Source organism: Silene latifolia, chromosome 1, assembly GCF_048544455.1.
Source record: "Silene latifolia isolate original U9 population chromosome 1, ASM4854445v1, whole genome shotgun sequence".
In the NCBI taxonomy this organism is placed as follows: Eukaryota; Viridiplantae; Streptophyta; class Magnoliopsida; order Caryophyllales; family Caryophyllaceae; genus Silene; species Silene latifolia.
In genome coordinates, this window is record NC_133526.1 from 15,469,605 (window position 1) to 15,540,805 (window position 71,201).

The following is a 71,201-nucleotide window of genomic DNA, read 5'->3' on the forward strand; positions in this document are numbered from 1 at the left end:
CGATGAATGTTGATATGGACGCTTTGTCTGGGTTTTTTCTAGATCAACCGTCGCCAGCTGTTGTTCTCACCGAACGACAATTGGAGAAGCAGCCTGTGCAGATGGGCGACAAAAATGTCGCCGCCGACACCTCGTCCAATAAGGCTTCCTTCGTTCAGCTCAGGGCGGACGGCATAAGGTTGGCCAAGAGGCTGGTGAAGTGGGCTGAAGTTGCCGGCACTCATCTTATCGAGCAAGAAAAGCTCGTGGCTCAAACTGCCCCTACGCTCCAACGGCTTAGGCTTGACCTTGCCGCTTCTAGAGAGAAGGCCGAGAAGGCGAAGCAGGACTTCCTCGTTGAGCGAAAGCTTAAGGAGGATGCTGAGAAGGTGGTCCTTGACGAGAGAGCTAAGGTTGAGTCTGCGTTGGCTGATGCCGCTAACTTGCGGGAGGAGAGAAACAAACTTGAGGGCGGTTATAAGGCCATGGTTGAGCAGAGGGAAAGATGGAAGACCCTGCATTTGGCCGAGGCGAAGGAACACAAGGGCACAAAGGCTATTCTTGCTCAGAGGGAGAAGGATATTGAGCTGCTGAAAACCATCATCATCCCTGAAATGTGTGCCCGGTACCGGGACCAAGCTGAAGATGCTACAAGGGATGCGATTAAGGAGCTCCTTCCTGAAGGCACTTTTCCGTGGAAAGATTTTGACAAACTTCTGGATGAGAAGGCGGCTGCTGAGGAGGCCAAGGCCGCGGCCGAGGCGAAGGCTGCTCAGGAAGCTGCGGCCAAGGCGGCCCATGATGCTAAGGTGAAGGAGGCTAGAGAGGAGGCTGAGAGGGCAAAGGCACGTGAAGCTGCCAAGTCGTCCTTTGGGCCGTCCACCGACGGTGATGCAGCTGCTGCTGCCGGTGGCGAGCGGCAACAAGCATAGGGAGACGGGCGGTCGTCACCAGACTCACCTGGCCTTTCGGACAGCTTCAGCTGTTCGGGGGCCAACTTTTGAGCCTTTCCTCCCTGCCATCCTTTTGGCGCTTCATGTCTGAATATTGTAATTTTTGTTGTTCCTTCTTTTTTGTTAAACTTTGGTAGGTTGAGCTTAGGCTATCCCTATGGGGACGGCCGTCGACTTTATTTTGTCTCACTTGTAAACATTTTTAATGAAGTTTGTTTATTTGCCTTCGGGTTGACCGAGGCTTTGATCTCATCCTCCATTCAGTTGTCTTCTTACGTTTTTAAACATATTGAGCGCTTTTTCGTTTTACCTTCGGCTTGGCCGAGGCAATTAGATTGCGTATCTCAACTGTACTTAAACATTTTTAGCATATTGGTCGTGCCCTCAGCTGTACCTGAACAGGCCGAGGTAGCAAGATTCACGTTTCCTAATTTGCTCAGCTACATGTTGGCATGTCGGTCGCTTCCTCCTCCGCTCTCGGTCTGGCAGAGGCGGTCAGATTTGCGCTTCCCAACTGCTGTTGTAAACATGTTAGCATATCGGTCGTTTCCCCGTCACTCCCGGCTTTGGCCGAGGCAATCGAGGTTACGGCTCGACTGCATTCGTATCTATAGACATATTGATCGCTTCCTCTGCCACTCCCGGATTGGCCGAGGCGATCGATTGCGTTTCTCAACTGTACTTATACGTTCTTAAGCATGTTGGTCGCTTTCGCGAGTATCAAATGCATTTGTAGTGACTGCCCGGCTTTGGCCCTGGCGTCTACTTTGGTACGACTACGGAGGGGACAAGCATTTCGATGGAAAACTTGGATCACTCTTCATAAGATATAATCACGCGTTGGGGTGCCCACAACGGTCTCGGACACCTCCGCCGCTATACGAAATATTTCCTAAGGTTGTCTGTGTTCCAATGGCTCATTAGAGGCACACCCTCCATGTCTGTCAGCCGGTATGTCCCCGGCCTCATTTCTTCAACCACCTTGTAGGGTCCCTCCCAGTTGGCCGTCATCTTACCATGGATGTTTCCTTTGTTGGTTGCGGCCGACTTTCTCAGGACTAGATCTCCTACTCTCAAGTCCCTTTTGTGGACCCTACGGTTGTAGGCTCTTCTCATTCGGTTTTGATATACCGCCAAGTTGAGTCGTGCCGTATCTCGACTTTCTTCGACCAGGTCTAGGGAGGCCTTCAGGCCTTCTTCATTTTCGATCAAGGTTAAAGGTTTGCGTTACGAATGTCGCACCGCCGCTTCAATTGCGGGATGGCCTCAGACCCATAGACTAGGTGGAATGGACTGTACCCCGTTGCTTCTTTCTCCGTGGTTCGAAGGGACCACAGGACGCCGGGTAGTTCATCAGCCCATCTTCCCTTTATATCTTCAACCTTCTTCTTCAACCCGTTCAGTATTGTTTTATTATCCGCCTCCGCCGCCCCCGTTGCTCGAGGGTGGCGGACGGAGGAGTATGCAAATTTGATACCGAGCTCTTCCAACCAATTCATCACCATGTCGCTCCAAAACTCTCGGCCGTGGTCAAATACAATGACTTGGGGTAACCCAAAACGAGTTATGATGTTCTCCCAAATCACCTTTCTAACGGCCGCCGTGGTCTTGGCAGGTACCGCGACAGCCTCGACCCATTTGGTGAAGTAGTCAACGGCGACAATCAGGTACTTTCTTCCTCCGGAGGCCGTCTGAAATGGTCCTAATAAATCCATCCCCCACTGTGCAAATGGTAGGGGATTAAGTACTGGTTGCAGGTCTCGGGAAGGTGCATGTATTACCGGAGCATGCATCTGACAATTCTTGCACTTCTTGGTTTTTGCCCTGGAATCTTTCAGCATGGTAGGCCAGAAGTAGCCGGCTCGGAGAGCTTTGTGGGCTAGCGTTCTCGCCCCTATGTGATGTCCGCAGATGCCTTCGTGAATCTCTGTCAGTATAAACTCCGCGTCGGCTGGGCCGACACATTTCAAGAGTGGTCTTATTACGGACCTTCTGTACAATTCTCCTTCGAACACTAAGTACCTTGCAGCGATCCTTCTTATCTTCTGAGACAGACTGCGGTCCTCCGGCAACTCTTTTGTCAGCTTGTATTTCATTATCGGAGTCATCCACGTCGTCTCGGCTTCGATGTCGCCCACCATGTCAACGGTCTCAGTGATGCTTTTAGCATTTCTGATATCCACCAAAGACGGTTCGACCGACATTTTTATGCTTGAACTGGCAAGTTTTGAGAGAGCGTCGGCTCGGTTGTTCTCGCACTGGGATGCACTGTATTTGGAAAGATTTCAATTTTGAGGTGTCAGCTTTTACCCTCTCCAGGTACCTTACCATCCCATCGTCTCGAGTCTCATACTCTCCTCGGATTTGATTAGTCACTAAGAGCGAGTCTGTTTTCAACACAATATGCTCCGCCCCGGCAGCTCTAGCTAACTCGACTCCAGTTATCACCGCCTCATATTCGGATTCGTTATTTGAGGCCGAGAAGGTAAACTTCAAGGCGTACTCAAACTCGTTTCCGTCAGGGCTGATGATAAGGATGCCGGCTCCTGAGCTTTTCGCCGTGGAGGACCCGTCGGTATACACTTCCCACACACCGGGATGTGATTCTTCTTGATATGTGCACTCGGCCAGGAAGTCTGCAAGCGCTTGCCCCTTTATCGAAGGCCTCGGCTTGTACTGAATGCCAAAGCCGGAGAGCTCCACTGCCCATTTGATAAGTCTGCCGGATTTTTCAAATTTTTCTAATGCTTTCTCCAATGGCTGGTCGGTTAAGACCGTCACGGGATGTGCGTCTAAGTAGGGTTTCAGCTTCCTTGCAGCAACGACGACGGCGAGGGCTGCCTTTTCGATTAGTGGGTAATTTCTTTCGGCGGCCAGCAGTGTATGGCTGATAAAGTAAATTGGGTATTGCTGCTTATTTTCTTCCCTGACGATTACGGCACTGACCGTGGCCGAGGTAACTGCTAAGTATAGATATAGCGTCTCCCCCAGCGTCGGCCTGGACATGGTCGGCAGTGTTAGAAGGTGGGCTTTCAGTTGCCTGAAAGCCGTGCTCTGTTCCTCCTCCCAGCTAAAGTTTTTATTCCCCTTCAGCACTTTAAAGAACGGAGTGCTCTTGTCGGCCGACCGAGAGATGAAGCGGGCGAGAGCCGCCATCCTTCCGGTCAGCGTCATAACCTCTTTTCGATTTCTCGGCTCCGGTAGGTCTAGTATTGCTTTGACTTTCTCCGGATTGGCATCAATTCCCCTGGCGCTGACAAGCACGCCGAGGAACTTGCCGGCCCGGACACCGAAGTTACATTTCTTTGGGTTAAGCTTCATTTCATATTTCCTTAGTGAACAAAATGTCTCGCCTAAATCGGCTAAGTGCTCGATGTCAGACTTGCTTTTTACAATAGCATCGTCGACGTAAGCCTCGATGTTTCGCCCTTTTTTATTTTGGAACACTTTGTCCACCAGCCTAGTGTAAGTTGCGCCAGCGTTCTTCAAAACGAACGGCATCATTTTATACATGAATGTGTCGTGACTGGTGATGAATGCGCATTTAGGCATATCTTCCTCGGCCATAAATACCTGATGATACCCTGAGAAGGCGTCTAGCAGGCTTAGCATAGTGTAGCCTGTCGTGGCGTCAATTAAACCATCTATTCGAGGCAAGGGATAGCAATCTTTAGGGCATGCTTTATTAAGATTGGTAAAATCAACACACATCCTCCACTCCCCTGACGATTTCCTCACCATTACAACATTTGCTAGCCACTCAGGGTAAGTACAAGGCATGATAAAGCCCGCCGCTAATAATTTGTCTATTTCAGCTTTGATGGCCTCATCCTTTCGGCCGAGGAGTTCCTCATCTTCTGCTTGACCGGCCGAGCGGTGGAGAGTACGTTCAGCTTGTGAACGATCACCTCCCGGCTCACGCCTGGCATCTCGGCAGCAGAGTATGCGAAGACATCTTTGTTCTTCCTCAGTAGGTCTAGGAGATCAGCTCTGAATTTTGGCTCCAGGTCGACACCGACAGTTACGGTGCGCCCTGGGTCAATTTCCACTTCCTCGGTCTCGGCTCCTTTGACCATGCCGACATTAGTATTCATCGGTTCGCCCTCCTGCTGCAAGGATGGGCTCTTCCCTTTCTCCGATTTCTTCGCCACTTTGAGGGATTGCATGTTGCACCCCCTGGCAGACACTTGGATATTGACTATTTCATCTCTCTCGTCCTTTGAGACGAGCTTTTGTGCTTCCCTCCGGTCCAAGACGTACATCAATGTCAGGGCCCGGATGGACATCACTGCATCGGCCTCGCTCAAAGTGACCCGGCCTATGAGAACATTGTAGGCAGACGAACCATCGATAACCACGAACTCAGATAAAACATTTTTAGCCGCATCCGCTTGGCCGAACATCACCGGCATCCCGATTGACCCCGTGGGTACCAGTGCCGGCCCCGAGAAGAAGTCAGTATAGCGGGTTAATGCAGGGGCTCAGGTCTCCAATCTTCAGACCGAGATTAAGAAAGCACTCCCTGAACATGATGTTCGTGTAGGCGCCTGTGTCAATCAGGCACCTTTTGACCAAGTGGTTGGCTATATCCAGGTGGACTACAAGCGGGTCGCTGTGCGGGGCGACGACTCCTTCGTAGTCCTTCTTTCCAATGGTTATATCGGGGATGGTGGAAACGGGGATCGCTGTTTTAGGCACAAAGTTGATGGCTTGGTATAACTCATTTAGGTGCCGTTTGTGCCCATTAGCTGACCCACCGTTCTCGTTTCCCTCCGATGACAACCTGGATTACTCCCATCCGTTGGAAAACTGATTTTCTATTCGCCCCGTCGGCGCTTGTTCCTGGGCCTCCAGCTACATACTTGCTGAGGCCCCCCTTTCGGATTAGCTCTTCGATGGCGTTCCTTAGATGTCGACAGTTGTCAGTTTTATGGCCGGTGTGGCCGTGGTACTCGCAAAACTGGCTTGTGTCACCGTCCCCCCTCGCCTTGGGGGGCCTTGCCCACTTCTGTCCATCATTCTTGCTTAGGGTAAAGACCTCGGCTGGAGAGGCGACCAGGGGGGTGAGACTACTGTACCGCTTCTGGTAGTATGGTCCCGAACTCCCCCCGGCGCTCTCCGAGTGTTGTTTCCTATTAGATCTCTCAGGCCGTGACCTATTCCCGTCACGGCGACCTTCATCTATGTTATCCCGGCGGCTCTTCCTCTCTGGGTGCCCAGCTTCACTGTGGCCTACCCAGGTTTTGTGATAGTCTTCCACCTTTACGGCTCGGTCGGCCATCTTTCTGGCGGAGTCTAAGTTGAGGTCTTCGCACTTGATCAGCTCGTTTTTGAACTCGCCTTTCGGGAGGCCTTTCATCAGCGCGAAGGCCGCCAGTTCGGTGTTCAGCTCGCGGATCTGCTGAACCTTAGCGTCGAATCTTTTCACGTAGCTTCGGAGGGACTCGTCCTCCCCCTTGTCGGATAGTTAGGAGATCTGATGTTTCCACGACCCTTCTCTTGTTGCAAGCATACTGGGCTATGAAATTGTCTCTCAGGTCGGCGTAACAGTATACCGAGCCATTAGGTAGCCCCTTGTACCAACTCTGAGCCATCCCATGCAGGGTCGTTGGGAAGACTCGGCACCACACCTCATCAGGCTGCTCCCATACCGACATGTACGACTCGAAAGCCTCGGCATGGTCGGTCGGGTCGCTATCCCCTTTGTATGATATGGGCGGCAACTTCAGCTTAGTCGGCACAAGGATCTCGAGGACATAGGTACTGAGGGGCTGTCTGACCACGTGTCGAATGACACGTGGCGATCGGCTCCTCGCAACCTTAGTCCGGCTTATCTCCCTCTGGCGGGAAGGGCTTCTGTCCGACTTTGGTGAGTCGAACTTCTTTCATTCCTTCGGGGCTGGCCTCGTTGTTGCCGCGGCGACGCTGGCCTCCCGCGAGTGGGGGAAGGACTCAGGTCTGCCACTGGCACCACAGGCTCTGCTGGCATTCTATCACGCCCAGCTCCTTGTATCGCTCCGGACAAGTTGTTCGGAGCCACTCTATGGGCCCTGGTCACCTGTGGATGCGCTGCCGTCCCCGTCGTCGTGACAGGGGTAATCGGCGTGCTACCCATCAGGTCCAGGAATAGCTTTAATTTGGCCGCAACGACCACATGTCCCATGACAGTTACTTGGTCGGTAGGCGCGGTGTTCGCTCTTTCGGCATCCCGAACGCCGTGTCGCTGACTCGGCCGTGGAGGATCGCCCGATCTCGGGTACGGAACGTGTCATCCTGGAAGAATGCAATTCCTTCACTCACAGTTTCTTGTTGCTTTGACATCTTCTTAGCTCGCTGAATGGTTTTTTTTTTTTTTTTTGTAATGTAGGTGACTAGCTTTTAGTATCTATCCCCACAGACGGCGCCAATTGTTCCGGGTGTAATTCCGGAGCAGGATTGTGACCACTTGAGCTTGTAGAATGATGTCGTTGCTCGTCCCTTCCTTTCACTCTTTCCTGTAAAGATGAACAAACTGAGGGCTCGGCTTGGGGCCGAGCGTACTCACTCCGACGCTCAAGTCAGTAAACTTAGAGAGGTAAGTTGTATGTTTAACTTGGCAAAGTATATTGTAGAGAGATAACGGAGTTTTATACTAGATTTTCCAGTTGGTTTCTCAATGAGAGATGTGGAGTATTTATAGACTTTCACCTTTTGTCACGTAGTGGCCAAGTGGCGTAGCAGGTGGAAAGACTGTCTTACCCTCGGCCGAGGGACCCATGACAGGCCGGCAGGCCTGGTTGACTTCATGCCGAGGGGACTGGATGCGAGTACACGGATATGCCTCTCGGCCGGCTAGTTGCCGAGCCGAAACCCAAGTGACAGGCCGACAGGCTTTGTCGGTTAGGCTATTTTTCTTTTGACTTGTTGTCTTTTAGCTTTGACCTTGGTCAATATGTTGACTCGGTCAGCGGGTGCAGAATATGCCCCATCATTTACTAATACCATATTTTTTAGCCGCAACTTCTTATCATAAAAAGTCAATAAATTTTTATCAATAAATTCTTTAAAAAAAGAATTTCCTTATCCTAAAAAAATCGGAGATAAATTTGTGCAGAATGTCAGATATTAAATATTATAAATATTTAAATATAAAAGATTATATTCATTTATAACTTATCATGTCCACACATAGTATATGCTAAAAATATCAAACACTATTCTAGGAAATAATTTTAGGCGGGAAAAGTTAGAGTTTCGCCTATTCTTTTAGTAAATAGGGGATAAGGGATGTTAAGAGCTTAACTAAACCTATTCTAATAGAGCCTTCAGATGGCAATATTAAAACTGTTAGTATAATAGAAGATGTGTATTTGACTGATGTTAAACTTCTTAATGTTTTTCCGATTTCTGATTTAAGCATAATTTGCTTTCTTTAAGTAAATTAATTAATCATAATTCAGTCTTTGTTATGTGTTGTTCCAAAAAAATGTCTATAAGCAAATCAATTGATCAAATTGAGATCTTTCAAAGTTTATTTTTGGTTGAATTGATGAAGGTTTTCATAAATGATAAGGAGTAAAAAAGTATACTCGTAATATATGTTGACATTTGTAACTAAACACAAAAAATATGAATGATAACTTTAACATCATCATCATATATAAATGTAGTAATTGCGATTAAGTGCGCGCTTTGTTGGACCAAAAAAAAAAAAAAAATTATATATACATGTCGTGATCAGATCCATCTATAAATTGACTTGATTTTCTCAAACAATCGATTTTACTTCTCACCTGAGCGGTGTTCAAAATTCAAAAGTAAATATATATGGTATACCTCAATCAACGAACCGGTTAACTAATTGCAAATAATTAAGATGATATAAAAACCTCGTAAACTTTATAGTTTGTTAAAACACATATTTCTACATAGATCATATAAAGTTATGATACAGATGGAATAATTGGCAGAATACAAATTTTGTATTTTACCCACGTAATCACGCAAGTATGAAAATATTATGAAAAATAATTTATAATTTAGTGAAATGTGCATAAAAAAGAATTTGTATATGCAATTCCCGCCTCAACGACATCCCGACTAAATCTGAGTGTCTGACTAGTAACTTACGAACACTTTCTTTCAGTTCCGTCATAAGCAAGACATACGGTTTTATCTAATCCGAACCATTACCACCGTATCAAATAACTAATCCCATAAAACCCAAATTCAGAGCTTACATTTTTTCCCGCCAAAGCAATATCCCCCAAAGCTTGAAGCTCATTTCGAACCTCAACAATGGCGGTAAACTCCCATACCTCGAACTGCTACTCACTCTCCATTCCACTCGTACTCTTCCTAATCACCTCCTTCTCCTCTCTTTCCAACGCCGAATCTTTCGTCGATCAATTTTCTCACTCTTCTCTTCCTCGATTGCTCACTGCAAATTTCTCGAATCATCGTATTTTACAAGTTTACAATGATCAACAGCAAATTCAACTTGAATATGATTTCTATCGTAATTCTTGTCCTAATGCCGAGACGATTGTCTACAAAGTCATGCACGATGTTCTCGATGACGATAAGAAGATCACCGCTCGTCTTCTTCGTCTCATGTTCCATGATTGCTTCATTCAGGTCGATTTCAATCCTTTCTTTTTTGAATTTTTAGTATGATTTCCATTTTTCAGGTTTATTTTACGGTTTTCTTGATTTTCCTCTGTTCTTTGTATGCTTCTGTTGTTAATCTAGGGTTTCTTGATGATCGGGTTGTAATTGAACTTATGTTCGCGATTCTTGTTAATTTAGATTGTAATTTAGTCGTACAACCCGTTAATTAGTTTAGGTTTCACTCGAATCAATCTATTAATGTTAGAACGAAATCAATTTTTCTTTGAATTTATATTCTGGATTAACGATTTTCTTGATATTGAGCTTAACATAAATTGCGGCATTAATCGTGTCGATATGTTAATTGAATTCTGCTTAGAACAACATTTTTCTTTGTATCAAGTATTCGTAAGTTGATAATTTAGGATGAGAAATAGCGGTAATGGTTCCTAACTATTATTGGCTTCATTTTGAGTATGATTTGATTGAGTAACATAAACCGATGTTTTAGCAATCGAGTTTGTATGGCTTTATTGCAGGGCTGTGATGCATCTGTGCTGCTGGATGACAGTAACGGGAATCCAAGTCACTTAAATGAGCGAGACGCCGTCCCAAATCAAACACTAAAGGGGCTTGAGGTCATAGATATAATTAAAGAAGAGTTGGAAATCGAGTGCCCTAACATTGTATCCTGCTCAGACATCATTGCTCTGGCTACGAGGAATGCCATCATCTTGGTATGTTGGTGAATACAACATCGTTTGTGCTTGTCAGTGTCATTATCATTGCTGTCATCTCATAGATAAGCAAAAAATGCGTAAACCTGATGACTGTAGTCTGCTTCTGCAATGCATTGTGCTTATTTTACAGTCTATTTTTGTCAGTGATGCTGCGGGTGCTTATTTCTCACTGCAGTCACTGCAGAACAGTCGTAAATAAAAGAAGCCGAGTAGTATATATATCTGTTAACACTATTTATCCGTAATCCTGGACACTGATACTTGTAGTTGACATAATAGTATATTGTTAGTTTCTGATCATTTATGGTGATGAAATTGAAAAGATAGAACATGGCACATGGTTATTTGGACTCTGAGATCATGAAAAGCATTTCATCGAGTTTGTGATGTCAATTTGTTAACATTCAGCAGCAGTTTTCTCCGATTGTGTCAAGTATGATGGTTCTCTCGGTTTTCCTATCATAGTTGCCAAACTTGTTCAGGTGAAAACAGCTCTCGATTTTGAGCACGGAAACACTTTCATATTTTGAGCATCAAGACGTTCACGCTTGGTATTGTAGTTTGAGACTCCCAAATGTAAATGGAGCTGGGGCCTGATTGTCGTCATGTTATTACCTTACTGCATTACTGTCAATCATTTGTCGCCTTGTATGAAGGTTCATACTTATTTTGAGCAACACCATTACTTGAAATCTTCATGTTTACACCTTGCTTCCAACAGCTATCTAATTCTAGCTCTCTTTCTAAGTCATTGGGTATTTACTGCTGTCAGTTTCAGTATTGGCCTAGCCTCTGTTTGTGAAGATAATGGCAGATGCAGAACCTCTCGGCTTTATGGGTGACCTTTAACATCATTGATTTCTTGTTTGGTATCTTAAATTACAGTCTGGTGGGCCCTTTTTCCCCGTCCTCACTGGTAGACGAGATAGCCGAGTTTCATACCATGATGAAGCAAACAGCCAGATACCAAGACCCCACAGTAACATACATGAGACACTGTTCTTGTTTTCACAGAGAGGTTTCAACGAGAAAGAAGTCGTCAGCCTCTTGGGTACTTCACCTCTATCACCTCGATTGTACAGTGACGTAACATTTATTATCTTTCTCATCTTCTATTTATTTATTTATTTTTCTTGCAGGAGCACATAACATTGGAAAAATAGGATGTGAATTCATTCTAGACAGAATCTCCAACTTCCACGACACTGGAAGGCCCGACCCCACAATTCCTAGAGATTTCATGCTTGAAATAAACAAAATTTGCAATGCAGATGTATCTCCAAGTCCTTCACAATCCAGGCTTCGGAATCTGATAGAGTCAACAACAGGCTTGTCTTATTTTCAGTCTTTGGCCCCATTCATTTTCTCAGGTTCAGGCTTCGATACACACTATTACAAGAGCTTGCTCTTGGGACGGGGTTTGCTTTTTGCAGACCAACAGCTAATGTCAGATCCCAGGACTGCCAGACTGGTAGAAGTGTTTGCATCAGATGATGGCTCAATCTTTCGTCGAGAATTTTCAAAGGCAATGCTGAAAATGTCTACACTCCAATCCCCTGCTGCGTCCCAAGGTGTGGTCCGAACTAGATGCTCCCTTCCAAACAGCAGCTGATCATGTTTTTACTCAGATAACATTTCTCGACTCCACTATTTTCTGTTTGTCATGCTTTGTCTACATGTTTTTCTGCCCTTGAGGTGATAAGCTGTAGACGATTCCTCATTGTCTCGCTGGCTATAATTTGACTTGACCAAGTATGAAGCAGTCAATCAAGTCGACCTCCTCACTTCCTGGTTTTCTGTATAAATAACTAGTGTTGTACAGGAATCCTTGATTCGTTTTCTGTCAAACTCTTATGTAATGTGCGAACTTACCTGTAAAATGGAAGCAGTCTTCTTGTTACGATGAAATCTCTGAAGGCTTATGTGTCTATTTGTTTCATTTACATCGATTTCTGGTTTAGACTACAGCAAACTACGCAGCACATTTGCATTGCCCCTTTGCTTAAAATCAGCACAATAGTTTTATTCATATATCCATTTCACACTCTTTTTTGTTTTTCTTTTTCACAGAATTAAAGTCGTGTACTTCCGACCCCTACCCTGAGATGGGAGTTTTCGAGTCATTGAGGCAACTGTATTTTTGTGCCAGTTGCAGTATACTACTAGTGCTCCATAGATCACGTGACTGTGAGGTGTCGAAAATAACAACCACATCCAACCATCCAAGTCTTACACCATCAATTCCGATTGTCTTTCTGAGTTCAAATCTAGATTTTGGTTTGATTTGAGCAAAATCGGGGCATCTAGTTAAAGTAATATGAGACTGTCTCGTATGAGAATTTATGAACAACATAACTTTTCCGTCGGTAGAACTCATTTTTAATGTAAAAGTAGGGACTTTTATTCATCAAGGAAAAAAGCATAGTACAGCAACAGAGAAAAAGGGGAAAAATGGACAACGGCCCAGTTAAGGCAAACAATGAACAAGCGCCACGACACACACCAATCATAATGACATTGATTGACAAACCCTTCCCACCAGATTACACAACTTATGTACATCTTTTGAAAAGCCTCGTCGCCTGTTCTTAGCCAAACTAGAAATACTTAAAATCCCATTTAGCCGCGACTTTAAAGATCATCACACATTAGAGGAGCTTCTAAAGGACCCTAGCGCCTTCACAAAACCGGCTCTCAAGATGTATTGATGGTAGATAGCGGCTATTGCAGCTCCAATGAATGGTCCGACCCAAAACATCCACTACATTGTTGAAAAAATGACAGAATGTTAAATCGGTTCTCCAAATATTTAACCTGATGAATGTTGCAGAATGTTATAAATGTTGCGTTTTTTACTTACGTGGTCGTCCCATGCCTTTTTGTTGTTGTAGATGACCGCTGCTCCGAAACTTCTAGCAGGGTTGATACCTGTGCCTGTGACTGGGATTGTTGCTAGGTGAACCATGAACACCGCGAATCCAATTGGAAGTGGTGCCAGTACCTTTATAATTAATTGTTCAACAATCAGCGAAGTTAACAGACATCTGTACAAAATCAAATACGAGTAATAAATACTCCCAACGGAAGAGAAAAGAGTACATACAGGAACATGAGAGTCTCTAGCGCTGCGTTTGGGATCAGTAGCGGAAAAAACAGTGTAAACCAAAACAAAAGTGCCAATAATCTCAGCACCCAACCCAGTGCCCTTGCTGTAGCCGACAGCTAACTCGTTAGCCCCGCCACCAAACCTGTCGTAATATGCACTTTGGAAGGCCTTGACCAGCCCAACACCACAGATGGCTCCTAAACATTGAGCCACCATATATAAAACAGCCCTAACCAAAGATAGTTTTCTTGCCAACAACAGCCCGAATGTCACTGCCGGGTTTATGTGTCCACCTGCCCATTGTAATGTTATTATCTGAAACCGTCTCATATGAAAATTAGCGTAATAAAACAAGTGAAAATTAGAAGGCGAGGAAGCGTACCAGAAATACCAGCAGTGCAGTAAACAAGAATAAAGATCATGCCACCAAAAGCCCAAGCAATACCAAGAATACCAACACCACCGCAGTCGTCTGTAGCGCTTTGACTCTTGTATCCTATTACAGTTAACACTGTTATATACAAGAACAGTAGTGTTGCTACAAACTCTGCTATTAATGCCCTGTAAAATGACCATTTTCCCATCTCTGCCATGTCAAACAATGGAGATGGTGGAGGGTCATGGTAGTCTTTTCCTACTTCTCCTTCTAATTCTTTACCCATTTCTGTTATATTTGCTTTGAAATGTTTAGTGCAAATTGAGTGCGAGAGGTTGTGAGTTTGATGGATTTAGTTTGAGTGAGTTGTAGGAGGAATATGGGAGGGTATTTATTGGGTTGATCTTGGGTGGAAAGTTAGTGGTTTTAAAACGATTATTAAATAAGACCGTTGTATAGCATACCGATTTTATAATAATTCTATGTCCCTTCGAGGTATATAAATTATGTAACCATGGTATCTCTTAAAAGTAGACATGACAGACGAGTCAAATAGGTCGAGCCACGGTGGGCTATTTCAGTTTTTTCTTTGATGTACTGTTAATGGGTCATTTTAATTTTCGAGTACATGTCATTTGGATCAAGTCATTTTGAGGGTTGGGTCGGGTGGAGCCGATATAGGTCACTTAAGGTCAAGTTATTTTCCGTCAATGATTAACAATGATTTTATTAATAAATCTCTTAAAAGAAGGCTTTGCGGAATTACATTTTTATAAAAGCGTGTTTTACTATTGATTGTAAATTTATTTTACTACTGATTGTAAATTTAGTTTAATGTTGTTCAAGTAACTTTGGACTTACGGTTGAAACGTTTCCGACCGGGTCAATTACAAATCAAATAAATCCAAGGTCAAATTTGAATTGGTTCCGGTCGGATTCTACTATAATTCAAATCAATTTCAAATAGTGGAAGTGTTTCATTAAATGAAATCATCTTTGGATTGATTTTTGTTTATTTTGGGTAAAGAAAGTCATAATTCATTAGGATGCTTGAAATTTTTGAGAGGATTCGAACCCAAATTATAAGTAATACGTTTTATAACTTTACCAACTAAATTAGTTAACACGTGCATCAGATTGGGTTTTGTAAGGCTACTCACGCTCATCAAACCGTCCAAGCTCTAAAAAAACCAAGAAAGAAATGCTTACGAGTTACGAGCATTTGCCGCCCCATTTTGTTTCTGTGTATACTTTAAGTTATCCTTTCATTTTCAAGTTGATGTGGGCCACCATTTTATACCTCCATTTCATCATCAACCACATAAGTTTAGAAAATAATCGTCTCATGTTATCTTTTGCTAAACAATGTTGTTGTACATGTATTGTTGTTTTATAAAGTGTAGGATAATGGATTATTTCGTCACTTTTTGTTCTTCTTTCCAAATTTATATGTGGTTCCTATTTTTTCAATTGGTCTATTTTTCAAATGGTGTGTTTTAGAATTATCGTACTCCGTAGTTGTTTCGTATGATTGTGTTGTTTGAAAAGTAAGGGAGAAAAAGGGTGACAAAAATAACCTTAATTGTTAAAAGAATCAATTCAATCAAAAGCGTAAATTAATGGTTAGATTCTCGGAAATAATTTTATCATCTAACAGCCCCCCTCATACGAAAACCTTTTGGATTTAAAGTGTAGGTGCAACTGTGCAATGTAAGACTTTCCATACCTGATGCTAATATTCCGTCAGAAGGAGGATGGTGAGATTTGTACCGTGACCTTTTGGTGACGGCTCAGAGTCAATTCAACCAAAAACTTAAGTTAGTGGTTGAAGGGCCATGAATGACTTTATATTAACATGTGGTGACCTTGAAACGTACATATTGATCTGCTTGTGCAACGGCAGTATAAATTTACAAGGATTAATATAAATAATACGAGTTATTACAATTGTTAAGCTAATTATCGGCGAGTCACGTTGATTCCAAGTTACAGATTAATATTAAGGTATAATCTATAGTGAATGGTTTATATATACTCAACTACTAAGTGGATAGGGTTTTGAATATATAGCTTGGATGGAGTTTCTCTAATCGAACTCAATATGGTTAATTACTTCTTTCGTCTGAGTCAATAGTTTACATTTATTTTATTTTCCACTCATAAAATGAAGCAAATGTAAATTATTAAATGGGACAGAGGGAGTATGTGATTAATAAGTGTCAATCCGTAAAAGAAATTCAGAACAAGGCAATTAGGTAATCGATAACCATTCAATCATTCACCAAAATTTAACAACGAATATATGCACATATTTTAGAAAATGTAATCAGAACTCCAACTCATATCCTCGAACTTTGATCGTTTTAGCCAAAATGATAATTTTAAATATTCATTGATGATAAGGGATTATTAGTTAGTTATCAAGTATTAGAGCTGTATGTAAGATCAATTTTGTTTAAGAGAGGAAATGCTAATTAGGTGCTCCCCGAGTAATCTGCAATATCTGTAACACATAATCATGTATTGTAGTAGTGTTCATTTAGTGGAAGAGGGAATATGTGACAACTCATTCACAAAGGATTACCATACAAGGGTTGACTAACGTTGCAATGCCTTTTTTTTTTTTTTTTTTGGCTATTCTAAATTTCTAACATCGGATAAGTCACAACCATCTTTTCTTTTTATCATTATTTAAAACGGTTGTAAAACGTGAATGTTATGTATCAATATTCCCACCTCTTGAGGAAAAATTAGAACTAGCAAACGAATTAATTGGACCAGGTCAATTTATATTGAGTTAAAATACTTTGGGTTCTGGTCATTTTCAAGTGTATTATCTTGTTATATAGAGATGATATTGGTCTATATGTATGCGGTAATCGACATTCGAGTCAGATTGGATTGGTGGATCAATCCAGGTTACGGGAAAATAATTCAGGTCCTCTATTCCTCTACGAGTTAGGTTAATTTTATCAAATCTAAACAAAACGTATTATTAGTTCACTTTACAATGCACGAGATTGGTACATTTCCAACCTGGTGCGTCTAGTGGTCCTAGTAGAATTCGAACGAAAATATGAGGAGATAAAAAGGAGCTTGATTGTATGTCCTATAGTTGGAACATTTTCACTGGAGATGTGAAAGGAGCATGTGGTGGTCTGTCTAATGTGAGCTATATAATGATCAATGGAACTAAATATAACATAGATTAACGAAATGATAAAAGCACATAAATCAATGTAAAACGATTATGTAATCTCTGCAAGTAGAGGCGACAATCGTTGACACGACCTGAAAACATGATACAAACCCGACACGGAGTTAGCGGGTTAGGGTCAAGACGTTGTGACCCATTTAAGTTACACGACACAGCAGGAAACTTAAATGAGTTGGGTTAGGGTTGATGTCTTTTAACAGGAACCCGACACGAATAACCCATTTATTCAAAATTGTCGTAATATATTTGGCTTGAGTCAATAATTTAACAAAGTAACTTAAAATTAACATTTTCGGGATAATAAGATTATAAAGCGTAGTTTATTACTTTATTGTATAAGTTTATTGGTTAAATGGGTTAAAAATAATCTGCTTAAAGATAAATAGGTTAAACAGGTCGCCTTGGGCTGGGTTATAGAAAAATTAAATGGGTCGGGTTAGGGTTGAGACAAATGACCCGTTTATGTAATTGGATCGGGTTAGGGTTGAGATAGTGGTGACCCGTTTAATATTGACACGAACACGCACGACACGACCTGATCCGTTTTATATTGACACGAACATGCACGACACAACAGTATTTTGGTCCAATGCATGTGATGAGGTCCTTAAAGCTACCCAATAATAATTGAGATCCTTAAAGCTACATTTGATGATAATTTGGGCCTTATTGTGGACTTTACTCCTTTGGAGTTTGGACTAAGTTATTGTTACTTTTGCACACTTTGGTGTGCCATTTATATTACTAACTTTCTCTTTTGAGTGTGTAGACTCTTGCACGAGTCAGCGACTTTGCGGGGGACTTCCGATACATTACTTGGATCTTGAGATCAAAACTACGACAAGAAGACTCAACGCTCAAAGAAAGAGGACGTTAGAATAAGTTAGGGAACAAGAGCAACCGCAAGAGGAAAATCCATTCTGGGGTGATGCTCTTAAAAATCCATTTGAAATATCGAAAATAGTAAACATGGAAGATGATGTTAAACCACTGGTTTCTTTAGGGACCGAATGGCACCAAATATGATTATAAACTCACCTTTTATTTCATTGGGTTAATTGATAAAAGTAATCCAACCTATTACCAACCTGCTCAAAATAACCCACACTAAACATTATCCCATATTAATCTAAGTTATCCCTCCATTTATCTTTTATTGCCTTAAGTGAAGGGCAACCTCTTAAGTCGGTCACCTTTCATCTTTAAGTCATTTTCAACCCTCGGTTTACTTTTGTTACCTTTTTTGTCATTTTTTTTTTGTCGTCATTGTAGTTAATGGATAAGGTAAATTAAATTTTCGGGTTTTTATTTTCAATTGTTATGTACTTGTAGTGTATATTTTCCACTCCAATTACTTAATTTGTTGTTTTCAAGTTTTGATTTGCATAGAATTTATTTGATTAACCAAGGAACCTAAAAGATTAACAAAATAAAACAAAAGCATCTTCATAAACGCCTTCCACTTTTTCATAAGTTCTTGTTAGTTTTTGTTGAGATCTAAACAAAAGTAACAAAGATGAGAGAATGCATTTCGATCCACGTTGTCAAGCAGGTATCCAGGTCGGAAATGCCCCCTTGGGAGCTTTACTGCCTTGAACACAGTATTCAGATGGAGGATGGGATGATTCTTTAAACACCTTACTTTCTGCTCTTAATAGATAGACTCCCTTACTCTAACCTACACTCCCTCGAACTGTATATGTCCCTCATCCCCAGCAAACCCTTTCTTCTTACGTAGGTCGAGAGCAACAGCCTGCAATTACTCAATCATCCTTAATACATCCTCCTCGTGATCCCCGCTCCTTTCGACTTCGAAAACAGAGCTCAATTCACGTCTAGATTTACCCGGACCATCATGAGTAGTTCTTGTAACCTTCCATGGTGACCTCGTAAACAATCGCTAAACATAAGATCTTATTCTTCATACACCGATTTGTAGCAACCTTATCAGCGAAACCCTCCTCCCAAACAAACGCCTCCAACCCCGCACCACCCCCTCATCAACACGCTCTTTCCCACTTCGAGTCGGACCTTGCGTATTGCTCATCTTTTGGAACCTACAAAGGAAAACAAAAGCACAGAGAAAACAAACATAAAAGCCAAACTCACGATCGAAAACTTCAAGAGAGATCCCCAAGTAAGGAGGAGAAACACTAAGAAACTTTAGACGGAAGCCCTAGGAGAGAAACCCTAGACCTTTTTAGGTAATCGGTTCTAATCTCATATTCCAATATTTTTGTGATTAACATATTAATATTAGTTATGATTTACTATTTATTTGATTTAAACACACATATATAGTAGTATAAATAAAGCGTACGAGAATATTTTTTACCCGTATTTCGACCCAAACCTGACGTATGACCCGGCTCATAAAACCCGATGATTTGAAGGTCTAATTATTATCATCAAATGGTAATATTTAAATACGTTTTACCATTAAAACGTATATTATCATTTTAAGCAAAACTTGTTGTATAAATAAATACAAACATAACTAATAAATTACAACATCCATGACTAACAAAACGGGTAGAAATCAAGATTAAACATGATTATATGAATGTGTTGACATAACCAAAGACAATGCATTAGAGCAATGGAGCCTATGGTGCCACTTCTTCCAAGTAATGCTTAAAAACCTCAGCTAATACACAAATTAGCTAATACACAAATATACCTTCATTTACATCACAATATCTCTACTACAAGTTAGAATAAACCTACCAGTTCTACTTAAGCAAAACATGATTAATTTACTAAATTTCTTCATTTTGTTTACTCATTCACTTCGCATGCACTATTGTCTTTTCATTTCATTACGGCACAACTCTATAACTACAACAAAAACTTGCGTGTATATATATAATGTACATTTCACATAATTTTAATTCTTGATAAGCCTAACTAAAAACATCAAAACATACCAAAATGAGCCACACCAATCTCATGCTTATCTTTATTTTGGTAGGAGTCCTACATTGCCAATTTAAGCCTGCAAAGGCACAGTTAATGTTTAAGAAGTATTATGTTATGATTATTAATGAGATTGAAAATACGCATATTACGGTGCGTTGTCAATCTAAAGACGACGATCTTGGTACACATGTATTGAAGTATAGGCATAATATTGAGTGGGCATTTAGACTTAATTTTTCGTTGTCTACGCTCTATTTTTGTCATTTTTATTGGAATGACAGGGAGAAAACTTTTGATGTTTTTAAAGTATCTCTAGGAAATGGGTGTGATAAGAAATACATTTGGGAAGTCAGGAAAGATGGGTTTTATAAAAGTTGTGATTGGAAGAATATTACATTAGTGCATCGATGGACATAGATCCGAGTTTGTCATTTCTTCATCGTTGTAACATGATATTAACATCTTACATTTCGTTATTAGATTTATTATTAATATGTATTAAAAAATTTGAAATATGCATATTTTAAATAGTTGTAAAGGGGAAAACCTTATATTAAGTAAACATTAATTATAATGCTTATTTTTATGGATTTTTAATAAAGAGGTTTACATGGTACTTATTTTAGAAATGATAAATATGAAGTCTGTAGGCTATAACGTACAATAATATCTTAAACTAGAATCTCATTACTAGAACGATTTCATTACTAGAACGTTGAACTTATATAAGATATTTGAGAGTTTGGGAATCAAACAATATAATTATAGCCACATTATTCATCATTCAATACATGATCTACTGGACATAATTATTTTCTAGTTACTCTTGTTTATATGCGTTGCTTGGTTGCTTAGAAGAATAACAAGGCGGAGATAAAACAAGATAAGGTTGGTTTGGATGCCACTTTTACTACTCCCTCCAACTTTGAATGTTCTTATCATCTGTTTTGTTAACGGTCTTTTAAGGCAACACTTTGACCAAAATTTTGATCACGTATACATTATCTTCTTTTGAAGATATTTTTTGAAAATAAAATTAAGAACAAAGGTACTAGGAAGTTACATATTATAAAAACTAATACCCTCATTTTATTGAATTAAACTCGTTTTCTCCTTACAAAAAGCAGGCCTATGAATCTAACTCAATAAATGGGAGACCATATATTATAATTTATTCATGGCAGGGTTGTAACCAGAATTCATAGGTACTTAGAGCAATAAGTTAAAAATACTTGTATAAAAATTGATATTTTACATAAAGGTTTTTAATTCATCTTGTACAATAACATCAAAAAAATAAGAGCGCGACACATACCATAAACCTTATACTATATTGAGTAACTAATATAATTAACTAAACTTTACTCTACGATGAGGTTCCCTAAATTCAAATTAAGCAATTACTTCATACATCTTTATTGTCAATACTATTATACTATTTTTTTTGCTGAGAAAAATACCAATTATACGATCACCAAATGTCTTTTAATATAATTTAAAGTACCGTCAAAACGTCAATAAATTTATCATTCATCTTATTTTGAAGATTTATCTGCCAATATTCATACTTGAAAATGCTATCTCTGTAATTGTTGTTAAAACTGGAAGCTCAAGATAAGACAAATCAATCGATAAATCTTAGGGTAAAAGGATTTCTTGCCGAAATCAACCATCCGTCTACACAAATCGGATATTGATGTATTTTCAAATCTTAAATATTTCCTAACATCTTCATCATAGAATGCGGATCAAATAAAACTGACACATCATATGATGAAAAGTCTAAAGGATAGTATTTTAGAGCAAGTTAATACACATCTTCACTTTCGAATGTTCGAAAACTATAATGTGTATCAAACAAAGCCCTTAGAGTAAGAACCTCCACCTAAATTTTCATAAATCTTTTATCTAATAAGTTCTAGAGTAACTGAAAGTACTCTATTATTTTATAAAATATGTTAACTCGGTAATAATTTTATTTGCGACAATTAGTCGCAATTTCTCAACCTTTTCTTGTGTGGAGTAGATAAATTTGACTTGGAAGTAGTATGCTCTAAACAAAATGCTCTAATTTTATATATCAAATCATCCCAATCTTTTCTCTCATACAAGAACAAATCAAGTAAGCCCATTTTTAACAAATTGAAGCAAATTATCCTTAACCAAAATTGAGAACAAGAAGAAGAAATTACCTCCCTCGACAGCAGGATAACCAAGATAATCCAGATCAGGGGCAATGGAATTGCCCTGATGAACATATAAGTCTGCGCTCATCCTTTATCATCCCCTGAATCAAAATTGGTGATCAGATGAGCCATCTTCGACCTGACTCGAAGATTAAAACGACCAGTAGAGTTGCTCTTCAGGTGATATACATTCTTAAAATCATCAGGAGTGATGACCAATTTACGCTTAGCACACAATTGTTTAACAGAGTAAATGATCTTCCAAACCATTGGCATGAGTTGGAAAGGAGGGACCATGACAGCCCTGAGAACTTCAACCATAAACAGAGAAAGTGGAAGCTGACAACCTCCTTTGAATGCCCATTCAAAAATACAGAACCAGCCAGGACTACACCAATTAGCCCTGACTGGACTACTTTCAGGAGTCTGAACTTCAGCTTCAGCAGGAATAAGACCTCTGCCCTTTAAATAATGCTCAAAGGCAGGCTTCAGCTGATTAGCCTCTGGAAAGGAGTCAGACAAAGCCTTCACAGGGGTATAGGTGACTCCCCTGTGTGTCATGGATAGAATCTCTGGAGGGGCAGAAACTTCCATAACCTCATCTTCTGGGATAATCTCAGGCACGTCAACAACTACAGGAGCTTTCTCAACCTCAGCAGCAGCCTTAGATGCAGTTGTCTTTCTTCTCCCCCCAGCCATTTTTCATATTTAAATTTGAAGATTGATTTTTAGAAGAGACAAAATTACAAAGAGAATTCTAGAGAAAGAGAGAAAAGTTTGAGGGATGGAAATATGAAGGCAAAGATGAATGGGGCAAGATATTTATAGCCGCGAAAATAAACGGGCAATGCAAGTGGACAAACCTAATCATGACTCTTCTAGGGTTTGAGTAACCTACCTCATTTATGGTAAACTAGCTGTTATAGAAATTGAAGCAAACACAAACTCTTTCCGGTAAAAAATCTTATACACCTTTTTGCCTGGCCCGAATTTTTATCTCCTTATTCCTCGCCAGATCCATTGGGAATAAGAAGATAAGGGGCAATTGTTGGGCCCAGAATTACCCTGCCTCATCAGACATAAGTCAAGCAACACTCAAGGCCAAGCCTGGACTAAAATCATCTAAAGCAAGGCAATTGGGACGCCTGGTCAGGCATCAACCAGGAGGGAAACACGGGATAAGCAGCTAATAGGCCTGGCCTGAAAAGACACCACGTCAGGCATAAGGGCAGCATTATCAAAGTAAGTCAGGCGATAAGAAAAGCACGGTCAGGCTGTAAAAAGAGAGTCCCTATAAACAAGGAAGACCCATTCAAACACCGAAAGCAAGAACATAGAAGAATTGACCAAAGGCAACGACTGGAATATGGCAGAAGTCAAAGAACTACCTCCGGGTAAATAGGACACGAGTCCTATTTACCAGGAAACCCTAAAAAAAACCTAGAAGGACCGTTGACAAGCTATTATAAATATAAATGAAGAAGGGAAGAGGAATACACACAATTTAACTCTACTACTCACTTACATTTTCTACTCATCTGTATTCAACTAGATACATTACCATTATTGTTAAGCATCCTTATCCATTATATCGCCTGACATACATATCTCATGTTGGGCTAACTAAAATCCTAGTAATAAACCCTCCTGACTTGGTGCCCGTGGTTTTTTCCCTTATTTCCAGGGTTTTTTCACGTAGAAATCTTTGTGTTATACTTTTTCATTTGTTCTTTTATCTGTTCAATTATACTAGTCAGGCGATTGAGATTGAGTTAGATTACCCTACCAAATTTTCCCTGGCAGGATATTTTCCTTGTGCAAATCCCTGCTAAAACATTAGTCATATAATATTTTTGGGATACCGGGTTGGTTCCTGGCAGGGAATACTGTATTTTGGTAAGTTATTTTATTGGGTGATATATGGTAATAAAGAGAATTCTGATTGAATAAAGGATATGACATAAGGCCGGTGGAGGGAACTGGAGTCATACTCAGCCCGTGGTTGGCTGATTCCGTTACGTTCACTTTTTTTCAGGTACAAGTATCGGGGAAGGTCAAGTGTGAGGAATTTCACCTAGAAGATAAAGCGTATAAGATGTATAGTGATAAAGGTTTTAGTTTTACTTTTACAAGTGTATTTATTTTGATTACATAAGCCTTGTATTCTTTGAAAGGAGAGTACGACGGTGACGTCCTATGTTTCCGCTGATGTCATTTGTTAATAAAAGAGCTATTTTGAGTTGCCTGCTTGTTTTTCGAGGCGTTACATTCCAACTCCCCAACAACATACTGGGTCTAAATTTCGAAACCAACCTCATCCAATAATTTTTCACACTGCCCATTTAATAGAGTCAATTGCATAAATTGTCAAACATATCGGGGCCCAATCTCTCCCTAGTGATAAGTCTACTCACTACGCATGATAATCATGCAAGGAATGTCGATAAATGTGGAGACTTTGTAGTTTAACATGATAAAGGTTGTAAATTTACTTAATAACATGCTATTTTAAGAGTTGTTTGGTTGCATATAGGATTTGTATTGTCTAGAAAGTTATAAAATACATGGATTTAGAATTCATGTGAACTGCAAAATATTGTTTGGTTGTCATGAAAGAAGTGCAATTCATGTAGGCATTCTCGCTTACCACTTACCTGGGGGGGGCTAGGTAACCAACTTCCTCCATTATAGAGGAATTGGAATTCATGGGACAATTCATGTGATGAGTAGGTCTCCTGAGAGACGGTCTCCTAATAAGCAAACAACATGAACAATGAATTTAAGTTCATGTGTTGTTTAGTGGGTAATCAAACGACCCCACATAGATTTTAGTGTGTTGTTCTATGAGCAATAGAACAACAATCTCACAGTACATGGTCCCAATGGAACCGTGTATATAATATCAAGTCTGATAACTTCTGAACAATGCACATCAAACCTCATCATTCTGAGAGCTGGAGTAGCATCCTACATACGAGAAATTAACTGATTAAACAAGCTGGTGGCATTCCTTATGCACAGGCAATCTTGGATTGCCTAGCTGTGTCAAGGCCAGTAAGCTTAAACTTAATCTAATGTATGATCAGTTCAGGGAAAAAGAGGCCAAAGTGGCACGGGCACGGGGAGTTTGGCTCAGAGCAGTACTTCCTAAGCATAGTTTCTTTATGGTGTTGGCTATGCAAATGCGCCTAGCAATAACTGATAATCTCAACCACAGAGGACTTGGTATAGTTAACCGTTGCATCTTATGTAAAGCAGCCTGTGAAACGCACATGCATTTGTTTTTCAAATGTCCATTTACATGGAAGGCTGTACTGGTCTGGTTGCAGTTACCAGACAGATCTACTGATATGCGGGCAGAACTACGTTGGATAGCTGGTAGGAGAGTGCGAAGGCACTGGAAAGCTTCATGGTATGTCGGTTGCCTAAATGCTACAGTCTATAGTATATAGGAGGAACAAAATTCACGCATTTTTCGAGAAACTGAACATACCATTGATTATTTGATCCGAAGAATTCAGTTTCTAGTAAGTGTAAGAATCTTATTTGTAACTCACCCACCATATGAGGATGAGATAGTTGAGAACTTAAATTCTTGAGTCCGTCTAATTATTGGTTATACTTTGTAAGAATTGGCCTCTTATATTTCCAATATGGATGAATAATATGGCTTACTTTTCTTGCAAAAAAAATGTAATGGGCTTTTTTAACGTTTGGGCACATGTTAAGATGCAAATTAGAGAAGATTTTGAAATAATAATTCTCTAAGTATGGTAAGTCAAAGTTTACTAAGACAACTAAACACAAATAACTAAAATAAACAAAAATTAAGAGAGAAATAAGGATACCTGCAAAGAAGGAACGGAAAAACAAAGAAAGCTTGAATCTTCAAAAAATGAAGAAGAAATTACCAATATGGACTAATATGACCAACGGAAAAACAAAGAAAGCTTACGGTAATTCATCAACATTCTTACTTTTATATTTTTACTGTATATAGCAAAAATTTTAAAATGTTCGGAGAAGAATTGTTTTTATAGCTAATATCGACTTGTATTGATAGAAATATTAACTAAATTTAGTTGACATCCACACATTTTTTTTGGCAACAGTTAAACGATGCACTTACATAATGTTAGGGCAATCTAAGCCCTTAATACACTAGTAATTAAACATCACTACGGTACAAATATTTACCACTAGTGAAAGAAAATGTCGGATAGTAAAAGCAAGTTGGTGGAGTACTAAGTAGTGGAAGCGAGCCTCCTTATCCACATCTTGCACACAACTAATATCTCCTGAAAGCCTCTGATGCATGTGAGTTACAGAGTGACGAGGATAATGTTTAAAGTAACTTTTCGCAACTAATTTTATTAACATTTTGAGAAATAGGTCTTTTTAATTGAAAAGAACAAGGCTTGTGCCAAAAAGTAGTGATCTTAAGTTCTTAAGTGATCCACTTTTGAAGTCAATTGGATATAAAATGGCATGACCTAATATGGCCTTTAATAATCTTTTTATTTTTTCGAGAGAGAGGCTTTTAATAATCTTAAATGACCATCTTGGAGCGAAAAACGTTCAAATTATGATGCAACCTTACCCAGAGTAAACCTAACACCCTAGCTTGAATAATAACTCGACTTGAAATGATCGGACCTAAATTGATGTTAAAAACAAGTTCCCTATATTTAAGAATCACAAAAATTATGTAAACAATGTAGATAGGTAAAAATGTACAACAAAATACTCACTTATTAAGCTCAACCTCAAGCTAAATCGATCAATCAATGATTATAATACCTACAGAAGTAGGCAACTAGTCCTAACAATCACAATAGACTAATTGACATAATTTGGCTAACATCTTTAGTACACAAAGGAAAAATATTTATCATACCTATGTATGTACCCAACATAGCACACTGGATGAACCGTTGGCGGAGCCAGCAGGCAGGGGATAACACGGGTGGTCACACTCCATGAATAACGTAAAAAAATTGGAAGTTTTTAGTTGAAAATGCTAGTCTTTTTTTACTACTTCCCTCCCTCAATGTCAAATCCTGGTTCCGCAATTCGTGGACTTAAAGGTTATTCCTAAACACAATAGCCAGAGGTAGAGGAACGCCTTGATGTTGCAGGAGAAACTCTTTTCTTAGACGAACTAACAGATAACCTGTCTGGTGTCGCACTTTCGTCCCTTTTAGCCTCACCTCCCAACCTTGATCTAGCCTTAGCTGATTTCATAGTACCCACATAACTCGGCCCATTTAGAGAACTTGTTACTCTCTCCTTGTCTTTAGTTGGTGACCCTGAGCCTGCAACACCCGGACTTGTAGATTGCCCTGGCTTTAGGACCTGCAAGCCCGCCTTAGGCGATATTGCTGAGTTGGATTTACGGGCAGTACCAGGAGAATTAGGTTTCCTAGGGGAGGATTTTTCGGGATTGTGGCGCTTGGCATATGCGTTAAGGATTTCGTATCCAGAGATGACAGCCTTAATACGAGATGACCTGTCAGTAACGGGTTCCGTAGTTGCATTCCCCCATGATCTTGCAGCTTGGCCTTGTTTGAGCCAGCTCCATCCCGAGTTTGGATTGCTTGGTTCCATTGGCAATGTGGTTGTGGATCTTACAGAAGACTTCCTTGTTTGCTGTCAATTATTACATCAATATGCATATTATTCATACTGCATTCTGAATAATGATTTCAGTTCATTTTCAACAACACTGTCTGGTTTTGTTTAACAACCGTAACATATTATGCTGTATGTTACCTGTCGAGAGGACGCATAGGCCAAGCTTCTTTCCCTTCTAACCGCGGCTTCATGCTTGCTTCGCAATTTTGCTTCTATCTCTTCTTTTGTTTTACCACTGCTATCCCAACCATCTCCACTTTGCTACATCATTTCAACATTTAGTGGCTATTAGCACAAGGTAAAAGGCGGTTGAAAAGGTATTAAAATGATAATTATGTATAAAATGTAATACGTATGTTTGAATTAATCGGAATGATTTACACACTTTTAATTCCTCAGGTTCCTTAGTTTGGTCTTTGCCATTTTTGTGCTGACTTTGATGAACTATATTATCCTCTGCTATCCTCAGTCTTCTCTGCCGGATCTGCGACTGCATTCGTGCCAACGTTTGCATACATTTCAGTGTGTTTGCAGTCTGTCGCTTTACTGATCGTCCTTGCATAACTGAGCTCAACCTCTTTAGGCTTCGTATAGCACACAAAGTTCTCCTTGCCTGCAGATTGTCAGCTTCAGTTTCAATATTGTACAGCAAAAAAAACAAACATTATTACTGTCTCCTGGGGTGGATCTATATGTCAACTGTAAGCAGAACTTACCGAGACTATTTTGATAGTACTCGGTATGAAAACAGTGAATTAAGAAATGTTACCATACAACCCTTATATGCCCTTTGGATCCTAGTGGCGGCCATTTCCTCTTTATATGCACCGATTAAGGGGTCCAGAGTCGTTGGAGCCACAACATTGGCATGTTGTGTGTGTTCCTCGTCCACTTCTTTCTCCGGCTGAGTAGCAAGGTTTGTGTGACTTGGTTTTTCATGTTCCTCGTTTACTCCACTAAGCCTCTCAGGCTGAGTAACAAGAGCCTGGTGACCGAGTCTACCATGTTCCTCGTCCACTATACTTAGCTTGGGCGGTTCAGGATGAAGAACCACTGAAGGCAGTACGGGGTCTTCAGACTGAGTAATAAGAGTCGGGTGACCGAGTCTTCCGTGTTCCTCGTCCACTATACCTGAATTGGGCGGTTCAGGGTGAAGAACCACTGAAGGCAGCACGGGTTCTGCAGGCGTTGTGTTAGCAAGGGTCCGCTTTTTCTTCGTAAACCAGTTCTTTTTCGATTTTGCAGGTTTCTAATCAAGATTATATGCAAAAGTCAGAGATATATACAGCAATGAATGGTAATAAACTAGTAATCTACCATGAAGGAATTTGTTAGCATCTAAACCTGATTGTTATCCTCCTTCGGCTCGGAATTAAGGGCCTTCATCATTGCACAAAACCAATTTCCTTTCCTTCCCATTTTATTTGATGATTTACTGATCTAAGATACTGTCAGTCTGTCACAATAAAATGAAATGTAAACACATCAAATTTCAGAAAGTACTTGTTAGAAAAAAAAAATGGATTTTGAGAGTAAACAACAAAACCAAGATTTTCCCTCAAAAAAAAAAAGAAAAAAAGAAAACCAAGTTGAAACTTACATGGAAACATGTAGGGCAGTAACAAAGAAAGATTATTTGTTACCAAATAGACAAGACAAAAAGGAACGTTGACAAAAAAAAGAGTGGAGTTGTGGAGAGCCTCAAATGTAATTTGACTATATCAAATGCGAGAGAGACCTATGTTACTCGGAAATTTCACTTTGGTCGTGTGTCACGTGTCCAGCATTTAGAGTTTCCGACATGACACGACACGACACGACACTTTGACACTTCATTTAGGACCAAAAACTTGAAATCTTTGCGGAAAATAATCATATCCGACACTCTTGACGTCATGTCATGTCTGAAAGTGTCTGACACTTGCATGCTTGCAGCCAACATAGAGAGACAGTACCACTGTCAGAAAAGTCAACTGTGAGGGGGTATAAATGAGACATGATCATCTTGGGTCATTTTAAGTTTTCAGCTGAAGAGCCATCCCTCCACAATAATTCAATAGAATTCATTTCATTTTGTGTCGAAAATTTGCATGCTAATGTCAAGTAAAATGAGAATTAGGACGATAGAAAAGCGGGCAGGGGACAGGGGAGTAAGCAACTAAGCACCAATGCTACTCCGTACAAAATACCAAGCAAAACTTCGCAATATTTGGTGATAATGACAAACCTTAGCTTTACGAATGACCAATTGTACATTTATCGACTGTATCTGTATACATTCAAGGCAAAACCAATACAAGGTGGGCTATCAGTAATTATAAAAGTCAAAATCTGTGATAGACCATATCAAGCATCTGACCAGGACAATTAAATGCTCGATGACCACGACCACCACACGCACTGCACATGATCATGTACATGCATTGATGAGTACCATGACCTGGGCGACCACAACTTCTGCAGAACATGTCGTGAAATGAGGGGACAACCATATGCGGCAGAAGAGGTGGACCTCCAAACATTGATGGTGGTGGTGGTGGTGGTGGGAATGGTGGAGGGAACTGTGGTGGTGGAGCTGAGTTAGGACATTGTCGCGCTACATGTCCCGTTAAATTGCAGATGTTGCAGATAGGCTGGTCATGACAATCCCTAGCAAGATGGCCAGACTTTCGGCACTTATTGCATGCCTTTTCATTGATGCAGTCTGAAGCCATATGGCCTGGATGGAAACAGTTGCTGCAAATTCTAGGGTCACTTGATTTCGGACATTCACGAGCCAAGTGGCCCATCTTCCCGCATGAATGGCAGATCGGTTGATTGTTGCATTCGGTAGAAAGGTGCCCTGGTTCTTTACAGTTCCAGCACATTGTCTTCGCTTTACAGTCAGCGGCCATGTGCCTAAAAGTGATAGAGACACTTTATCAAGCGAATGAATTTTATTTAATGGAACAAAGCAAAAGCAGGGAGAAGCCTGATGTTAGAGTCAGCACAAGCCTTACAGAAGTAGGACAAACACCAAGCAGGAGCTAGTAACACATACATGATGCACTTTACTGTTATCTAAATCGGATTCAATATTGAAGAGCATCAGCTAAACGCTACAGAAGTACACAGTGGCCTCAAAACAGAATCTATTCAAATAAACTCGGTTTCATAAAGACACCCTTGACACTCCAGAGATAATGTATTTAGTTGACTCACAGGGCAGATTGCATTAAGAACGATAGGTGGCCCCAACATGAAAGGCGTGCATAGTTAATGAGTCATTTTACTCTATTCCATCATAACAGGCTAAAATGGCGAGTCTCTAGCTCTACTGCAAAAGCCAAAGAACAATGCTATTGAGTGGACATCTATGACTCTATGTTAACCAAACTTCGTTAGAAGTATCCGACATGGGTATATATCCAACCACCCAACTATCCAAGTGTCGATTTTATAAAATGAATTCTTATGTTGCTGGGTTAAGAATAAGTGTCCAATTGTCAAAGTCAAACCTACGTCAGAGTGTCGAGTGCTTGAGATACGGATTACGGATTACGGATACACACAGTGAAATGAAAAGTCGGACTGTAAATTACACTAAAGCAGGGCTAGCAGCGCAGCATTCCCTACTTGCACTTGCCAATACCTAAAATCTCATGCCAAGAGAGTCTCTCAGCAACCAAGGACAAAGCAACAAACTTCAGAAACCACGTCCTTCTCCAAGCAAACTGCTGGAGGAAAAGTCTGATTTAAATTGACTAGGGGGAGCTATGGAGGTTGATAATATAGTTAATAAATAAATAAATGGGAATCTGCATAACATTTAAGATAATGGCCCAACTTATCAAACGTTGAACAGGAAGAATAGTCAGGAACATTTTATTTTAAAACAAACAATTGCGAAACTACCTGCTTTGATATGATAAGAAAATTTGCAAAACAGAAGTAAAACCTCCAATGAATTTTTAATTCCCACAAGCCACAGGGAGGTTGCTTCTCTACTCATTACTAGGTTAGTGAAAATTCCCCCAGAAAGTTACTTCTCATTTCTCGTGTAAAATCAAACATTAAGAAATTCAAGCGAATATCTATTAAACATGTGAGAGCCAAACTAACACTATGTATATAATTTCATGGTTTTATAGAATTCAGGGAATCCAGTGTCACAAAGTTTGTTGCTCATCCCCCTTTGCAAATTATAGGTTACTTCCTGCAAACTCACTGGAGTTCATTCACAAACTAAATTACTAAGGTTTCCATTCAATTGATTTTATCCAACCAAAAACATTAGGGCATTATCTATTGCTCTAATTCCAGGAAGAAAAAAACAGTAGTTACTTCTCTATTTATTTCCCCATGTAAGATCATTCTAATATAAATAACTGCCAGCTTTTTCCATTACGACACATTAATCATTTTCTTACTTTCTTCATCTTTGTGTCAATGTCACGATCTTTTCTCACAACCAATGTTGGATATAATGCTGCTCTTACTTTACTAAATGTATCAATCACTTGTAGTAAGTAACAACTCCAAATACTAGAGAAACTGTATTTTCGGTTCAACATTAGTACATATTAGCGAGTGCCCATTCTCTAGTGCAGAAAGCTTCGCCAGAAGCAAGCAAGTCGATGTTTCCATCAAGATACTAAATGCAGGCATGCCATTAATATCTATTGAATATAGGGTATCTTGTTGCATAGGCCGAACATAACAAACAAGCCATCTCCAGTTGACATATTCAACTAGAAACCCACCACATACCCAAAACTCCCCAAGAATTATTTTTAATAAAGCCTCGAGTGCTCGACGCGGAACCGAAGAACAAGTAATCCTAACAGCTCCGGTGTCATATGCAAGAAGTAGCCATTTTAAACCAAAATGACTTATTTAAGCATTCAAGCCTTATAATATAACTTACCCAGCCTGGCCACAATTGTTACACACAGAATCATTTGGACATTCTCTAGCAAAATGCCCGGGTCGCTTGCAATTCTTACACAGATAGTTTTGCCTGAAAATTAATTCACAATCATATAGATAATAAGAGATTGGAAAAAAATAAAACAATAGTCAATACGAAAAATAAACTAATTTTCCTTCTAATGGTTATATAGAAATCGTACTGACATTTTTCTTCTTCAACGAAAGTGTGTTTATTTTACGAGTCAGATATCCATCTAAGTCACTAATTTGTTTAGATAATGGACTAGAACCTAGATATCGCAAGAAGATCCTAATTCCTACTCGTCCATTCAAATGAATTCCATACGTTTGTTTAATATATGTGAGGTATATTTTAATAAAACGTATGGAATTCATTTGAATGGAGGGAGTATCTAAGAATGGTATTAAAATTTGTTATGCGACCATTAAGTGGCATATCAATACGTTATAAATTTCTAGGTTACAGCGCCAATATTTTCTTAATTTTGTCGTAGATACAGGTGATATGTGATACATTGATACCCAATCTAACTAGTCACTATTTCCAACACCGAGAACTTCCACAATACTTTACACGTAACAAACACCATAGTATTTTAGGCGCTTAACTTGCTGACCAAAAATCCCAAATAACAATCATAGTGAGATTTGGCTTGTTGTTTCATTTTCTCTTTTGGAATTACACCCCCCCCCCCCCCCCAGCTACACTTTATAAGTCTTTCCCTTTCTTAAATGTAAGCACTAAAGATGAACTAAATGAAAATCACAGTTAATCCAGCTCCTTCTCAGTTTGTTTCTCCTGTCCTTCTCCAAATTCATTATCATTTCACTATAATCCCAAGTGGTCATTTTCATCCAAACCATCCTATTACATAGCCATCAATCACCTTTCACCACCTGATGCCATCAAAGGTAAACACGGCTATCGATCACTTGATACCTAAAGACATGCATTTAGGTGAAAAATTTGCAGGTGACTTCTTTTAACCTTAAGGTCTATATCTTAGTTTGAAGAGGGGCAGGGAGAAGGGCTTTTGGAGTTTGGACATAAGGAATCTACTTTTGGTAACGAATTTGTATTTTCCAAATAAAGTTGTCAGCAACAATACCCTTTTTAGGAGTTTTCAAGTTGGCTAACATACAAAGGAGGCACACCTAAAATGCCCCACGGTGTTTTGGCTAGTGCCTCATCGAAGGCGCTCCTTAGGCGCGCTATTTTAACTATAGTCTTATGTGTTTCACACTCACATACATAACGCAATAGGGGGGAAAAGCTTAGAACCATTGACGTAGAAAAGAATGTGAAATCATAGTGTGATATCTCCATAGTCAGTGCTATAACCACTCATCAAGTAAATGACTACTTTAGCATTTATCAATCAACTCAATACCACAACACAAGCCAATTACATAATTCTAGGTTTAAAATGAACACATAAAGTAATCAGTGTTTGCGTTAAAAGCGAAACAGACTACCTGAGACCTTTTCTGTCGCGTTGATATGGTGCATATGATGCAGAACGTTCCCTGTTCCGGAAAGCTCTACCTCCTGAATCTCTACCAGAATCCATAATGCCACTACACTACAACTTAACCAAACCACCAACACAGTACTAATTTTCACCACGATACGCCGTACTTATCAATGAAATACGATATTCAAGATCAGCACAACGACTAAAAGCGTACATTTACAACTACGAAAAAAATATCATCAATGCAGTGTTTCGCTATTCAAATGATCGAAAAAAAAGGAAGAGATTATTGAGGCAATTAATCAACAATAATTAGAATGTCAAGTTCATAATCCTTTTTCCATAGGTACAATTTTCACAAACCAAAAATAATAATCACAGATAAATGATAATTGCATACCTAAAATGAATGATCACACAAACGAAGAAATTACAGAAATTAAACGGAGTGATGAATACCTAGGTTGAAGAATCAAAGAGGAAATTGGGGAAATTGAGGGCGAAACGACGTCGTAAAGGAGGGTGCAAAATCAAAACACGGGGGAAATGATCAGCTGTGAAACAGTTTGGTAGTTTCGATGATTTCCGGACGAGGTGGAACAAAGGCGCCGGTCTATTTCGGTACATGTGATGCAATTTTGGTTTAGCTCGGAATGTGAGTCACACCCTTAACAATAGGTCTCACATGTAACGAATATTGACGAATAAGTTTCTAATGGGTCAAGTATTAAATGGTAGATAAGACAAAAAATAAAATGCATAAAAAATTATAAATAATTTGTCTTTATCCTTCCATGTGGGTTTTATTTAATCCTTCTATGAGAATTTGTGCACCCTTAATTATAACTTTGCTGGTTTAAATTATGAGAAGTTGTATTGGTTTTTTTTTTTTTGAGAAAAGATCATTATCATTAATAAAAAGTCATACGACATCTACAACATATGCCAAGCTCAATCGGATACAAATCGATTACAACCATAGAAAATAAATTCTTGTTCAAAGAATGAAACACCGCAATGTAGTCTCTATCATCGATTCGCCGCAAAAGGCTTTCATCTATAAGAGGGTCTCCGAATCTTCCTTGACGAGTATCCATTTCTTCTGACGTGATTGATTGTAGCCATGAATCGGACAAAATATGTAAAACCATATAACGATCTATAACAACGCTCATCTTCTGCTGACTTATTAGAAAACTGCAAACGAACCAGAAAACGAAAGCTCTCAAACTGAGAGAAGGACACCACCGATAGACGGGGACGGAGCCCTCAGAAAGAGAGACGAAACAAAAACGAAAGCGGAAATTAAACAAAAACATAAAGGAAAATAGATTGCAAACTATTGATTGAAAAATAAAGCAATTTTGGGGCTTACCATCGATTGATGATCGATGGGAGCCCCGTATAATTGATGGAGGCTAGGGTTTTTAGAAAGAGTTTTTTTTATTACTTGTTTCAAGAAATTGCTTAATTTTCTCATGCAATGCACGAAGTTGTATTGGTTTTTGGGAGTGTTAATTTTGATTGTTAGTGGTTAATATAAACAATCGGTTAAAAAATTATAAGAATTTTAATATTATTAAGAGTAACACATATCGTATATATTATGTTTTTACAGTTGTCACAAAAAAAATACAAGGTTTGTGACTGATCATGGATGAATTTTTTCTATCATACTTTGTAGTTGGTAAATCACAATTACTCTCAGAAAATATTGAAAATGTAAAATAGCTTGTAAAATTTACAAATAATAGACTATTTAGAGTTCAATCACAATATCATTTCACTTTTTTTAGACAACTCTATCATTTGTACGGATTAGTCATAGTATCATAGATTAAAGAGGTTTTAATCACAAGGCACCAAAATCTAGGTCACAATAATGTCTTTTAACGGATTATTATGCTCTCATCGAGAGGTAGTTCATCATTATGTCAATTATTTAATAAGCCCCGTAGGAAGCCGCCTATTAATCCTCCAATCTGGGTCCCTCTGAAGTCTCGATCTAGTAAGTGGATTTTACATCTGATGTAGTACATCAAGGTATAATTTTTGAGCATTAAGATAAAGTTTTTGAGTTTTATTATAAAAAATTGATTTTTGACATCAAAAAACTAAAATTCTGTTTATAAATTTTGTAGAACTCACAAAAAATACATAAAAACTCAGTCAATAAGTGTGATGTAGTACATCTGATGTACAATCATTTTTCTCGTCTCAGGTATACTCTTCTTCCAGTAATATTCCGTAGTTGCCTTAATACCCCCGGTGAGTGAAATTTATGCAGAAATACCTTAACTACATCCTAAATTCCTAATGATGAAGTTTCACTTAACGTGTCCTGGACGACTTCTGTCACATCTTAGTCTTGTTGATCAATACAAACCCGGTCAAATCTAACGAAGATCAACTTTGCTACAAATTTTCATTTGTAAATTGTAACCATATTATAATAAAATATAATCAGTGTATAATAAAAAAAAAAATTATGAATAACTTTGTATTATAAAATGATCATATTTTATTCGTTAGAATGGCGACTCTAAGACCATCTACAAAAACAAAAACATCTATGTCTATAAATGATATTTTTAGACTCATCATCCCACAACAACAATAACATTTTATCATAAGATGATTTTTTGTCTAACTCAGTTGATGAGTTTGACAATGAGTTTCGCATACAATTTTGGATTTTTTTGGGAGTATTTTATTCTTTTTTGTGGACCCAATTTAATGGTTATTGGGTGAAATTTTTGAGAAAAACTTATGGGTCCAAAACTTATTATTGTTGTATAAAGTTTTGGAAAAAAAATCATTTTAGGATAAAATGTGATGGATGGTTTGGGAACCCACCAAAAATAAGTATTTGTTGTTGCGGATGCTCTAACGCTTGACACTAACTGCGCAACTTAAAAATAGAACTCTGAGCAACTTACTTCCTGCCACTTCCAAATTTCTGTAAACAATTCAAAATGTCGATGCAAAATCTACTCAAGGCATTCAGAAACCAAGCTCCATCATTAACTCTCAATCAAAAGATCGCAAAACAAGTATGCGAATCTCTATCATCTTCTTCATCATCTTCATCATCTTCATCATCTTTTAAGAAATCGTATCCACTCAATCCTGACATAATTCAAACTGTTCTTGCTGACTCAAACGTCCCAATTTGGAATTGCTTGCGTTTCTTCAAAGTATTACAAAACAATCCATCTTTTTCATCCCATAAACCCGATCTTAGAGCCCATCTTACCCTAATTTCTAGATTATTGAAAACCCGAGATTTCGTAGCTGCTCGAAATTTCATACATTCTTTGTCTCTTGATCAAAATCTCAAGTGCCCGGTTTCGGATATGGGGTCTATTTTGGAACAATGTGGTGGTAGTACTGGTGTTGTTGCGAAATATTATGATTTGTTGATGAGGGTATATGCTGATAGTTCGCGGTTTGGTGATGCATTCCAGGTGTTTGATGAAATGTCTGAGAGAGGGATTATGGTGGAGGAGAAGACTTGTATGGTTTGTTTGATGGGACTGAAGAGGTGTGGAAGATTTGATGAGTTGATTGGTTTTTTTGAGAAGATGGTTAGGAATGGTGTTAAAGTCACTGTTTATTCGGTGTCGCTTTTGGTTGATTGTTTGTGTAAGAAAGGAGATGTTAAGAAGGCGATGGATTTGGTACGTGGAGCAGGTGGTTATGGGATTGAAATGAATGCGTATGCGTATAACTCGTTGATAGAGTTTCATATGAAGAAACAGGAGTTTAAGAAAGTTGATGAAGTGTTGAAGTTAATGGAGGAATTGAATATAACACGAAATGCAGCGACCTATACGCTTTTAATTGATGGGTATGAGAAGATGGGGATGATGGAGAAGGTGGAAAAGGTGTATGAGGATTTATGTGAAAGAGGGGTCGAACCTGATCTGTATTTGTACACTGAATTGATCAGTTGGTGTTGCAAGAAAGATGATTTGAAACAGGCGTGCCGGTTATTTGATGAAATGACAGGAAAAAATGTCGCTCCCTCTGCTCACACTTATGGAGCTTTGATAAATGGTTTGTGCAAGAGTGGACGTTTGGACGCTGCAGAGATGCTTTTGAATGAGATGCAAAGCAAAGGGCTTGAACTAAATCATGTGATATTTAACACATTCATAGATGGTTACTGCAAAGGAGGTCAAATCGATGAAGCGATGAGATTGAAGAGTATCATGGAAAAGAAAGGATTTGTGCCTGATGCATATGTATATAATAGTATAGCAAGTGGATTGCATAAGTTGAATCAAGATGAAGATGCAAAGAAGTTTTTGCACACAATGGTCGAGAATGGGTTGAAACTAAATACCGTGAACTACACTACTTTGGTTGACATATATTGCAAGGAAGGAAATTTTGATGAAGCAAAGAGGATTATAAGAGACATGGAGAAAAAGGGAGAGGGTCCTAATGTCGTCACTTACAACTCTTTGATTGACGGGTACTGCAAGAGTGGTAGATTAAAGGAAGCTCGTGCATTGACGATTGAAATGGAGGGAATGGGATTGATACCCGATGTTTACACATATACGTCACTGATACATGGTGAATGTGTACATGGGAAATTAGATTGTGCACTGAAAATGTTCAATGACCTGTCTTCAAGGGGATTGTTTCCAACTGTTGTTACTTATACAGCGATGATTTCAGGGTTATGCAAACAGGGAAGATCCAATGAAGCTTTTAAATTGTATGATCAGATGATAGAGGCAGGCTTTACTCCAGATAGTAAAGTATATGTTTCACTTGTGGGAAGCCTTCATTCAGATGAAACCTAGGTTTTAAAAGTCATTGAGCGATTGTTTTGTGCCCGTATATCTACTTCAGACTAGCTCTGCCAATCTGTCGGGGAAAAATTGGCCACTGGACTTTATGTGCTTCTGCCTTCCTCCCAGCATGATACCAGATAGCTTTCATGAATGTTTGGATGCTATGAAACTATGATATCCTCTAATGAGCCTATTACCACAGATTGTGGCCGTTCTTGTAGCATAGATTACATTTTTGAGGCAAGAAGCATTCTCTACTGATAGCTGGAGCGGGGGTTGTTCGAGTACTAAAGATGCTTTGAAACTATTGGCTTCTGTACCATTCACACTTCCGCTCATTAGGGAACTGGCCTGCAGTAACAAATTATTGGGTGAGAAGTTCTGAATTTCTTTCTCATTTCTGGTTCTTGTTCTTTGGACAAGGGTTGTGTTCTTGATAGTTTCATAGTCAGGTTCTGGTGTCTCTTTACCAGCTGAATCCCATAAGCCGATAGGGGATAACTAACAGCAATTTACGGTGATTCTAAGGGAGCTTAACATTGTATTCTAGGCGATAACTGACAGCAATTTACAAATTGAGTTATTTGCACATGATTATTTGTATTCCCTTGGATTCCCTATCTGAACAGAATGATTTCCTGAATATCATCAGTGTAACAATGAATTTCTGGTGCCGTTTATGAGCTCCGTTCATCATATTGTATGATTTACTGGCAGAGGGGTCATCAGTCTTCACAGGTGCCAAGGTTTATTTTCTCGGCTAGATGCCAAGTTGCCATTATCATAATGTTCATGATGCTGAGAAGGATTACCGTACTGTGCAACTCTGACTGCGTGCGTCACTGGGTCTGCCAAAGAGTCGTTCATCACAAGCAGGAAACCCAATCATTCTTGGTGTTACACTTGAAGCTCTTCTATTCGCCTTTTCTTTTCTTTTTTTAGTAAAACCCTCAATTCGGCTGACTGCCTGACGCCCTAACAATTTTATTGATCATCTCCAAATCTCGAATACATAGCTCATTTTGGAATGTGATTTGAACTGGCAAACTAAGGAAACGCCCATTGTTCTTGCTCGTGACTTCGTGAGGCGTCCAGTACCAATGTTTTCAAGAGCTGCATATCTAGATCTGGCAAAAGCAAACCGACCCGAGACCCGAAAGTGACCTGAACTACATCACCCGAATATGACCCGGAAACCTGAATTGATCCAGCCCGACCTGAACATGGCCCGAGATTTCTTGACCCGTCACTGACCCGCCCCGAAAATGTTCTGATTCGAAACTAACCAACCCGAAAAAGACCCAACAAAACATAATTCTAATTGAACCGAAAAGACTCGAAAATGACCCGACCCGAAATAACTCGATCCGTTTGATCTGAAACAGACTCGAAACCCAAAATGACCCGACCCAACCCGAATTAACCTAAAATCAATGAAAAACCCGAACCGATCCAACCCGATTAACCCGTTTGCCAGGTTTCTGCATATCCATCCCATAGTTCCTATACATAATCAGGAATATGTTATGTCAAAGTACAGGTAGTCTAGCTAAAAGTGTTGTATACAATTTTACTCCACTGAGTGCGACTTGCGAGTATATCCTTCGAGTATCATTTGAGGGGGTGTTTGGTTTAACTCATAAAGGTATGAGGTATGAGTTTGGAATGAACCAAACTCATACCAAGTGTTTGTTTGGCAAAAATAGAGGTTTCATACCCATACCTCAAACCCATGAGGTATGGGTTTCTCATACCCAAAGGGGAGGTGGGTATGAGATTGATACCCATGAGTATCAAGTAAAAAAACCAAAAAAATGAAAAAATCTTAAATGGAACATTTTAAATGATTTTTTTTTTTCATTTATTTGATCAACTCTTCATTTTAATGATTTTTTAGTATCAAAAAAAAATATTTTTAATGTTGTATTTTAGATTTTTTCAACTTTCATGAAGTTCGATCTCATTCCACCTAATATTGAAACAAACACGTGGTATGTGGAATCAAGTTTCAAACCCATACCACTCGGGTATGATTCCTGATTCCAAACCCATACCCACGCGCGAACCAAAACCCCCCTGAATCTTTCACCAGTCCTGTAAATCTGTAACATAGGTTGGGAACTTGGGATTCTTCCGAATCATTGCTTCAACTATGATTTAATTATCTTCTTCAACATATTCTCTTTCACGTGTTTAAAAAAAAAAACATATTCTCTTTCATTATTTTTCACTCCCATCATTCCTCAACTTCTCGTATTGCTGCTTGTACGTTTTTTACCGGGGTTGTGTCGTTGATTCTCGTATCTAGAACTAGAAAATTCTACCGGGGAGATATATATAAGAAGAGGTTTCAAGGTGGTGAAACTGAATTGCTTCGACAAATGACAAGGTATCGAACCAGGATGGTAAAGGTTTGGAATAAGTCGGTTCTTATCGAATATTTGATTGAAGGAGTAACAACTCATGAGAAAATGAATCAGAATGTGTTAGATGGGCTTCATGATTATAAAGAACAAGCAATACCAATTTTTACATGTTCATATCATTTGTACGTTTTTTTCTCCTTTGTTGGGTGGAATTTGAGTTTGTTAGTCTTCCTTTGAATCATATTTTTCTTTGTGAAGTTGTGATTTCATTTTTAGGATTTCGCAATAAGATAGTTTCTTATTTTTGAAATATGTATGTACACAAGTAAGCGACCATATTTTTGCATATCCACTTTATTAACATAAATCGAAAATTCATGAGAATCATTTTAACCAATTATTGCTTTAGAAATACTAATAAATAAGTGATACAATACAATCAAAGATGGTACATTGAGCAAAAAAAATCAAACAAAAGGCGTTCTCTCTCCTCCCCCGAAGAAAATCCCCAAATTAAAACACCCCTTTTTAAAACCTAACCTTATTGTCCGCTCTCGGCTCGCCGGCCGCTACCCCACTCTCTCACCCAGTCCGTCGCCGGCGAGCCGAACCCTCCTTTTTTCGTTCTCTGAGTTTCCTGTTATTGCAATAAGAAGGGATTCCTGGTCATTCGGGCAGTTTTGTTTGCTTTTTCAAGGTTGCTTGGTTCTCAATCGAGTGTCGCGTGGTCCCTTTTCGGGTGCGATTTCCTTGGGCGTCTGTTTCTCCAGTGATCAGCGCTTTGTGCAGCTCTGCCGGTGATTTCATCCTCCCTTCCTTGTGGTTTTTGGTTGTTAATAGTTTTGGTCTTGTTCAATAAATTTAAGCTGCTGCGTTTTTTAATTTTCTTGGCTGGGGTGGTTTATGTTTATGGTGGTTCTTGCTCTGGTTGGGGTTTCTTTTGTCTGGTCTTGCTTCAATGCTTACATCCTGCCGTTAGTTGTTGGTATCTGTTAGTTGTTGGTAAAGTCTGTTGGTCTTTATGGCTTCCATTCGGGTATGTGTAAAGTTTCTCCAATCGTTTGCTTGTTCCCATTTAGACGATGACTTTTTTGAGGATGAGGGATGGGATATGATGAACTGTATTATGCAAACAAAGGGATCTCCTATTCCTAAAATTAAGGATTTGAAGGATAAGGGTAATAATCTTTACAAACAAAATTGTTTCGGAGCTGCTGCGTCTTGCTATGATGATGCTTGCAAGCTCCTAAGTCTTGTTGTTGGCATGGAGGGTAGCTATGACACTAACTCTTTGTCTGACCTTGCGGTCTCTTTAAACTTAAATTTGGCTGCTTGTGCTTTAAAGTTATTTGAATATGAGGCATCAAAGGACCATTGTTCTATAGTCTTGTCTTTTTTCCCCCAAAATGTAAAGGCTCTCTTCCGAAGAGGATTGGCCTTTATGAAGTTGAATAAATTCTTAGAAGCTAAATCAGATTTGGAAGCGGCTTTATTGGTTGAACCTAGTAATAAGGACATTCTTAGGGAGTTATGTGTAGTCAAGAATTGCCTCGCTATTAATTCGAATGGCAAGAGGAGTATTGATGAACATCCTTTGCATGATCCAACTGGAAATGGTAAAGTTAAGGTTCATGATGATGAGCCCCCTTTGAAAACTCCAAGAGACTCCGGTAGTAGTTCTGATAGTGACCATAGATTTAGGCCTGCCAGTTATCAGGATTTTAATACCAGCCTATATGGAGGAAGTCTTTCCCAATCATCTGTGACTGAGAGGTGTGGTATGGAGCTTGATTCCGAGATGCTTGTTTCGGATAAACAGTCTTGTATTACTGTTGTGTCGCCCTCTACAAGTGAGGCCTCCTGTAACTTTGATGGCTGCTCTATGGTTAATTCTCTGGATGAGAATGACCCTAACAAAGATTTGAATGGGGATTCCCATGGTACGGAGAAGAAAATGTTTCAGTTTAGTAAAAGGGGAAGAGGACATTCCGTGCTAAAACTTGATGCGGGTACTTTTAAAAAACTCATTGAGGGTAAGGAGGTCAGCTTTTTCCAGAAATCACAGTTATCAACTTTGAAAATTCGAGTTCTTAAACCGTGCATCAAGGAGCCTGATCGAGGTTCAGTCACTTCTCCTAAGAAGAATAGAAAAGACAAAAAAGGAAAAAAAGTTTGCGGGCTGGTACTCTTATTACTGTGGCAGACACGACCAAAAGTGATGTTTCACATTTACCTCCTATGACCTTTAACAAGCCTATTGATCGTGATCTGCCTGTTGCGGAAGCTACTTCAAGCTTATCTTGGGAGCTCATCAATAATGAGGCTTTATGCGGTCCTTGTAGTTCTAATTCAAATCAACCTCCATGTTTCATCTTCACATCATCGAAGTCGAAGGTTGCTAAAGTGTTTCATGCTAGAAGACAATTAACAAGAATTCAAAGCCGAAGAAAAGAATCTCCAAGACGCAATGTTTATATCTACCCAGGTAAATTTCCACGTTCACGTGACGTGAGTGTGTCTTGTTGCAGGTACTTTCCTAAGGCTCAATTACCGAAGAAAAGGAAAGAGACGACATCCTCAATGTGCTACTCCAACTCTTTGAAGAAACCTCGTGTTTTATTTTTCCCCACCCCTGGTTTAAGTTTAAGTTCTTGTATCAATAATGTAGGATTGGCACCGGACCTATCGAGTCCTAGGTGCTCTATGTAAAACACTTTCTTTACCGCTGTCAAAAAAAAAAAAAAAAAAAAAAAAAAAAAAATACAATCAAAGATGGAGCTAAGAGCATCTCCAATGGTTACCTAAAAGGACTTGCTTGCAAATAAAAAAGATTTCAAGCTACTTGCTTAACTATTGGAGCACTCCACATCAACTAGCTTAAATTGAGCTAGTAGCTCCATGAAGCTAGTAGCTCAAATGGCCCCACATGAAAATATAACCAATAGAAAAATAGTTGTCTCATTTATTTTTTATTTAGTAATTAAGAATTAAATAAATTAATAAAAAAGTGTGTTAGTTAGGTCTCATCAAGCTAATACTAAATATGATTCACCATTGGAGTAACTTGTAGCTTGAAATTGTTGTTGCTCAAAAAAATGATGTGGCAAAGGTAAGCTAGTACCAACTAGCTTACCATTGTGGATGCTCTAAGTACATGCCCACCGGGCCATGATCGGGACAAGTATTTTGGAAATTTTCTGTCTAACATGATAGTGTCTTGTACACTTCGTTACATTTCAAGGAAAATAGAGTTCAAACTCCAAATATACAAATCAATCATCATGTTGTAAATGAAACCTTAGCTTCTCGCACAGGGCCGTCTGAGAAATTATGAGGGCCCTGTACAAGATCTTAAAATTTGGCACCATAAAAGTCCATATAATTTTATTTAATTTTGAAAACCAAATATTATTTTTATAATATGATTGAATATGTCATGAATTTTGAAATATATTCACTCCGATTTTTCAAATTTAGCTCTCATTAACAAATAAGAAACTCATCCATATCATAGAGGTGGAGCCTTCAAAAAAAATTTACCCGCTCGGAGGAGCGAAATGGTCACTCAACTAATAATGATATAAAATGTCATAAAACTATCATCGACTGTACATATTACGCTTCAGAAATGCCTTCCATTTAACAATTGTTATGCCAAGATGACCTACCACGGTGGCCCAAGGTAGACATAGTCTTTGCAGATTTGCGATGCTGCCTCCAAAAAATCATGCTACTTCACGCTTTGGGTGCACATAACCAGGAGCGTATTTAAGTGTTTCATACCTTCCGTAAATCCTCCACAATGTTGGACAAAGATTTCGGCCTGAAAAAAAAATTTGTGGAAGACTAAGCGCCTTTTTTTTGGATTTGAAATTGTCTCAATCAATTGAATCAATCAATTTAATAGAGCCGAATCGAATCAAATTGAATCAATTGATCTGAATTGAAATAAAAATAAAAGATAATAATAATAATAATAATAATAATAATAATAAATGTTATAATAATATTATTCATTATTATTATAAAATAAAATATCAATATAATATAATAATAATCTAATAAGTAATATAAAAAATAAAATAGTAATATAATAATAATAATAATAATAATAATAATATTATAATATATTAAATGATATAATATATTAATAATAATAACTAAAAAATAAATATGATAAGTATAATATAAATATTATTAATAATATTATAATATATTAAATAATATAATATATTAATAATAATAACTAAAAAATAAATATGATAAGTATAATATAAATATTATAAATAATAATAATAATTAATATAAATAATAATAATAATAATAATAGATGTAATATAATAAGTAATTAATATAATAATAATAATAAATATGTTATTAATAATATTCATAAAAAGGAATATATTAATAAAATAATAAATATAATATAACAATATTATAATAATAATAACAATATAATAATAATAATAATAATAATAATAATAATAATACCCTAATATTGCCATTAATCATAATAATATAATAATAAATAAATATAAGAAATAGTAATAGTAATGTAATTGTTCCGGGCGTAATTCCGGAGCAGATATTCGTTACCACCCTTGGCTTGTAGAATAATGTCTTTGGTTTGATTCTTCTTGTCTTTATCGTTCCTCTCGGCCTCTCCTGCAACAATGGACAAACTGAGGGCTTGGCTTTGCGCCAAGCGTACTCACTCCGACGCTCAAGTCAGTAAACTTAAAGGATTAAGTTGTATGTTATTCAGAGCGATATATTGTAGAGAGATGAGGAAGATAATACCAGTTTATGTGTGATACTAGGTCAAGTTGTGGATTAGTTGGATCCTTTCCTCAATGAAGGTTGAGGAGTATTTATAGACTTTCACCTTTTGTCACGTAGTGGCCAAGTGGCCAAGTGGCTAGCAGGTGGAAAGACCGTTCTACCCTCGGCCGATGGACCTATGGCAGGTTGGCCGAGGGTCTTGGATATGAGTACGCGGATATGTGTCCCGGCTGGCTGGTTGCCTTGCCGAGACCCAAGTGACAGGCCGATGAGTTGCATCGGTTAGACTGTCTAAGTCGTTGACTTTGCTGTGGATATCTTTGACCTTGCTCAATGTGTTGACTTGGTCAGCGGTGCAGAATATGCCCCATCAATTTTCCCCCAGCGTAGTCTATGCCGTGGTATGGGCTCCGATGTATGTTGAGCGTATATTCTGCGCAAGCATTTTGCAAAATTTTTCTGTGTCGGCCTCTTCTGATGCATCGACTATTTCTACGTCGGCCTGATCATTCGTAGGCCGTACCATATCCCCCCTCCACATGGATGCGTAAAAGGGCATCCGATGTGGAAAAGAAAGTGACGCTGGCCGAGACCAGGGTTGAGAGTGCTTAGGTTGTTTTTGATTGCCCCAGTGCCGGTGCTTCCTAGCTTGGTTGATCATGTGGCGGCGGAGAGCGGTACCTAGGAATTTGTTGAGGAAGATGAACAGGCGAGGAGATGTGAAAGGGCGTGTTGAAGACGCTTGGTCATCAATTGTTGTATTGATTGACACTCAATCACTGCAACGATTGACATTCCGGTTGCATGTCCGACACGTGTATGCTCGCTGATTGGTTGACGCTTCATGGGCTGTGCCCTGATTGGTCCTTCTTCATGGGCTTTTCTCTATAAATAGGGCAGTTATTCCGTGATTTTGGCCTCCATTTCATTTTCGAAAATTTTCTCCAAAATCTTCATCTCTCCAAACTTTCAAGGGCTGCCTTTGTCTTCTTAATTTTTGGAGGATTTGATCCGGCGAGTGTTTTTTTCTTCAAGGTAAACAAGTAAACTTTTTATTTTTCTTGCTAGTAATTTGTTGTGAATCATGTCTTCTGCTGATGCTGGACCTAGTAAACCTGCGTTGGGGGGCCCTAGGTCTCCTTCTCCTGAAGTTGATCCTCAAGTTTTGGAGGAATGGGAAGATGATGATTCCTTTGGTGATCTTGGTGATGATTTTGGTGATGATGTGGAAAGGCCTTGCCCTAAGGAGGGGAGGCAGTACGTTATGGACCATGGTGATGCTTGTAAGGTCCGTCTTGACCGTACTTGGACTCATAAGCTCGCCAGTTGTTCCGGCGAGACGTTCTTCGAGGGCCATTTTTTCTTTGGTGAGGGATATAAGATTGTTATCCCTGAGGAGAGTCAGGCCGTCTGTTGCCCTCCACCGGGCTACACCGGCGTATATATGCGGCATTTGGAGTACGGGCTCCGATTTCCGCTAAATGGATACGTTGTGGCCATCATTAAAGCCATGAACGTTGCTGTTGCCCAACTGCACCCGTTGGCTATGAGGACCATAATTGGCTTCGTCTGGCTTTGTCTCTTCAAGGGAGAGGCTCCAACGGTGAATTTATTCCGCCGGCTTCACCATCTCAAACCATTCTCTGGTCGCGTCGGATGGTACAGTGTGCAAATGGAGCAGGGTTATGTCTCTGTTGACAAACTTTCTTCTTGCAAGGACTGGCAAGGTCGGTGGGTGTATGTTAAGGTGCCGGGTGACTATCCGCTGCCCTGCTCCTTTCAGCACCAAGTTAATTTGCGGTGCGAGACTAAGGCGGAGCATGACGGATGGGTCGGCCTAAGAAGCTTAAGATGGATGCCGGCAAGGTCCCTCTTACGGAGGATGAGAAGGCGCGATGAGGCTTTTTGAGGTGGACAAGAGTGGGGTGCCGAAAAGATGGATTCCCCCAACGCAGATCATTCTTCAGGATGAGCCGCTCTGCCATGTCGGCCTCATACCGGCCTTAGCACAGGGTGAGTGAGGTCGGTATGAGGCCCATCACCGCTGTCAATGTTCCCGTTCTTCAAGTTCGATTTAACTTCTCTATTTAATTTTTGCTTTGTTTCCTTCGCAGCTACTTTGGGCGGATTTGTCCGAGGATTTCCTCCGGAAAATGGGGCTGCACAAAGACAAAACCGTTGCTAACTTGCATCCCAAGGCTTTGATTCATGACCGCAGGACGTCGCCGAATGATCTCATGGATCAGCAGCTGAAAAGCTTGAATGTGGTGGAGGCCCAGGCGAAGGTTGTTAGTAACATGCCGCGTCATACGCGAAAGACAAAGCCTTCGTTGGTGACGGCGTCGACATCGGCTACGCCTTCCATCCCCACTGTTCAGAGGGAGGCGGTGGAGATCGTCTATGTCTCCAATGGGGATGACTCCGATGAGGGCGAGGGGTCGCCCCTGGTTCGTAAAAGAAAACAGACAGCCTTTGCCGCCGCCGTTGATTCTGCTGCTGACGAGGAAATGCGTCATTCGGCCAAGAAGGCCAAGCATGGTATTGATCCATCCTGTGGCTCAGATTTAGCCGGTTCATTAGGCGTTGCCGGTGATTGGCTCTCCGGCATATTTGTGTATGTTGATACGATGATTACTTTTAATTTTCGATCACTGCGATCGCCGCCGCTCTTGTTGAGCGAAAGTGGAGGAGAACCTGCCGCAGTGGTGATGACATCGTCGCTACTGTTTCTTCATCCCAGAAGGTTTCCCTTTCCCATCCGCAGGCTGGTGATCATAACGTCGCCACTGGCTCTTCATCCCAGAAGGCTTCCCCCTCTCAGCTTTTATCGGAAGGCGCGAAGTTGATCAAGAGACTGGCGAGGTGGAACGAGCTGACCGGTGCTCGTATCACGGAGCAGGAGAAGGTCGCGGCTCAATCTGCTTTTGAGCTTGATGCCATTAAGAAGGTGGCCACGAAGGCGAGACTGGATCTTCTCAATGAGCAGAGGCTCCGGGGGGAGGCCGAGAAGGCGCTCTTGGCTGAGAGGAAACTCAGGGAGGACGCTGAAAAGGAGGTCCTTGCTGAGAGAGCCAAGGCCGAGGCTTCTGCGGCCGAAGTTGAAAAGCTGGTGGCGAAGTGTGACCTCGTTCAGAGGCATGCCGACCTTTATCTCCAGCAGAGGAACGAATTTAGGAGCAAATTTCAGATCCAGGGGAAGGTGATTCGGAGCAAGGAGGCCATCATCAGGCAAAAGGAGGACGACATTGAGATGCTCCAAACCAAAATGCTCCCTGACCTGTGTTCCAAATTCCGGGATCTGGCCGAAGCAGCTGCCAGGGAAGTAATTGAGGAGCTTTTTCCTCTTGAAGGTTCCTTTCCGTGGGGCAGATATGACGAGCTGTTTGACGACAAGCTCGAAGCTAAGGAGAAAGCCGTGGAGGAGAGGGTCAAGGAGGCGGCGAGGGTGAAGATAGAGCAAAAAGCGGCCGAGGAGGCGGCAGCTATCGCTGAGAAGGCTAAAGCGGCCAAGGAGGAAGCCGATTGGGCAAGGGCAGTTGAGGCTGCCGTGGCTAAGGCTGGGGCTGCTGAAGCTGAGGCTGCTAAGGGAGCTGCTGGGTTGCCCCTCGAAGAAGGTCTTCTACCGCTGCTGATGGCGAGCAACAGCAGACATAGGGAGATGATATCTGTAGCCTTGTCTTTTGGTTTGTCCTTGTAATTTCTTGTAATTCGTTGAACATTTTTAATAAGAGCTCGTTTCTTCTGCCTCCGGCCTGGCCGAGGTTTTTACCTTACTTCCTTTTCTTGCGCTAGTTATTCGAGCCTCAACTGTACTTTTAGCGTCTTTGTCTTCGTCTGGGTTGTCTCCTTACGTTATTAATTGAGGGTCTCTTTTGTTTCCGCCTCGGCTTGGCCGAGGCAGTCTAGAGCGCGTATCTCAATTGTGTTAACGCTTCTAAGGCATTTTGATTGCTTTGCGAGTATCAACTGCGCTGGTCGTGATTGCCGCTCTTGTCGGTGTGACAGTGTGAGCCAGCATCTGCTTCTTGTTACTGACTGCCGTGGCGTCTACCACTTGGAGTGACTGCGACGGCGCCTAACCTCTTGGGGTGACTGCCGTGGCGTCTACTACTTGGGGTGACTGCGACGGCGCCTACTTCTTTATGGGACTACCGTGGCGTCTACCACTTGGAGTGACTGCGACGGTGTCTAACCTCTTGGGGTGACTGCCGTGGCGTCTAATACTTGGGGTGACTGCGACGGCGCCTACTTCTTCATGGGACTACCGTGGCGTCTACCACTTGGAGTGACTGCGACGGCGTCTAACCTCTTGGGGTGACTGCCGTGGCGTCTACTACTTGGGGTGACTGCGACGGCGCCTACTTCTTCATGGGACTACCGTGGCGTCTACCACTTGGAGTGACTGCGACGGCGTCTAACCTCTTGGGGTGACTGCCGTGGCGTCTACTACTTGGGGTGACTGCGACGGTGCCTACTTCTTCATGGGACTGCCGCTCTTGTCGGTATGACAGTGTGAGCCGACATCTGCTTGTTGATAAAGACTGCCGCTCGTGTCGGTGTGACAGTGTGAGTCGGCGTCTGCTGCTTCTTAGCGACTATGGGAAGAATGAACACTTTGATGGAAGACTTGACGGTTTTTCATTTAGGTAAAAGGATGCGTCGGGGTGCCCACAGTTGTTTTGGACACCTCCGCCGCTACATAGATTATTCCCGAGATTACCATCGTCCTAATGGCCTATCAAAGGCGCAACGCCCTAGTCAGCCGTTAGTTAAGTCCATGAGGTCGCCCTCCTGTTGTAAGGATAGGCCTTTCCCTTTCTCTGATTTCTTTGCTACTTTGAGGGATTGCATGTTGCATCCTCTGGCGGCTATCTGGACATTGACCACCTCGTCGTTCTCGTCCTTAGAGACGAGCTTATGCGCTTCCCCCCGGTCCGAGACATACATTAGTGTTAGGGCCCGGATGGACATCACTGCGTCGGCCTCGCTCAGGGTGACTCGGCCTATGAGAACGTTGTAGGCGGACGAGCCGTCGATGACCACGAACTCAGCTAGGAAGTTTTTGGCCGCACTCTTTTCGCCGAAGGTCACCGGGAGTCTGATTGATCCCAGTGGTACCAGGCCGGCCCCAGAGAAGCTGTATAGTGGGTTGGTGCAGGGACTCAAGTCCTTGACTTTCAGGCCGAGGCTGAGGAAGCACTCCCTGAACATGATGTTTGTGTACGCGCCCGTGTCAATCAGGCACCTCTTGACCAGGTGGTTGGATATGTCCAAATTGACTACAAGTGGGTCGCTGTGAGGAGCGACGACTCCTTCGTAGTCCTTTCTTCCAATGGTTATGTCGGGGATGTTGGAAACAGGGGTCGCTGTGTTGGGCACAAAGTTGATGGCCTGATATAGTTCGTTCAGGTGCCGTTTATGCCCATGAGCGGACCCTCCGTTCTCGTTGCCCCCGATGACAACATGGATCACTCCTATCCGTTCGAAGACGGACTTCTTACCTGAACTGTTGGCATCAGTCTTTTGGCTTTTGGCAACGTACTTGCCGATGCTCCCCTTCCGGATCAGCTCTTCAATGGCATTCTTCAGATGCCGGCAGTCGTTGGTTAGATGGCCGGTGTGGCCGTGGTACTCACAGTACTGGCTCGTATCACCGTCGCTTTTTGGCTTGGGAGGTCTCTCCCATTTCTGGCCCTCGTCTTTGCTCAGGGCGAAGACCTCGGCGGCTGACACGACGAGAGGGGTTTTTTCACTATACCGCCTCTGGTGGTACGTTCCTGAACTCCACCCGGCGCCCGCCGAGTCCTGTTTCCTGGAAGATTTGTCCGACCGTGACCTATTGTTCTCACGGCGTCTTTCATCGGACCGTGACCCGTTGTTATCACGGCGTCTTTCATCCGGGTTGTCTTCCCGGTGACTCTTCTTTTCTGAGTGCTCGGCCTCGCTGGGGCCTACCCAGGTTTTGTGATAGTCTTCTACCTTGATGGCTTGATCAGCCAACTTTCTGGCGGCATCCAGACCCAGGCCTCCGCACTTGATGAGCTCATTTTTTAATTCTCCCCTTGGGAGGCCTTTCATCAGCGCGAAAGCCGCCAATTCGGGATTAATTTCTCGAATCTGCTGGACCTTTCCGTCGAACCTCTTTACATAGCTTCGTAGGGTCTCTCCCCCCTCCTGTTTGATAGTTAGGAGGTCTGACGTTTCCACGGCCCTCCTCTTATTGCAAGAATACTGGGCTAGGAAGGCGTCCCTTAGGTCGGCGTAATAGTATACCGAGCCGTCGGGGAGCCCCTTGTACCAACTTTGAGCCATCCCATGCAGAGTTGTTGGGAAAACTCGGCACCAGACCTCATCGGGCTGCTCCCATACCGACATGTAAGACTCGAAAGCCTCAGCGTGGTCGGATGGATCACTATCTCCTTTGTATGATAGAGGTGGTAGCTTGAGCTTGGTTGGCACCTGGATCTCTAGGACGTAGGCGCTGAGGGGCTGTCTGACCACGTGTCGGACTATACGCGGCGACCGGCTCCTCGCATTCCTAATCCGGCTCCTCCCCTCGTTGCGGGAAGGACTCCTTCTTCGACTTGGACTTCTCCTCCAACTCTGCTGAGTCGGACTCCTCTGGCTCCTTTGGGGTAAGCCTCGTTCGTGCGGCGGGGACGATGTCCTCCCATGAGTACGGGAAGGACTTAGGTCTACCGCGCCCACTTTGGGCTCCCCCGGCGACTTGGCTGGATCAGCTTCTCCTAGCGCTCCGTTCAAATTTCTCGGAGTCACATTTTGGGCCCTGGTCTCCTGGACAGTTTCCGTCGCTCTTGTCGGCGTGACAGTGTGAGCAGGCGTACTACTAATTAGGTCTAGGAGCATTTTCAGCTTTGCTACGTCAACCACGTGTCCCATGATGGTGACCTGGTTGGGTTTGGGCAACGGCGCGTGTCGGGTATTGATGGCATCCCGAACTCCGGTTGGATTACACCGCCGGTGGAGGGTCGTATGACTCGAGTTGTTGAAAGTATCATCTTGGTAAAACGCGGTTTCGTCGATTCTGATCGCGTCTTGTTGTTTTGACATTTTCTTAGCTTTTTGGGTGGGTTTTTGTTGTTTTTTTTTTGTTTGGGAATGAATGTGACTAGCTTCTAGTGTCTATCCCCACGACGGCGCCAATTGTTCCTGGCGTAATTCGGAGCGGATATTCGTTACCACCCTTGGCTTGTAGAATAATGTCTTTGGTTTGATTCTTCTTGTCTTTATCGTTCCTCTCGGCCTCTCCCGCAACAATGGACAACCGAGGGCTTGGCTTTGCGCCAAGCGTACTCACTCCGACGCTCAAGTCAGTAAACTTAAAGGATTAAGTTGTATGTTATTCAGAGCGATATATTGTAGAGAGATGAGGAAGATAATACCAGTTTATGTGTGATACTAGGTCAAGTTGTGGATTAGTTGGATCCTTTCCTCAATGAAGGTTGAGGAGTATTTATAGACTTTCACCTTTTGTCACGTAGTGGCCAAGTGGCCAAGTGGCTAGCAGGTGGAAAGACCGTTCTACCCTCGGCCGATGGACCTATGGCAGGCTGGCCGAGGGTCTTGGATATGAGTACGCGGATATGTGTCCCGGCTGGCTGGTTGCCTTGCCGAGACCCAAGTGACAGGCCGATGAGTTGCATCGGCTAGACTGTCTAAGTCGTTGACTTTGCTGTGGATATCTTTGACCTTGCTCAATGTGTTGACTTGGTCAGCGGTGCATAATATGCCCCATCAGTAATAAATATTAAAAATAAATTTTAATAAAATAATAACAACACTAAATAAATTAATATAATAAGAATGATAACAATAAGAATATAAAATAAGATCTGAACTGAACTGATCTGAACTGAACTGAACTGAACTGAACTGAACTGAACTGAACTGAATGAAGCTGGACTGAACTTAATAGAGCTAAACTGAACTGAACTGAACTTATTAGAACTGAAATTAAGTCCAAAAGAACAGGGCCTACGTGACATTATCACCCTTGATAAATCATAAACTGCATATTGAATATGGAACTGACATTATGACCCTTGATAAATCATAAACTTCGCGCTTAACAGAGTCGCGGTAACTATTTACGCCCTTATTTGTCATAATCTACTGATCAAACAAAATAGTAAGTTAATGCAATACAATAACAAAGTAGTAACTTAATGCAATACAATAACAATCACAGCATAAGTATACCTTTAATGAAAATAAAATCATGAACTAACATAGAAATTAAATGAATTAATGAAATTCATACTAAAATCATAAATACAAATTGATAATAACAATCACTTACAACTTCATATTGTCCCGTGTTGTATTGCAATTAAACAGCTTCAAATGTTAATTTCTACACACAGAAACCCTAAAAAACACAGATAAACAGACGAATTAGGGTTATCAACAATGCCAAAATAATTAGGGTTATCAGTAATGCAGTCAGAATGCAAGATTAGAGAATCCCCCCTACTACTAAGAGAATAAAAACTCTTAGTAGTTTTCCCGCCTAAGAAAATAACGCTCAAAACTATATATGGTAACAATATTACATTTATATTTACCTCTTTTACAAGAAACAATTATTATCCCTAATTTATTAGTATACAATCATTTCCATAAATGTTATCCTTCATCAGTTACACTCTAAAATTACGCAAATCTTCTTTTTATAGTATTATCCTTCATCAGTTAGACTCTAAATATGGTTTTATAAATGACGTAACAAATTTTTATGTATTTTCTTTATTAAAAATTAAAAAAAATAGTTAATTATTTGTACATTGTCTTTTAAATGCGTAGTATACTGTTTTTACCTGTTTTCGTTATAAGGTAATACGCATTTTAATTAGATCTTACATAACTTAATTTTATTTTATGTCATATCCTATAACGATATAACATTATAGTGTTATTTTTAACAGTAAAGTAAAAACAGTTTCAGACAAAAATAACTTAAAACTTTCGTTTTCTACCCCTTACTAAGATTATATTTAGTACTCCGTACATTATAACATTAAACTCCAAGTATAGTTAATTTATACAATTAATTTAATAAGAAAATTTCTTTATAAAAGAAATCTAAAAAATACCGTGCTGTAGCACGGGAACTATACTAGTTACAATTACAATGATAGCAGAAAGGACGTAAATCGACGGATGCTTTGAGCGCAAAATTGATGTATTCAATTTCGAGCTGAGTGCTGATCAAATGGCCCAGTACAGGCGGCCTAGCCCGGTTCGACACAATTTTTTTTCCCTGGATTTGGGCTAGAGATTAGACCCAAAAAAGCTTGTTATCCGGCCCAATAAAGATCCGATGTAGTTTAGGTCCAAGTATGGGCCGAGTTTTAGGCCATTGTTTTGCCCGACCCGGGCCAAAAATAGTAGGACACAAAGCTTTTTATAACGGTATAGTTTCCATGTTATTTTTGGGGTTTGCAGTTTTTGCTCGAATACCCCTATTTTTGTTTAAAAATGTTTGACTGGTCATATCTCTTAGTTACGAGATTGAAAAGCCGCGTATTTTTTTTCCTAAGTAGTTTGTCTTTACGAGATCTTCAATTTGAAAAAAAAAAATGTGCTTTTATGACATCTTAGAACGGAGTTACGACTTGTCAACGTTTATTCGTTCCAGAAACTCTGACCGGCTTTTATTTTCGATCACATATGCAAAAAATGAAGTTTTTTTTTTCAAAATTATTGTCTTTCCGAGATCTACAATTTTAGAAAAGGAATTGCGAATTTACGAAAATGTGACTAAAATATGAGCTGTTAAAGTAATTTTTCATAAAAACAGGTGTATTTAGGTAAAAAATACAAACTTTAGGGGTATCATGAGAATAATCCCCTTTATAAACCAGTAGCTTTTGACGAAGTCGTTTTTATTTACATAGGAATGAACTTTTGGATTTTAAAAATAATAGTGTATTTATATATATGAAATGAAAATGGTTTAAGATTCGGGTCTTTTTAAAATTTATTATATAAGAAATTAATGACTCTTTAATAAATAAAATATCAATTAACACTAATAAGCTATTAGGAGTATTACAATTGGTAAAATGGAAATTTAAATGAATTGGTTGGCCAAAATCTCATAATTTACATTTTTTTCATGTATTGTGAATTTCCCTATAATGTGATAATTTGATTATCTAATCGCCCTAACTAATTGGGAACTCAGCATGAATTATATTAGGGATAATTCTCATGGTACCGCGAGTTTTGCACCTTTTCCCCAAATACCCCAATTTATGTCCAAAAAAAAAGTTTGACAGGTCATATATCTTAGTTACGAGATCAAAAAGCCGTGAATTTTTTCCCAAGTGGATAATCTTTACAAGATCTTCAATTTGGGAAAAAAAAAATGTGTATTTCTAACATCTTAGAACGGAGTTACGACTTGTCAAAGTTTATTCGTTCAAGAAACTTTGATCGAGTTTTATTTTCAATCACATACACAGAAAATAAAGTTTTTTTTTTCAAAATGATTTGTTTTTCCGAGATCTACAACTTTTGAAAAAGAATCATGGATTTACGAAATTGTGCCTAAGAGATATGAGCAGTTAAAGTAAATTTTCAGAAAAGTAAGGACATTTGGGGGGAAAATGCAAAGTTCAGGGGTACCATGAGAATTATTCATTATATTATCGTATGCCATCCAAATAACTTTTTGAACAATACATATTTATTGTCCAATTCAATTCAAGAGTTTTTCAAATGAGTAATGATAAATACAGCTCTTGCAGTTGTAGAAAAGAACTAAATATGTTTCCTAAACTGAAATTAAATTAGAAATGTATGACAAATTTATATGTATATTGGTATAGCTATTGCTTATTCTAACATTTTAACTCCTCTTTTCATATCTTAAATTAAATACAGCCCTATAAACTGTACGAATATATCATTTTCGCATTGATGGGGCATATTCTGCACCCGCTGACCAGTCAACATATTGAGCAAGGTCAAAGATATCCACAGCAAGTCAACGGCTTAGACAGCCTAACCGACGAGGCTGTCGGCCTGTCAGATGGGTCCCGCCGGGCAACCAGACCAGCCGGGCACACATCCGCGAACTCATATCCAAGACCCCTCGGCGGTGAGTCAACAGGGCCCGCCGGCCTGCCATAGGTCCCTCGGCCGAGGGGTAGATCAGTCTTTCCACCTGCTAGCCACTTGGCCACTTGGCCACTACGTGACAAAAGGTGAAAGTCTATAAATACTTCTCTACTCTCATTGAGTAGAGGATCCACAATTGAACCTAAGAATCACTATTCACCTGGTAATATCTTCCTTATCTCTCTACAATACGTACTTTGCCAAGTAACAACAACTTACCTCTCTAAGTTACTGACTTGAGCGTCGGAGTGAGTTCGCTCGGCCCAAAGCCGAGCCCTCGCTTGTTCATCGTTTCCGGAGACCGCAAGGAGGATTCAACCAAAGACGTCATTCTACGAGCACGGGTGGTAACTTATAATCGCTCCGGAATTACACCGGAACAATTGGCGCCGTCAGGGGATGATACTAGAAGCTAGTCACATTCATTCCCAAAAAAAAAAAAAAAAAAAAAAAAAAAAAAAAAAACCCACCCAAAAAGCTAAGAAGATGTCGAAACAACCAGAGAAGGTGTTGGTGGAAAACAAATTCTACCAAGACGACAGATTCCACAACTCAGAAATCGGGCAGTCCCCCACCGGCCGTATCACTAATACGACGAACGGGACGCCAAGCGAACAAGATATGCCGCTGCCCGCCGACCAGGTCACCATCATGGGACATGTGGTTGATGCAGCAAAGCTGAAGCTACTCCTGGACATAATTGCTAGTACGCCGGCTCACACTGTCACGCCGACAAGAGCGGCGGAACCCGTCCAGGAGACCAGGGCCCAGAATGTGACTCCAAGAGACTTGAATGGAGCACTGGAAGAAGCTGGCCCCGTCAAGACGCCGGAGGAGCCCAGCGTGCCAGTGGTAGACCTTAGTCCTTCCCGCACCCGCGGGAGGACAGCGTCGCCGCGGCACCGACGAGGCCTGCCTCAGAGGAGTGAAAGAAGCCCGACTCATCAGAGTCGGAGAAGAAGCCCCTCCCCCCCCGCCACGGGGAGAGAAGCCGGACTAGGGATGTGAGGAGCCGATCGCCGCGTGTCGTTCGACACGTGGTCAGACAGCCCCTCAGCGCCTACGTCCTAGATACCCCGGTGCCGACTAGGCTGAAGTTGCCACCTATAGCATACAAAGGAGAAGGCGACCCAACCGACCACGTCGAGGCTTACGAGTCTCATATGTCAGTATGGGAGCAACCCGATGAGGTCTGGTGCCGGGTCTTCCCAACGACATTGCATGGGATGGCACAAAGTTGGTACAAGGGGCTACCTGACGGGTCGTTATACTGTTACGCCGACCTAAAAGACACGTTCCTAGCCCAGTATTCCTGCAACAAGAGGAGGGCCGTGGAGACCTCGGACCTCCTGACTATCAGACAGGAAGGAGGTGAGTCTCTCCGAAGTTATGTGAAGAGGTTCGACGCCAAGGTTCAGCAGATCCGTGAGCTGAACAACGAACTGGCAGCCTTCGCGCGGATGAAAGGCCTCCCGAGAGGAGACCTAAAGAATGAGCTCATCAAGTGCGGCGGCCAAAGGTTAGACTCCGCCAGGAAAATGGCCGATCAAGCCATTAAGGTGGAGGACTACCACAAGACCTGGGTAGGCCCCAGCGAGGTCGAATACTTAGAAAGAAAAAGCCGCCGGGAGGACAACCCGGATGAAAGACGCCGTGACGGTAATAGGTCACGGTCTGACAGGTCCACCAGGAAGCAGAACTCGGCGGACGCCGGGGGGAGTTCGGGAACGAACCGCCAGAGGCGGTACAATGATCACACCCCCCTGGCCGTGTCTGCCGCCGAGGTTTTCGCCCGAGCAAGAGCGAGGGTCGAAGTGGGAGAGGCCTCCCGGCCGAGGAGTGACGGTGACACGAGCCAAGATCGTGAGTACCACGGCCACACCGGTCACCTTATCGACAACCGCCGACATCCAAGAATGCCATTGAAGAACCGATCCGGAAGGGAGCCTCGGCAAGTATGTTGCCAAAGACCAAAAGACCGACGGTTCAGATAAGAAATCCGTCTTCGAACGGATAGGAGTAATCCATGTTGTCATCGGGGGCAACGAGAACGGTGGGTCCGCTCATGGGCACAAACGGCACCTGAATGAGCAGATCGTGGCCATCAACTTCGTGCCCAACACAAATACTCCCGCTTCCAACATCCCCGATATAACTATTGGAAAGAAGGATTACGAGGGAGTCATCGCCCCTCACAAATGACCCACTCGTAGTCCACTTGGACATAGCCAACCACCTGGTGAAGAGGTGCCGATTGACACAGCGCCTACACAAACATTATGTACAATGAATGCTTTCTCAACCTCGGTCTCAAGGTTGAAAACTTGAACCCCCGCACCAGCCCGTTGTACGCTTTTTCCGGAGCCGGCCTGGTACCCCTTGGTCAATCAGCCGCCGGTGAGGTTCGGCGAGGGAAGTGCGGCCAAGAACGTTATGTCTGAGTTCGTGGTCATTGACGGCTCGTCCGCATACAACGTTCTCATAGGCCGAGTCACCCTGAGCGAGGCCGATGCAGTAATGTCCATCCGGGCTTTGACATTGATGTATATCTCGGACCGGGGGGAAGCGCATAAGCTCGTTTCAAAGAACGAAAAGGACGAAGTGGTCAATGTCCAAGTGTCCGCCCGAGGGTGCAACATGCAATCCTTCAAAGTGGCGAAGAAGTCGAGAGAGGGGAAGAGCCCATCCTTGCAGCAGGAGGGCGAGCGCATAGGTACCACCGTCGGCATGGTTGAAGGAGCGGAGACCGAGGAGGTAGAGATTGACCCGGCCGCACCGTAACTATCGGTGTTAACCTGAGCCAAAGTTCGAGCCGCACCCCTAGATCTGCTGAGAAAGAACAAAGACGTCTTCGCCTACTCAGCGGCCGAGATGCCAGGCGTGAGCCAGGAAGTAATTGTTCACAAACTAAACGTACTCCCCACCGCTCGCCCTGTCAAGCAAAGGATGAGGAACTCCTCAGCCGAGAAGGATGAGGCCATCAAAGCCGAGGTAGATAAATTATCGGGCGGGCTTCATCATGCCTTGTACCTATCCTGAGTGGTTAGCTAATGTTGTAATGGTGAGGAAATCATCGGGGCATGGAGGATGTGCGTGGATTTTACCAATCTTAATAAAGCATGCCCCAAAGATTGCTATCCCTTGCCTCGAATAGATAGCTTAATCGACGCGACGGCAGCTACACTATCTTGAGCTTCTTGACGCCTTCTCGGGTATCATCAGTGTGTTCATGGCCGAGGAGGACATGCCAAAATGCGCATTCATCACTGCTAACGGCACATACATGTACAAAATGATGCCGTTTGGTTTAAAGAACGCCGGTGCAACTTACACAAGAGTGGTGGACAAAGTGTTCCAAAATCAAAAAGGGCGAAACATTGAGGCTTACGTCGACGATGCTATTGTAAAAAGCAAGTCCGACAGCGAGCACTTAGCCGATTTACGCGAGACATTTTGTTCACTAAGGAAGTACAAGATGAAGCTCAACCCAATGAAATGCAACTTCGGTGTCCGGGCAGGTAAGTTCCTCGGCGTACTTGTCAGTGCCAGGGGAATCGACGCCAATCCGGACAAAGTCCAGGCGATCTTAGACCTGCCGGAGCCGAGGAATCGAAAGGAGGTCATGATGCTGACCGGGAGGATGGCGGCTCTAGCCCGTTTCATCTCTCGGTCAGCCGACAAAAGCACCCCATTCTTCAAGGTGTTGAAGGGGAATAAAGACTTCGGCTGGGGGGAGGAGCAGAGCACAGCCTTCAAACAACTGAAAACTCATCTTCAGACTCTCCCAACCCTGTCCAGGCCGATGTGTGGACAGCGGGCCGCCCACGGGGGCGCTTGGATGAAGGGGCTCGAAAAACAAGCGTTTGCATTTTGTATGGAGTCGCCACCAATTTTTATGGGAAATTGGAACCGTTCGAATACCTCATGTCATGTCAAGACATAAAGTAGTGACATGAACACTAAGCAATCGTTACCCTTAGCATTCTATGTCTAGAATGACTCTCGTGGATGCCAATGAACACGGGTGCTCACGGAGATCTGGAGTAAGGGGTGAGGGTACGTATTAGGAAGCTCTTTTGATCGAACACCTAATCCCGCCCGCCTCGATAGCGGCCTCTACTAATGATTAGGGAAGTTATTCGTACTTGATATATTGTCGGCTATATGCATGCAATGCAACATCCAAGTTTTAATCCTAACATGTGAGAAATAATACTAAGTCGGTGAACAATTAATTTAGCAAACAATTGGGTCGAAGTAGGATTTAATATTGATTTACATGTGAAAACATACAAACAATAAAAGCAATACAATAAATACAAAATTACAATAATGAAAATTACATTAATTACAACGGAATAGGCGATTTATGTCGAAAATACCGCTAAAACGGATGATTTGATAAAAAAGGAATAAAAGAATAAAACACGAACAGATCAGAAGGTGATAATACGAATATTAGTTAGTTAATACGTAATCTAAACAAACTAGGTCGAAGCAGAAAAGGAGTTCAGAGACAGAAATCACCCTGGAACAGGCGCAACAGACACTGCGCCCTTTGGAAGAGGCGCAGCAGTTGCTGCGTCTGTTCCAAGGGTGAGTTCTGGCTGTGAAGCCGGAACTGCAAATCGTTAATATTAATTGGTAAATTAATGGATTGATTATGATTTTTAGACTCGGATAAAAGTGATTAATGGATTATTTTACATATGGATATGTCATAAAACAATAGAACATGGATGAGACGGAATTAAACGGATTAATTATGTGAAGGGTCGATGTTAATGAATGAACAAACTAACAAACAATTAACTGATTAAACTAAACATAATGGATTGATGACGAATTAGTGATGAACAATAAATAAACAGATGCAAATTTATCAACGACGAATTCCAGAAACTCAATATGAACGAATTGAACCTCTAAAACCCGAAACTTGAATTTAATGACGAAAACCCGCAAATATGAATTATAAGGGATTTAAGTCGGACTTGATGACTAATTAAGCGTGAATGACGAATTATATACAACATACATATGATTTATAAATTACCGTGATGAAGAATTAAAGACAAAACAAAAGGAACAATTTTGATACGAATTACAGAGGACGGAGGAAGAAGAAAAGAAGCAGGAACTGCGGCAGCTCCACGAAGAGGCGCAGCAGGTGCTGCGCTCCTTCGAAGAGGCGCAGCAGTTGCTGCGTCTTTTCTCGACGTCTGTCTACTGGAAATCCGCAAAAACAGGTTTTAAAAGACGGTTTTAGAAATCGATTTTAATGGTGTTTCCGACATAAATCTTACAATTGTTATACAATAATTAAAATACAATAAATAAAAGGAATTATACACCCTCAGACTTACATGTTGACGGAAGGAGAAGAACTAAGAAGATCGATTAGTGATGCTCGACGCGAATGCAAGGAAAGAGTGCCCTCGAAAGAGGAAAACGATTTAACAAGTTGATTAAATAGATTGATTGAGTGTAATGGTCAAATTGGTCGGTCATGCAACGGAGAGGCTGGTACCCGGAAGGATCCGAGCTTACGTGGTCGAATGTTCAAGCACGTAGGCGCCAATTAGTAAGAACGAAGTCTAGAATGCAAAGGGAGAAGAGAAGGGCGGACACTCGCGTGAGAAATATGAGGAACGAAGGCTCCTATTTATACTAATCACGTGAAGGAATAGGGTTTCGGAGACTCTTTGGAAGTGAATCTCGGAAAGATATAAAAAAGATACGTAAATCATGCAAAGAAGGGCCTGGGAAGAGGCGCAGCAGCCACTGCGTCTCTTGGAAGAGGCGCAAAGACTCTGCTTGCGTCTGTTCCCAGGGGGTTTCCTCCTGCTTAAGAAAGATTTCCGTGTTTGAGTTATGGTAGGACGGATTTAATTTGATTATCTTTTGAATATTACGGGATATTGTTTGCCAAAAGATAAAATTTGATAAATATGGAATAGAAATATCCGGAACATTCCAGAACATTCTGACTCGGGATTTAACAAATTTATCGAAAAATGGAGACGGTTTTTGACCCGGACTCCGAATGTACTCTAATTACTGCCAAAACGACCGTATCGGGACGTAGATGACAACTAAGAGGTTGACATTAGTATTTGAGCAATCACTTGACGATAATCTTACGAACTGTCATAAATCGTTCCGCGAATCAAACATGCGGCCCAATCATCACCGGGTGGTTTGCGAGGGGTGCAGAAACGAGGTGTCTACAGAGCCCCCACTTTGACTGAGGCTTGGACAAGGCGAAAGTCAAAGTATAGCCATCAGGTCAATCGAAGATTACAACCTGACGACTATGGCGACGCGAGGCGGCTCAAGGGGTCTGAACCAAGGACCTGTCGTCGGGAACATTTTAGAGTCTGTCGACTATCGGGGAGGGTCGTTTAAAGTCCATTAGACTACGTAAGGAGGCTCGCCAGCCATAAGAAGAGATCATACCTGAGACTTTAATAAGAGATATTGAAAACAGCAGGACGTCAGTAGAAACTGCTGGGGGAATCCGCCTGCGTCGGTCTCAAGCGAACTCTGGCGAAATTTGGAAGTTGAATCTGCTTGCGTTGGTCTCAAGCGAACTCTGGTTGGAGAATATGTCGACGACTAGGAATATCTTGATCGTCGTAGGGGAAACCTTGAATGAGCAGTACTGCAAAATACTACTGCGCCGGGTAAAATGATTTGACGACTAGGAACATCTTAATCGTTATGAAAGAAAGTCTTGAGTAAGCAGTACTGCAAAATACTACTGCGCCGGATAAAATGGTTGAGCAATACTGCGAAATACTGCCATGCGGGATAAAATGAATTTGGACAATACTGCAAAATACTGTCGCGCTGGATAAAATGCGGGCCGGAACGAAAGAAAATCGTTGAAACGGACCAAAGTGATAAAATGTCATCGAGGAAGAGGCGCACCAAAGATGGGCCCACGAATAACGAACTCATAATGGATTTTTGAAAATCCATATGGAGGGAGACAAAGGAAGAGGCGCAGCAAGAGCTGCGTCTCTTGGAAGAGGCGCAGCACCTGCTGCGTCTTTTCCCCAATTCAGCAATTCTGCGTAAAAACGCGAAAGTCAGAACGTTTAATGTTCATTTTATTCGATACATAAATCACTCCATTCTCTCTCAAATCTTCACCAATTTCGTCGAGGTTGGATTCAAAAGCTTGCTTAAAAATATGACTAATCGAGGTATGTGCTTTAATTTTGCATTAATCTTCCACATTTGTCGAATTTTGAGCCGCGAACATTAGGGTTTTCGACCCTTTTGATCGAAAATTTGGGGCTTTTCCCCCAAATGGATTTGTCGTGCCAAATTGATGCTAGAAATGAGTAGTAGGCAATGTTAGGAACATAACCATGTATTGACTTCGAATTTTCGTCAAGTTTTGAGCCCTTGAGCGGATTTTGAGATGGTTTCACAGCTAGATCATAAATTGCTTCGAAAATGGCCTTAGGATTGCCCATTTGTGCTGAAATTTGATACTTGGGACCCTTGGATGATGGGTAAACTTTCTACCATCTCGGAAGTTTGGTTTGTGACAATTTTTGCAGGACACCTTTTAGGGCATAATCGACGTTATAGCGAAATGCCGCCGAATTTTCGACTCGAACTCGGAACTAGGTCTTGACTCGGACTTGACTTGACCCTATTCATCACATGAGTGATTGATTTGGTGGGAACATGGCCAAGGATGGCCAGAAATGGGGAATTCCCGGGCCTTGAAGGCTCGAAATACTACTTAACAAAGGCTTGTCATCATGTGATGCGGCCTGGATTTGCTTTAATTGTTGCAGGTGACGATGCTTCTACTTCCGGGAGAGATCCCATGGATGTGGATGCCGCTGTTGTTGAGGAGGCGCTGGAGCAGGCTTTCACCGCTGCGGTGATGGCTGCTGCAGAGGAGGTTCCCGAGGAGGAGGCCGCTGATGAGGAGGAGATTCCGAGACGGGCCCACCTCGGACGAGGGGGTCGTCAGCTGAGAGGAGCTCCTTCGTGGGCTGAGACCTGGGAGAGTAGGCACCTTGTGTGGGCTGCAGAGGGTCACTTGTCCTACAGGACGGTGAAGAGCTTGGTAAATAGGAATTCCCTAACTCATTACCTATCCTCTTCTATTTTTGTTCAAATTTCTTTTAAATTCATTCAAAACTAAAGATAGCCTTATTTCAAATCACAATAGGAGGCCGGGAACATCCGGTCGTTCTCGGGGTATACGACAGCGATGGAGCATTACGAGCGGCTGTCGGCGGAGGAGAGGGCCATGATTGAGCGTGGAGCGTTCGGTCCCCTGGTCCAGGTCTGGAGGGATATCGTGAAGAGGAAGTTGCGGGCCAACCTTAGCCTGGTCCGCGCTTTCTTGGATCGATTTTGGGATACGACTTCCACGTTCCACCTGCCTTTTGGTGAGGTGGGAGTCACCTTGGAGGACTACGGCATGATTTCCGGTCTGCCGTGTGGGACTGAGGAGATGGCATGGCCGGAGACTGGCATGAGGGCGGATTCGGCCGAGGCGAGGAGGTTGATCGGCTGGAACCTGTCGCCGAAGGCTGTTGTGGTGCCGGGTTTGGTACCCGGTACCTATGTTCGAGATTACTTTGGGGAAGACCCCGGACGGTGGTGATCGATGGGAGGGAGACGGCTCCTCCTCCTTGTACAAACGAGCGAGGGCTCGTTTGTGGCTCTGGTGGTTCTTGTCTTCGATTTACCTCGGAGACAAGGGCGAGAGGTCAAGTCGACGAAGCTTCTTCCCTTTCTTTCGACCCGAGTTCCCTAGGGCGCCGGGGGCCGGGTCATCGCTGGTTTTGCGGTCCTCATCCGCTTCATGAGGGCCATGGTTCGTCCGGAGTTGATGGAGAAGGGGACTTCTCCTGGTGCCGTCGGACCTGGGCTACTGTTGGAGGTATGAACCTTCCTTTTAATAGCAAAATTCTTAATCGAATTACGGAGGACCGTTATTGATCATCCTGTTTTACAGGCGTGGGTGTACTCCTACTTTCCGGGCCTCGCGCCCAAGAGGACGGAGCCGTTGGAGAGGGCCTATCCCGTGGTGAGGGATTGGGTCATGTGCCGGACGAAGAGCAAGCGTTCTTCTCACAATGTCTACCGGCGGGATGTGAACGCCCTTCAGCTGAGCAGCGTGAGTATCCCATTTGTATTCATTCATATTTTTGTCCTTTGCTTTAAATTGATCATAGGAATGACCTTTGCCTTCATATTGTCGCAGTGGGTGCCCAGACCTTGGGCGGAGTACGCTGGAGCGCCTCCTTTGGTTGCTGAGGTCCTTCGTCCTAGGAGCTCGAGTCGGGTTCTGTTGTGGACGTCGATGGGTCCTGTATGGTATCTGGGCGAGCGGTTAGCTCGTCAGTGCTTTCGGGGCGCGTTGACGGTTCCCGTCGATCCTCCTAGGACGATGTTCAGGGAGCCTTCCGAGACTGAGAGGGAGGCGGACTTGGCCGGTGCCGGTGGTGACGACCTTCTTCTCCCTGGCGAGGACTACTCGGCATTCCTTTACGGGAGGTTGGCGTACTGGCCAGTAGTGGTGAGTATCCTTTATTTCCTTTGACTGACTTTGGGAATTACGACGAAAGATCATCGATTAATGAGAGTCGTTTTGTCTTTGCAGGAGGTTGAGGCGGCGGGCATCGAGCCCCCAGTGTACCCCGAGACTCTTGAGTACTCTGACGCGACCGGGAGGACGACGATCTCCGAGTTGCGTGATTTTGACGTAGCTGTGACGGATGCTGGCCTAGACGACTGGCAGCATCTGATCCGGAGGGTGAGCCTCTAGCTTATTTACCTTTCGTGTAAGAACACATTTGATTAAACTGGTTCAATTTACTGAGAATTCTTTTGAAATGCAGGTCGCGCCATCTCGGTTTGTGGCACTATGGAGGGTGGCCAACCGGCTGCGAGCTACCGCCATCGAGGCACTCGTCGGTGGTCGAGGTCGTCAGGTATGAACCTCATTTGATCTTTTTTGATTTTTGATTTCCAATTTTGTTTGAATTGATTGACATGAGCCAACTTGTTGTTGTTTACAGGCTGGTCGTGAGTCGGAGCAAGAGTTGACCCAGGCTCGAGAGGAGACGGCTCGCTTGTTGAGGGAGCTCGAGTTTCGGGACGCCGAGATTGCCGCTCTTACGACGAGGGTTGCTGAGTTGGAGGGTGCCCAGCAGTAGTCTGGCGTAGCTTTGTAGATTTGTACATTTGACTTCTGGTTCGGATATTTTGGACTTGTTTTGGGGCGCAAGCCCCCAGTTTACTTTTGGACTTTGCTCGGGGCGCCAGCCCCCAGTTTGCTTGTACATTTGCTTCATTTTGGTGTATATATGACGGCCTGAGTGCCTTTGCTGCTGGATTGCGTTGCTTGTATCTGCAGGTTAGTTTTGAACAGGTTTGGTAGACAACGGTTTTCGCCGTCGCAACGCATACATTTTATATACACATGAGGCCTTTAATTAGCGCAAAATGAGACTCAAAAGGACCAAAATGCAAAAAATTTGTCGGAAATGACCGGACGGTAGGGAGGGCTACCCCCTAAAAAAAAAGAAAAAAGAAATCTATAAGTTAGAAAATGGAGAAATATAAATATTGAAATTTTATTAAAATGAAAATAAAATTATGTCAAAAAGAAATGGTTTAAAGTGTGCGGTAATGGCGGAAGTGTCGATGTCGCCTCGAAATGCGTGCCCGCGAATTTAGGAAACCTGAAGCATGGTAATTTTCTCGGATTTACCAAAATAAAATCCCGTAGGAATAGGAAATTATTCGTTATAGAATTAGGAAAGATCCAAACACGGAAATCACAGAAGTGAGTCTGGGGAAGAGGCGCAGCATGAGCTGCGTCCCTTTGAAGAGGCGCAGCAGGTGCCGCGCCTGTTCCCAAGCAGGTCGGTTCTGACGGATTTTTAGAAACAGCAATTAGTATAAATAGAAGCGTCGACGAAGCTTTAAATTATATAATTCTTCCGTCTCTTCTTCGTCGCCTCACATAAAATTCTCAAAACAAATTCTCAAGAGAAAATTATCATCATGAATACCTTGGAGATCCGCTTGAAGGAATGGACCAATGAATTTTCGAACATGGAGAAGCATGATATGGGTGCTTATAACCTTGGGTCTTTGTTGAGTTTGAAACTCATTAAGGTTGTAAAACCGTTCTTGGATGCTTGCCTTGACTATTGGGACCCAAATTATCATGTTTTGCGTTCCCAGGAGGTGATATTTGTCCTTTTCCGGAGGAAATTGCTGCTATTGGCGGGTGGGATCCTGAACATTTACCTGCCATCCCTTCTACTGCTCAAGGGTATAAGAGCAAGTTTAGAGATTTGCTTGGATTGACCAGACTCGAGGTGGATCGTCTTGTTACTTCGAAAGGCGTGCGGATGTTGGATTTTATAGATCGATTCATCAACAGGGCCGACCCTACTGTCTCTTATGTTGCTAGAAGGAGAGCATTTGGCTTCTGTTTGCTTCATGTATATGTCTTTCAGGGGCATGTCGACGAAGAACTGCGAGGTGATCCCCGTCTATTGGGTCTTATTGAGCAAATGGAGCTGCGCAGGAGCCCAACTTGTCTATGCTTAGGGGAGATTGTCTTGGGCTTGGATAATAGGAAATCCAACCGTGATCTTCCATTTTTGGGGAGTCCCGTCATCCTACAGGTAAAAGACACCCTTCTTTCTTTCTTTCTTTTCGTTTTTTTTTTTCGTTTTTTTTTTCTTTTTTTTTTTTTTTTTTTTTTCCGGGTGTCGAATACCTTTTTTTGGTAGGTTTGGCTTATGGAACGGCTCCGATTGCTCGAGCCCCCTGTTCATGCACTTTCCTATCATGCCCGTATGATTTCGATGAGGACACGGCTGTACATGGTGGACTTCACTCGGGTCTGTGACTATTGGAAAAACAAGCTGAAGACTGATGATGGCCCTTTGATCAGGTGGGTTGTACCGTGGTGGCACCTCAAGTCTGTCACTGGAGTGTCTTCTTTGGATCCTACTAGGTCCGTGCGCCTTCCTGGATTGGAGTTTATGGTATGCATCTTTCCTGAGAGGTTGATGAGGCAAGTCGGGTTGAAGCAGATGATCCCTAGGCTTGACACCGTCCCGCAGACTGCCATGGCATTGACTACCGAGAGCCGAAGAGAGTGGGCTATGAAATGGGCCCAAAGAAACATGTGGTTCCTGAGTTTCTCTTCCAATGCTTTGTGGGTGTCGGATTCCTATCTGAGGTGGAGAAAGGCTGCAACTTCGGAAGAGCGCGAAAGACTGAGGAAGCGCGAGCCCGTTGACTACAAAGTGCGCGAGGGAGAGAAAGAGAAGGAGAAGCATCTGACTGAAGGAGAAGAAGAAGCCGGCTTTCAAGTCATTCATCCTTCGAAGAAATCGAAGACTACTCCTGTCGCGGAGATGGTGGTTGGCAAGAACGGAAGAGTCAGGCCTCGAGAAAGACCGTTGGTGATTAGGTCTGAAGTGGTGCAAGAGCGCCCGGCTCGAGGTCGTGACAAGAAATATGACAAGAACGACAAGGGCAAGGGAAAGATGGAGGAATAGCCCAAGTCTTATTATTATTATTTGATTATTATTATTATTGTTGTAATAAAAAGGAGGGATTTTTAGAATCCTAGCCTATCTATTTTTATTATTTGTCGTATTATTATTATTAGAAATTGAATGAAATAAAAAGGTTAAGTGGTTATGAAACCGTTGTGATTTTCTTTAATTATCCTTGTCGAATTTCAAATGCAATGCAAATGTCCTTCTATTTACATTTTAAATATAATGGTGGGTTGAATCCCGTGAAGGATTGCCTACGTATTCACTTAAAAAAAGCGAAATCAAACCCTTGCGCGTAGTTCGAATAAATGTAAAAGAATAATTGTTCGAAGCAAGAGCTTGTAATGAACATAGAAAATAAGCATGAGCTTTTGCTTACTCGGGAGGTGCGAATTTAGTTTGTTTGATGATATGAGGATGACAAGTTTGCCAAGATTCAAGAGCATATTGACATTCAAATGGGCCAGGAGCCGTTTATTTAGTGCCACAAGAGCGACACGTGGGTTTACGCGAGGCGCGTTTCTGTTCTATCCTAGGCATAGTATCGTTTCAGTTGGTCGAGATTTGTGGGGTTTGAAAACTCATTCCCATCTAGGTCTGTGATTCTAACCGCACCCCCTGGGAGTATGGATTTGACTAGATATGGTCCGGCCCAATTAGGTTTGAATTTTCCCCTCGGGTCGACGGGTAAAAGAGCTCTAACCGATTTGAGAACTAAATCTCCTTCTTTGATGTTTCTTGGCCTGACCCTTTTGTTGAAAGCTCGTTTGATACGTGCTTGATATGTTTGGACATTATGCAGGGCACGAAGCCTACGTTCATCCAGGAGGATGAGTTCTTCGTATCTATCTTTCTTCCAATCGGCTTCAGGGATTTGGCTTTCGAGTAGAATGCGCAAGGATGGTATTTCTAGTTCGACGGGTTGTACGGCTTCCATGCCGTAGGTCAAATAGAAAGGAGTAGCCCCAGTGGGTGTCCTAACTGATGTACGATACCCCCATAAAGCAAAGGGTATCTTGCTTGGCCAATCTCTATAATTGTCGGTCATTTTCTTGAGGATCGTGACGACATTTTTGTTGGCTGCTTCTACCGCGCCGTTAGTCTGTGGTCTATAGGGCGAGGAGTGGTGATGCTTGATTTTGTACTTGGCTAGCAATTGTTCGGTTTCGGCTTGGAAGTGGGACCCATTATCGCTAATGATCTCATGTGGGCAGCCATATCGACAGATGATGTTGTTTTGTATGAACTTGGCTACATTTTTGGCCGTGAGAGCGGTGTAGGAAGCCGCTTCTACCCATTTGGTGAAGTAGTCAATTGCTACTAGGATGAAACAGTGACCTCCTATTCCGGCTGGGGTTATTTTCCCAATTATGTCAATTCCCCATGCGGAGAATGGCCAAGGAGATGTCATTGTATAGAGCA

The 71,201-nt window shown here is 41.7% G+C and overlaps 5 protein-coding genes across 6 annotated transcripts; 2 read left to right on the top strand and 3 right to left on the bottom strand.

The window, feature by feature from the left end:
• The first annotated feature begins 9,118 nt into the window (after positions 1 to 9,118).
• LOC141599814 (peroxidase 28-like) lies at positions 9,119 to 12,169 on the top strand. Its single transcript, XM_074419937.1, has 4 exons — positions 9,119 to 9,548; positions 10,061 to 10,258; positions 11,147 to 11,312; positions 11,401 to 12,169. The coding sequence occupies exons 1-4, from the start codon at positions 9,210 to 9,212 to the stop codon at positions 11,871 to 11,873; spliced, it is 1,176 nt and encodes a 391-aa protein (XP_074276038.1). The 5' UTR covers positions 9,119 to 9,209; the 3' UTR covers positions 11,874 to 12,169.
• Positions 12,170 to 12,637: 468 nt separating this feature from the next.
• Positions 12,638 to 14,129, bottom strand: LOC141599821 (aquaporin PIP2-2-like). The gene is made up of 4 exons (XM_074419948.1): positions 13,750 to 14,129; positions 13,365 to 13,660; positions 13,122 to 13,262; positions 12,638 to 13,022 (listed from the first exon to the last, which is right to left on the bottom strand). The coding sequence occupies exons 1-4, from the start codon at positions 14,027 to 14,029 to the stop codon at positions 12,903 to 12,905; spliced, it is 837 nt and encodes a 278-aa protein (XP_074276049.1). The 5' UTR covers positions 14,030 to 14,129; the 3' UTR covers positions 12,638 to 12,902.
• Positions 14,130 to 26,831: 12,702 nt separating this feature from the next.
• Positions 26,832 to 30,010, bottom strand: LOC141599832 (protein IQ-DOMAIN 3-like). The gene is made up of 6 exons (XM_074419959.1): positions 29,927 to 30,010; positions 29,044 to 29,155; positions 28,469 to 28,948; positions 28,085 to 28,312; positions 27,838 to 27,960; positions 26,832 to 27,714 (listed from the first exon to the last, which is right to left on the bottom strand). Exons 2-6 carry the CDS (start codon positions 29,116 to 29,118, stop codon positions 27,160 to 27,162), a joined length of 1,461 nt encoding a protein of 486 aa, XP_074276060.1. The 5' UTR covers positions 29,119 to 29,155; positions 29,927 to 30,010; the 3' UTR covers positions 26,832 to 27,159.
• On the bottom strand, positions 29,908 to 34,769 carry LOC141599839 (uncharacterized). 2 transcript variants are annotated; one of them, XM_074419972.1, is made up of 4 exons: positions 34,566 to 34,769; positions 34,108 to 34,214; positions 32,606 to 32,698; positions 29,908 to 30,597 (listed from the first exon to the last, which is right to left on the bottom strand). In XM_074419972.1, the coding sequence occupies exons 2-4, from the start codon at positions 34,200 to 34,202 to the stop codon at positions 30,024 to 30,026; spliced, it is 762 nt and encodes a 253-aa protein (XP_074276073.1). In that variant the 5' UTR covers positions 34,203 to 34,214; positions 34,566 to 34,769; the 3' UTR covers positions 29,908 to 30,023. The 2 variants fall into 2 exon arrangements, with proteins under 2 accessions (XP_074276073.1, XP_074276067.1); XM_074419966.1 differs by having other exon boundaries at positions 34,108 to 34,220.
• A 2,205-nt stretch (positions 34,770 to 36,974) lies between these two features.
• On the top strand, positions 36,975 to 39,578 carry LOC141599847 (uncharacterized). Its single transcript, XM_074419979.1, has one exon. The coding sequence runs from the start codon at positions 37,082 to 37,084 to the stop codon at positions 38,921 to 38,923; it is 1,842 nt and encodes a 613-aa protein (XP_074276080.1). The 5' UTR covers positions 36,975 to 37,081; the 3' UTR covers positions 38,924 to 39,578.
• Positions 39,579 to 71,201: the final 31,623 nt, after the last annotated feature.

Excerpts from the sequence above, each read along its gene's own strand:
- LOC141599821 (XM_074419948.1), bottom strand. The coding sequence starts at position 14,029 with ATGGGTAAAGAATTAGAAGGAGAAGTAGGAAAAGACTACCATGACCCT. Across the intron at positions 13,263-13,364 it reads CTAGAGACTCTCATGTTCCT|GTACTGGCACCACTTCCAAT; the intron begins GTATGTACTCTT and ends TTAATTATAAAG. Across the intron at positions 13,023-13,121 it reads AAAAGGCATGGGACGACCAC|TGGATGTTTTGGGTCGGACC; the intron begins GTAAGTAAAAAA and ends TCAACAATGTAG.
- LOC141599847 (XM_074419979.1), top strand. The coding sequence starts at position 37,082 with ATGTCGATGCAAAATCTACTCAAGGCATTCAGAAACCAAGCTCCATCA.
- LOC141599832 (XM_074419959.1), bottom strand. The coding sequence starts at position 29,118 with ATGGGAAGGAAAGGAAATTGGTTTTGTGCAATGATGAAGGCCCTTAAT. Across the intron at positions 28,949-29,043 it reads CGAAGGAGGATAACAATCAG|AAACCTGCAAAATCGAAAAA; the intron begins GTTTAGATGCTA and ends AATCTTGATTAG. Across the intron at positions 27,715-27,837 it reads CCTATGCGTCCTCTCGACAG|CAAACAAGGAAGTCTTCTGT; the intron begins GTAACATACAGC and ends AATAATTGACAG.
- LOC141599839 (XM_074419972.1), bottom strand. The coding sequence starts at position 34,202 with ATGGATTCTGGTAGAGATTCAGGAGGTAGAGCTTTCCGGAACAGGGAA. Across the intron at positions 32,699-34,107 it reads CGCGACAGAAAAGGTCTCAG|GCAAAACTATCTGTGTAAGA; the intron begins GTAGTCTGTTTC and ends ATTAATTTTCAG. Across the intron at positions 30,598-32,605 it reads AACAATTGTGGCCAGGCTGG|GCACATGGCCGCTGACTGTA; the intron begins GTAAGTTATATT and ends TATCACTTTTAG.
- LOC141599814 (XM_074419937.1), top strand. The coding sequence starts at position 9,210 with ATGGCGGTAAACTCCCATACCTCGAACTGCTACTCACTCTCCATTCCA. Across the intron at positions 10,259-11,146 it reads CGAGGAATGCCATCATCTTG|TCTGGTGGGCCCTTTTTCCC; the intron begins GTATGTTGGTGA and ends CTTAAATTACAG. Across the intron at positions 11,313-11,400 it reads AGAAGTCGTCAGCCTCTTGG|GAGCACATAACATTGGAAAA; the intron begins GTACTTCACCTC and ends TTTTTCTTGCAG.